Raw genomic sequence first — 72,089 nt, forward strand, 5'->3', positions numbered from 1 at the left:
TACAGACTGTTTCCATCTAGCCCCACCAACCAGTGCTAAAGCGGACAAAAGTTCCCCGAAACAGACTGAACTCCATCTGCCCATTCCCAAGCTGCGGTGGATAGAAAAGCTTGGTGGAACTGAACACTTCACTGCATCCTGAGATAAGTTAATTCCCCAAATGTGAATTATCAAGTTGAGTTTTTTCATTGATTAAAAAGGGGAGTGATGTAGTGTCTTGGTGTATACACGTTCTAGTGTTCCTGTGTAATGTAACACACTATACACCCACCCACCACAGACGTCATGGTGTCACATGACGCTGCCAATAAAAGAGGCTGAGCGCACGTGCTCAGGACCTTTCCTACCACTCATTCCTGGTGTCCGTGTCCATCCTTGCTGCGCCTAACATGAGGGCCCAGGGCCCATACTTTCAATCATTACAGAAGTGTCACACATAAGAAATTAGCGCTATATAAAATTGCAAAAAAAAAAATATAGAAATGTGACAGGACACATAATAAGCACACTATAAATGTGACATTTATTGAATGAAATTTGAAGACATTTGCAGTATTGTTCTTTGAGAACATAGCAAACATTACCGTCTCTAACATGTACCGTTCTTCTATCACTTTGACTGGTAAGAAGGTAGTATTCGTGCCTGAGAAAGGGCGAACAACTCCCTTCAAAGATGGCCGCCGCAAAGATGTGTGCACCAACGTGATAATATGGGCATGAATCACTGCTTACAGAGACGGCTCGTGGCCCGGCGCTAACTGTTACGTCACGGGTCATCCCTCGCTAGGTGTAGCAACAACTGGAGGCGTCCATGGCAGCCACGAAGGAGCTGCGCGAAGTTCCGGAGTCCAGTGTGACGCCCGGTGCTCATTCTGAGCACATAAGACCCTGACTGCGTCCCTCCTGACAGCTTCCCCACCCGTTGTGCCCGAGCGCAGGAGGATGCGTCCAGTCCTCCCGTTCGAGGCCGTTCTAATCTTCTCCCTGGCAGGCTTGTTGTGGGCCGCCCTTCCGAAGGAGAAAACCTCTCAGCTGGCCGTTTCTCCCGCGGCTAGCAACGGGGCCCGTGTGGCCAGCACTCCTGCCGCTGCCACTAAGAACAGCAGCGAGCCCCGCACTGACCTGAGCGCCGCCACAGAGAAGCTGCGCCCTGAGCACCGGCCTATGACCCAGCGAGCGTTGTCCGTGCTTGTGGTAGTCAGCGCTGCTGTCATCATCTTTTTCGTGATAAGGACCATCCGGTATGTGTTTTATGTGATATTGACGTTGACAGTGCACCATTTAATCTCCATATGAGCACTATTCTTCTGTGACAACCAGTGTTTGTCAAATATTAGTGGGCAAACTGCAGTAGTTTTAAGACTCATCATTGACAGAGCTTAAGGTTTACCCTGGATTTTGTTGCTTAATTCATTAGAATGGTGGCTTTCCAATGACTAACGCCTCTAAGCAGTGATATGTGTTGAAATTGTAATTGGTATCCCAGATTTTGCTAAGGCGTTAACTTTCCAACGGTAACGCGATCACTTTACCGTTATATTGAGATAGTGGCCATCTCGTTTTTTCCATCCGGCTCTCTACTTTACTTTATTTTTTTTGGACGTTTATGTGTTGTGTAGTATTAAATTCCTGCTATTAGCCTATTCAGACTGACATATCTTATAACTTGACTTGTAGGTAAAAAGCCCAGAACTCGTAGCAGCATTCACGATACGTTGCCACACTAGATATCAACTCTTAAATAATTGGATGACCTTAGTTTAAAATCTGTTGTCTAAGGATATTATACCGAAGAGGAGTTTATTTACAAGAGATTCCCTATCCTACCTATAGGAGAAAGTTACGATGAATGCTACTGACCCTCCTCCTGCAGTGCCTTTGAAGGGGTACCTCGCCATTAGTGCCAACATTAGGTGGGAACTGATGGAATCCCATTATGGCGGCTACAATGGGGGAGGGTGTGTGTGTGTGTGTGTGTGCGCGTTTGTGTTTGTGTGTGTGCGGCTCACCCTCCTAACGATGCCTGTGCCAGCACCGGTCACAACTCCGCGACATATATTCCAACAGGAAAAGCAATCCGGGAACTTCCAATTAATTTCCAGCGACACACCAGAGGACAGCCACAATAATAAATTTTATTTTGTCGCATACAGAACAGCGCGTTTCGGCGAAGCCATTGTTAAGTTATTTATAGACTCTCGTCTGGTCACCGGGTAAATCCGCCACGCTATATCACTCCATCTTACTTGTATTGTGTTACATCCAAAGAAAGGAATTAGCCTACTAATGGATATATATATACATGTTTGGAAAGGAGGAATACATTCTCACAACCCTCTCTTAAGATGGCAAGCTCAGTGTCTGGGGCGGGCTGATACGATCACTGTCCACATTAAAGAGAGCAATCCGGGGAGTTGTAAGTCCCAATGACAGACGCCTCTTGGTTAACTCATCCTCAGTGGCAACAATGTTCACAGCCCTTTACAGTATACTTTCTATAGCAGTAGAGGTACAAGAACTTGATATGGTGGTGCTTTTCCCCATAGCCTGTTGCTTCTTTACACGTGATAATAGTAAAAATAGATGACTCACCACAATGGAATTTAGGAGATGGCGCTTGTCAGAGGGGTGGCCATGCCCGGCCTCCTGCAGTCTCTTACCCGGGCCCGCCTGTGTGCGTCCCGCGCTGCGGGAGCCCCTGGAAACCTTAAACTCCGCCTCCTGGCGCTCTGGTGATGCTAGCGGTTGCGTGACCACGCTGGATACCGCAAAGGAGCCTGGGGAGTGTAGTTCTTACAACCGCTGCACTCCTGGTCCCCTCCTCGGTCCCTCAAGCTCTGGCCCCAACAGCAGGTAGACTGGCTGCTCTTGGGCTTAAGGCATGCTGCAACTAACTGTATGCAAATTGCCTCCAAGGTTATCATTTAAATGCCATTCAAAAGTTCAAAGACGCTTGACACGTGAAAGGGTACATGTTGGAGTTTGGTATCTGTAAACCTGCAGAGATCTTGGATAATATTGCGGTTATGCCTGTATCTAGTCTGATCCTTTTTTTATTAATCTTAATTTGTCGATTTTTGAATGTAAAATGGAGAAATGTAAAGGGATAAAAGACTGATCCAATAAGTAAATGTGGAAGCCAATATGGAGGACTTCCGGGAAGCTTAACAGAATATTATTTAGCACAAGCAGATAAAGGCCTTCCTACAGCATTACTGGATGCAATACTTGAGGTGGCTGGCCAAGTAGCTCCTGGGACGAACAAAGGTATTTATGCAGCTAAACCCTATAACAGTTAGTTTACTTCACACCTCAAAAGAAGGGAAGAAAATTGAGACAAAAGGAATGCAAATGGAAGAGAAAGTGTGAGTACTCTTTAAGAGAAATTCAAGGTAACTTAAAAGGACTATAACATCCTCAAAGAAACTAAAACAATATGTATTTCGCATAAATTAGAAGCATCTTCACATGTCCATAAATAATTATTTAAAGTTGTTTATGATTTCTGCTATCCATCTGCTTTCCAGGGAGCACTTTTCTTCAGTAGGGATCAATGTGAGTTTCCATGGTATAAAACCTTTGCTGTGAATGATGTAGTAGATTTTTTTTCATAGTAAAGATGTGTTTAAGGCGTTCCATTTGATTCTATATTTCCTACATCACTTTGAGTTAGAAGCATCATCTTGCACCACTGGGATAGTGTCTATGAATATTTTGCGTTTTACAAAGAGTCATTTGGACAAATTGACCACATTTGGATTCATACTTATCAAATGCAAAAAGGAAGATATATATATATATATATATTCGATAGCCAGTAGGTATATATAGTTAGGATTGGCTACCATAGGAAATTCCGAACATTCTATTGGGAATAACTTTGGCGCCGATTGAGGGATCTGCCTGTAATTTTCCTTAAAATGGTCTCGCTGCGCTCCGCTCCTTCCCTGAAAGTTTCGTGGGGATTCGTGAAGTGGGGGCTCAGAAAAAAGGGGGGTCCCAAAACGTGTTTTTTCATGTTAATTTCCATAGGACGGTCTGACAAGTCTACAGCCCGAACCGCTGAACGGAATTACGCCAAACTTTGCAAAATTGTAGGGACTGGTACGCAGATGTACCTTTGCTATGTTTGGTGAAAATTGCTCTAGTGGTTTTTATAAAAATTAGGTTCAAAAACACATATATATCTATATGAGCTTATGGGTCCGCGTACCGTACGCGTACATGCGCGTACCCTTACGTGCTCGAGCGCGATCCTGAATGGCTGGCAGTCGACTGTCAACATTCCATTCTCAGGAGAACTGCGGCACAAGAGAGCCCAAAACAAGAGTGGAAAACACGAAAAGGGGGCAGGGTAGAGACCCCCCAACCCCCTAGCCCTTCTCAGGGGGTCTCAGAAGGACCCCCTGAGAAGGGCTAGGGGGTTGGGGGGCATCTCTGGAGCATCTCAGCCACCTCCTCCTCAAGTGTTTTTTCAATCCCAAAGGACCTCAAGAAAGTAAATGCGCCAAAGGTAACTTGTTTAATCTGTTGCACTGTACTTTCCAGGGGGAACCCTAACAAAAAGTACTCTTTTGGCAATAACACCATGATTCGCCACCCTCCCCAATCTTCTCCCAGCACCTCCAAAAGAAAGCAACCCACTCCATTGGGTCCAGAGACAAGGGAGATGGTCCCAAACATACAACCCCAGTTTGGACAATACAAAATCAGTTGTTTATTTTGTGGTAAAACAATTACCTATGGTGAGCAAAGCATTAAACTCATCAACCGTGCTGGTGACAACCACAATTGCCCAAAAAACCTTAATTTTTTCCTGATTTTTTTTTTTTTTGCTCCAGTTGAGCCGTTTACAATTCCCTGTTTTTTGTTTCTCCCCATAAAAATAACAAAAATAATATAAAATTGTTCATAAAAGGCAAAAAAAGTACAAAATGTTCAAAAAAATATAAAACAGCAAAAAGAAGAAAAAAAAACAGTTCTTTTTAGAACTACCTTCAATTTATAAAAAAAGGCTACATTTTTTAAAAACTCTGTCATTCTTTTTTCCCCATGGTATGCTCCCCGGTGCGCGTAACGGGCGCTCCCCCCGCGCAAATCGGATCCGCAAATATGGCCCCCACATCAAACCCAGGGGGTCAGGGGGGGTCTACCCTACCCCCTTTTGGTCATTTCCCCCTTTGTTTTTGCCACCTCTTGTGTCTCGATCCTACCAAGACACAAGATGGCGGCCGCTCCGGACTGTTTGGAATGTTGACAGACACCCGAGAGCCAATCCGCTTTCCGCGCGCGAACTCTCACGCGCCCCGGTGCGCGCTTATAGATATATATATTTTTTTAACCTAAATTACACAAAATCCACTTGAGCACTTATCTTGAGACATAGCAAAGGCACATCGGACTACCAGTCCCTACAATTTTGCCAAGTTTGGTGGAAAACCATTCAGCCGTTCGGGCTGAAAGTGAGTTCAACCGCCCTTTGGAAATTAACATGGGGAAAACACGTTTTGGGACCCCCCTATTATCTCGGCCCCCGCTTGACAAATCCCCCCCCCCCCCAAACTTTCAGGGAAGGAGCGGAGCGCCGCGAGGCAAATTTGAGGAAAATTTCAGGCAGATTCCTCAACCGGCGCCAAAGTTATTCCCAATAGAATGTTGCGAATTCCCTATACAAAATAATCCTAACTATAACTACCTACTGGCGACCGCCAGTAGGTTTTATTTATATATATATATATATATATATATATATATATATATGTGTGTGTATAATTTCATTCTTTCATTCATTTAAAATTTCCACCTGGATGCTGCCGCTCCACAACCACTATTCTGACATTCAACATCACTTTATTGAATTCAACTTTAGCATGAGAATTTTGGAATTTCCGGTATAATATCTCGCCCTGAATGGCTATATGCTATGCTACCCCGGTTATACGTCAGTTGACCACCTTGGGAGTACCTGGGTTGGAGGTGAATCAAAAAAAAACTTTTAATTGCCTTCTGTCTCCGACTGACTACCCCATCATCAAAATATGTATTTCATCTCCTAAATGTACCCATGACTCTTAATCTTTATTGAGACCTTTAGGCATCTTTGTCTGCAGCTTAATAACATACTTTGACTCCGGTTGTCTCAATTTCAGTACTCTATTACCGACTGGTTCACATCTGGAAATGTGATCAAGACAAAAATATTTCAGAACATTTTGGTTGCTTCTATATGTGATTTCAAAGTAGTGTGCCAGTGGATAGGTCACATCATTTCTGGCAATCACCTGCATATGTTCCAATAAGCCCTTTTTCGCTGAGTGTATCGTGCTCAAAATATATTTCACATTGCAGGGGCAAACTAAGCAAAACACCACAACTTCAGAATCGCAGTTTGAAAATGTGTATGTATAGTATTATATTTATATATTTTTATATATATATAATTTGTTACCAAGCACACTTCCTTCCTCCTTCCGGCACCGACTCCGTGAGTTTGCTCAAGGTTGAAAATTTATTTTACAAAGCTGCTGAAAAGACGCGTTTCGGCGGAAGCCTCCGCCTTGCTCACTTCACCTACCCAAATGTCATTACAAAACATATATCCCTCTGTACAGACACAGTTCCTTCACTGTGATTGGTATCTAGTTTGGTATATATATAATCGTACTCCACCAAAACAGCTTATCGGTAAGCAGATAAACAAGCGGACCCATAGAGTTCTTTGTGCTAAATTTTATTTGCAAGTATCCCGCACCAAAGCCGCATATATATATATATATATATATATATATATATATATATATATATATATATACCGCAGAATTGGTGCAAAGTTATTTATTGTAATTGCAGTATGTCGCCATGACATGTTTCCGCCCCTCCCCGGGCCTTGATCACATGACACAGTCCGGCATTTTCCTTTGGCGAGTGTGATGATTGCCATATGGTGATAGAACATGATTAGCATTGAAGAAAGACTATAAAATGAATCACATCGAGTCGAGTCTTCCTTGTTCAACAATAACACATGAGACAATAAAACCGGTTTTAAAAAAAACATACTTTTTGTCATAAAATTAAACCAGTTAAATTCAAATTCATGATATAATTTCAAATACGCTAGAACAATTGTTTATAAAATAATGTTGTTGGTGCAAAGTGTGCTTAAAGTGCTGAGATGAGATAAAATAATATAGACCACTGGACCATTATTAGCCAGTAATAAATTAATCTGCCGAACTTTCTGTGTAAATACACACGTGAAAAAATGCCACAAATAGATAGTAGCTATATAAAAATAAGGTACTGGAACCCCAGTTAACCATGTTCTGAGCTTATAAGTAAATGTGGTCTTTCCCTGAATCCATATATATGGTAATAGTTATAACCAAATGGTTACACAGATATTGCGGTTTAAATACCCTGTTTTGTTGCCTGTTGTCAGTTATTGTGGATCAGTACAGTATTATTGGATATGATTAGAATGTGGAAAATAAAATGCCATCCTGAGTCCTACCGACACTTCCTAGTCCTCATACACAAATAAATAAATACATAAGTAGTAAATATCATATAAGCAAGCCAATGCAATCCAAAATAGATAACATTTGCTTAAATATTCACATATGCTTCAAATAAGTATGTATATAAAAACCATTAAAATGTCAAATAATCCGATAAATACACCTATACAAGCCACCATGATCATTACACCAATAAATATTTACATAAAATGTTTCTAAGAATCATAGTATAGATAAATCAACATGGTTCAATATTTAAAGACATGTAAAAAGATCCTGTTATATTCAGACCTGATGGATGTTTTGTATTGAGTTCCAAAATATATCTAGTCTCCAACTGACGTAGTTTGTGTTCTCTATCGCCACCCCTCCTACTTGCTGGAATTGAATCTACAACTAAATACCTGAGGTCTTTGCTTTTTTGACTCATGTTTGGTTTTAAAGTTGCGGGCCACCGGGCATGTGCTATCTTGGTTGTTGATTGCCCTCAAGTGCTGTAATATCCTTTTGTGCACTTGTAACTTAGTGCTTACTACATAAAGTAGGTTGCACTGGCATGATAAAACATATACTGCAAACTCTGTCTTGCATGTAAGTACTTTAGTGATTTTGTGGCATATGTAATATCCATTTTTTTTTTGTCGCAAATGTTGCGATTCGCAAAAAAGCAGGGTTTGCGACGAAAAATTTGGAAAATGTGATGTATCATTGAAATCGCATCGCAAAATTAAGAAATCGCAAAATTTGTGATTCCTTAATTTTGGGTCAGCATTTAAGGAATCGCAAATTGCGATATCTTAAATGCTATGTATGAAGCACCCCAGTTGTGTGATTTCTCATTAAGAAATCGCAAATTACTACCAACTTGAAGTTAGTGGTAATTTGCGATTTCTTACACAAATGCACTTTTTGCCATTTGTGAAGGTGCCATGTGGCGCACATACATGCCCTTAGGGCATGTATGTGTGCCATATGCGCACACATGTAAATTTCAGGGGTGCATCAGGGTGTCCTTATGACATCCTTGCACTCTTGAAATTATTCTCTATTTGCGATTCTCAAATTGCGAATCACAAATTGATAATAACTTCCCATTCATTCCTATGGGCCTCCTGGCCCATAGAAATCAATGGGAAAGTATTCCTTAATTGCGAATTCACAATTTGCTAATCGCAATTAAGAAATATTGAGCAATTGCTAAAAAAATTGTGTTTTTTTCTTTTTTCCCCATACATCCCTTTTTTCAATTCTAAAAAAAATCGCTATTTGAGAATCTCAAATGAGGGTGTTGATACATATGGCCCTTTGTTTTCTCTCACTGAAGGGATTAATATAGGTGGTTCTATTTTCTCCCTGTTGACGTGCCTTGCATGTTTTGCATTTGAAAAAACCAGTATGAGTTTGTAACCAAGAAGTTGTCTGAATGACTTCAGTACTAATTTTAACTAAGTCATCCTTCGTGGAATGACTTCTGATGTAGGTTATGGATGGTCTCTTAGGTGGTTTAGGGCCAATCACCGGCTCATTGAGAACCAAAGGCCAGTTGTGAGATATTATGGATTAGATTTTTTTAAATTGTTGGCTATACTGGATTATAATCCTGAACTCCATTTTAGTATCATCAATCTGAGTTACGGCTTTGTTTGATTTTGTTTGTTCAGTAGTAAATCATACCTAGCACATAGATTTGTTAATGGCATTGTTAATGACCTGTTCTGAGTATCCCCGTTCTCTAAACCTCAGTTTACTTTCTGCCTGGGCTTGTATTAGATCTCTTTCTTTACTGTGGATACGCCTCAGTCGAAGCATTTCCCCATAGGGGATACTGGTCACAAGATGTTTATCATGGTAGCTACTGGCGTGAAGTGTAGAGTTTCCATCTGTTTTCATACGAAATCATTTTTTTTCTATTTTGTTATCTTCTATGTACACCTCAGTGTCAAGGAAACTCAATGTTGATGCACTAATGCATGCAGTAAAATGTAAATTCAATTAATTTACATTAATAGCTTGTACAAACTCTTGAGCCTCATTGCCATCCCATATGATGAACAAATCATCAATAAAACACAGCCATAACTTTACATTGGTTGTCATTATCACCTAGTGTTCCGTCCTGAGGACCAGCTCCTCTCACCAGCTCTTGTGTAAACACGTGTAGCTGGGAGAGACGCTGGCCCCCATCGCCACACCCCTAGTTTGTCTGTAAAGTAGGTTATTAAACATGAATATGTTGTTTCTAAGACAAAAATCAACCATCTCAATCAACATTTTTTTGTGATCTTCCATGTTGTCCATTGTTTTGTCCAAGAAATAGTCAAGTGCTCGTAATCCATCGGTATGTTCTATGCTTGTGTAAAGCGGACTGACGAGTGCGATGAATAAATAATCTTGTTCCCATTCAAAGTCCTTGATTTTCCACAGGAAATCACTAGTATCGCTTACGTGTGATGGTAGTGCCTTGACCAAATGTTGTAAAAAAAAGTCAACATATTGTGATGTGTGTTCAAGACATCCATTTCTCGCCGATATTATAGGTCTACCAGGTGGATTTACACTGTCTTTATAAATCTTGGGCAAAAAGTAGATTGTGGGTACTACCCAATGGTTGTTCTTTAAAAATTTCTGTCCAGTGATGAGATTATTGGATTTCCATGTAGACAATTTTTCATAAAAGATTGCATACGTTGCTTTTAGTTCAGATCCACTGCTTTTGGTGTAACAGGTTCTGTAGTTTAGTTGTTTGTAAGCTTCCTTGGAGTATTTGTCTTTGGACCTGAGCACTATATTTCCACCTTTTGTCAGAGGCACGGATAACAATTTTATTATCTCTGAGTTTCAACATCAGTGCATTATAATCATGTTTCTCTTTTTTGTATTTGTATTTTCCTTTATGTGTCTTGATGTTAAGATCCTTTAGTTGTTCTGTTACCTGATCATGGAAAAAATCAATAGAGTCCCGTATCATAACTGGATTGAAAGTGGACGTAGGTTTGAAATGCGTTGAAGGCCGTCTTGTCTGAATAGTATCACTTTGTGTTGAAGAGCCATTTGATGTAGTATGGACAGAATCTGACAATACATCTTCTTGGATATTTATATCGGAACATTGATCCCATAATTCCTGCATTTCATTTAAAAATGACAGATCTGACTGGGTAGATACGTGAGGATCTAATGATGATGTGCAAGTATAGATGTGTATGTATTCATTTGATATAGACTGACATCTCCGAATTCTTTCAATTTTTCTTACAGCTTTCCTCATTGAGATCTTTAGTATCTCTTTAGCTATATTATTCCCCAATGTTTCATAATCGGTTGACTGTAGGTTGGTGCATTTGACAAGGCAATGTGTTGGTTGTCTTTTTGTGGTAGAGTGGAAGAAATGTATCGCCAAGAATATTTGAAGATAATCTGACTGTTTGGCTAAGACTTTGAATTTGATAATAATCAGTTCTTCCTTGGAGATAATAAGAACTAGTGTGTGAAGCCTTTGTGTATGTGTGGATTACTAAATGATGTGAGATTAATTTCCTTGATTAAGGCACTGCAGAGGTGAATTTAAAATTAACAAAGTGTGTTAAGTTAACACAAATCAGTCGCAAATAATGTAATTCGATATGTATCTCAAACCTTTCAAAATGTAGAGAGACTTAGCCATGTCTGGAATTCACCTTCAGTTGTTGTACAGGGCCCATTTTATAGTTTCTCGTTTTTCTGCCTGTGCAGCACGAGGTAAAATGTTTCCTTCAGTGTTTTTGAGACACACTCTGAATTGAAGCAGCTTTAAGATCATGTCTCTCTTGTATCTCAACGTGTATTCTTCCTCCTGTTTCTAGTGTTCATGGAGAAAGAAGCAGAGTGCAGCTGCATCTTTATAAGGCCACTTTCTCTTCTTATGGAGATTGTGAATGCAATTTAAAATGTACCTGTGTTTTTTTCCAGTGACAATACAGGATTATTCATTAGTATAAGCGCAAAATGAATTTTTCGGGTGATGTTTTACCATTGGAATTTGTATTATGTTTCACACCATCCTAACTGTGTGATTCCTCTGTTCGGAACCCTATATAACATCATGTTTTTGGAATGTTTCCCTAAGCTGTCCGTTGCACTTAAAAAGCAGAATCCACATTAGTCTGTTTAATAACTCAAAACTAAAGATTGTTCAGGATTTCTGTTAAACTGAGTGGTCCCTATGACAGTTTGCTCTTTGACTCATTACTTGCCTTGTGCTAGACTGTATTTTGTTCTGGCTGTTAATTAGATGGTTATTTACTGACTGCTCAATAAATTATAATAATTACAGTAAAAAAAATGTTCAAAACAGTCCCTACCCCCACCCCATCCTCACGCCCGATGTCTTTGTTTTTTACTCAACAATAGGCCCCCCGGCTCGCCTGTGTTGGTACTCAAAGTTAATTGCACTTGGCTGCGGGCCGAAAGAATAATGAAAAAACAAAACGAAAATATTTAGAGATAAAAGAAATATAGATGCCCTGAGGGGACTCCCCTTGAAACCTTTCAGAGACCCACCCTGCTGCCCCCATTCGGGAAGTAAAGTGTGCTGTGCTAGGAAAAGTATTTGTTTGTTAGCCTATCAGAGGAGTAACTTCAGATTGTAGTGCCTCTTTAACGGCTATCCTGATTTGGTGTGTAAACATTCTCATTCTGGCTAAATTGCTTGCCGTGGATTCGGCGAAACACAAGTCCTGACTCCCTTTGCGATGACTATCGGGCAAAGTATGCACAGACGATCGTCATTTAGTTTGGGGCAACAGCACAGGAGGTGGAGCCAAGATGCTTTAAAATAGGAGCATTACCTTCACGGAATGTGCTCCTCCTTGCTTTCCCAAGCTGGAATAAAATCTGTTATACGTAGCATGTTGAGGCTCATATAGAGAATTTTCCCCCGGACCTACGTTGTCAACACATGGTATAATTAAAGTTGAGCCTTTCTCTGGATGTATGTTTTATTCAGAGATTGTGTGATAGGGTTGGGGCGGGGGGTTGCAATGTCTTTTACGAACGATGTTGCCAGTACCTGCTTGTTCTCTGATTTGTTTTTCCAGGCTGTGATAGGAATGTCTGGTACCTGTAGACTATCTGCCTCAATACTGAGAGTGTCAATGGTCTGGCCGAGATTTTGGTGTCAGGCAGAGCCTTCTACCTCAAAAACAAACCTCAATTGATGTTTAAGTGAATCTGCTGGTGCCCTCAGGATTCTGATGAAAAGCTTTACTAGGTCCCCCTGGGAAGCCAGGTCCGGCACCCTGAGACCGATTTCCAGTCTCAACCTTGCTTTTCTGGTGAGCCTTGGTAAAGGCAGCAGGACTTCTAAGCCGTGGCCTGGGTTGTGATTAAAAACCTATCCAGTGCTCTTGGGAAGGCCAGATAGCCATAACTGATGGCTGGTAGCAGTTTTGCTTTTAGGACGCTCATTATTGGCTCGGTGGAAGGTATTAGCAGGTGGTGTCTCAGTTGTTTCAGTAAGTGGATTACGCAGTTTGTCTTGGTACTAAGAAATTTTAGGTGGATATTTGAGTTGGCCTTTCCTTATGAATGGATGTTTCCCGAACACAAATATTTGTCTTATTCTGATTGATCTGTAGATAGTTACCCTGGTTATAGCGATTTCAGTGCATTGAGGAATCTCTGAAGGCCCACCCTTAATGTATCATCCTTGTATTGCAGAACTGAATCTCACCATGCCCAGCTTTGGAGCTACTAAGCTAGCTGCTTGCAGGGTGGCCCCCAAATCTTCTGAGTAGAGGTTGAAGAGAGGGGGGTGGGGGAAGAACACAGCCCTGTTTGAGCCTATTATGTGTGGAAATTTTAGAGGTCACTGTGATGGGGCTTGTTTTGACCCAAATTTATGTTCCTTCTTAAAGGGATGTTATTGCCTTTTAGATGTTTTGGGGGGGATCCCCAAGGTGAATAATTTCCCCCATAATCTGCTACGATCCACCTTGAAAAGAGCAGTGCTATTGTCAATAAAGCAGCAGACAAAGATGGTCTGTTCTTCTTAGCCGCTTGAGTGGACAAGTGTGCCAGCGCTATAATATTGCAGGGCTCGACAAATGTACTCGCCCGCTCGCAAATGCGAGTCAATTTCTTTCAGGGCGAGACAGTTTTCAGGCCTACTCGACCGGCCTGGCGAGTGAGCTTTGTTGCTGTGCTAAAGTGCAGTGCCGGTAGTAGTCTTTAGAGGGCAGCTGTGTGAAATGTTCAGAACTGCCGTGACAAAATGCGGGAAAAGCAAAGGTGGTGTTTGGCTGATTGCAACTAGGCCTCAGCCTACCGAGCCCGCGTTGCAATCAGCCAATCAGATGGTTGCTAATCTCCGCACAGTAAAGTTTACAGACTTCTCGTTGGCTGATTACAGCGGCAGCAGGATAAGCGTGAAAACTGCTTTTGCCAACCCCTGGTCCCAATACACTTGACCGGAGGCAGGCCATGAACGACACTAGTGCCCTAGCGAAGCAGAAGTTCTCCTCCTGCACCTTGGATGTTTTATCATGAGCCTGGGAGCCCTGCGAGTGGAGCTTGGCCTGTGATGTAAGCCTGCGCCTGCCGAGGACGGCTCGATCTCTCTGCTGGGAACCCTAAGGTATGAGCGCTTGGATGGGAACACCGCCGCGGGTCAGGGGTTCTTGCTCCGAATGTTGGGGAGGGTGGCTTTGAAGGGGATTGATGCCCAGCGGGGGCTATTGTTACGCTTTTTATTGTTTCAGACTTCAAGTCTTGTGGAAAAGCACAAACTTACCGGCATCGCAAATAAACCGAGGTGACTAGAAATTAGCATTAGACATAATTCTAATTAACGTGTGCATTAACATTAGCACTGGTAACTGCCTGTGATCAGAAGGTTGATAGTGCTCAGAGAAGCACAGCTAGATGAGGCACATGAGAAAGGTTTGAGATTTTGAAACTGCGAAGCATTCATGATATCTAATTAAAGGCGGCACAGGCAACCAGGGGGTACTTTCTGCACGTGCCTCGTCCAATGGTAGCACACAAGATGCCAACAAGCTGCCTGCGGTGCCCATTAAGGTGCCAGATGTCAGCGCAGGAAAGTTTGTGTTTTCTCACAGCTTAGAAGTTGGTTTACCCAGCTCTAAAAGGCAGGTGCAGTCAGGGGTGCACCAGCGGGATGCAGAGGGTAAACAGCGCCCCTCGATTCCCTCTGTTCTTTTAATTACAAAAATATTTAGCTGCATAATATGATCTATGGTAAGGAAGGAGTGAATGGGTGGGTTGGGAAAGATAAAAGTGGTATAAATATAAGAAGGCTGGAGAAAAGTGGACAAGAACCAAAATATATGTCCACTCCAAATTGTACAACCAATCACGTTCAACGCATCTCATTTTATTTCCCTGGGTGATTTGTAATTAACTGTATATGAAGCATGGCTGTTCACAAGGAGGACCTGGCTGGCGCCGACTTCATTAAGTTGAAAGGCCAGGCCGTGAAGCACACCAGGAAGTAAAACATATGTAATGGGCAGATTGTACAATCTATGGTGTGTAATCGCACTGAAAGGCTTCACCGTCGCTTGACTGACAGGTCCCCATGTCAGCGACCTGGAAAGGAGAGTGATGGAAAATGTCGATCATGTCATGAGCAAGCACGGCAGTATTGTTTATGTGGCCTGGGATGTGCTTACACAGCATGCCTGGTCCGATAGCTGGGACAGAAAATACAATGCAAGACTCCGTAAAAATGTTCCAGTCATACAGTTACTTCTGTCCCAAGCTATGGCGCGATCTGCCCCTTCCTAGGCTGTGCTCTAGTACTTTTAAGGTACAGTAGTGTATCGAGTACTGGGAAGAGTGTTTATCCGGGGCTGTACTACTCTAATATGTTTAAGGTACATCGGTGAACCCAAGTATTGCTAAGTTTTTATTTTTTGCAGATTCATATAGCGCTTACTTGACCTGAAGGTATTAGAGTGCTTTACATGAGCACCAGTTACGTTGCAGGACACACTCATTTTTGTTATGCACGGGGAGATTCAGTGATTTGCCCAGAATCACAGGATGCTGAGCCTTTGGAGCCAAACTCTAGTATGTTTCAGGTTCAGCGGTGAACCTGAGTTGTGCAAAGAGTATTCCTTATGTACCACCCTCCCCCATTATTCAATAGAGTTGACATTAGAAACTCTCTTTACCCCCACCCCTTGGGCAGCAGCGCAGGTCCAATCCCCTCCCCTGAATGGAAAGTTAGAACTGCCCGTTGCCAGCCCATTCCCCAACAAGCCCATAACCTGTACAACATCAGTATCCAGTGCACCATACTCCTCATTTTGTTGTTTGTTTTGTAGCTTAGGTTGGTGCATAGTATCCCATACTCCCTTGTTTAATGCCATGCAAGTGGTCGAGCAGACAGAAGAATACGAGGCAAAGGCCTCCAGCTCTCTTCCTGTGTCTCTGCCTCTTAGGAGGGAAGAGCGAGGCCTCCCGCAGACAGCGAATTGTTTAACACCGTAGTTCCCACTCTACCCCATCAGTAGCTTGTATACTGCGGGCCACGCTCTAGTGTGTGTTATGTACAGTAGTGTACCCGAGTACTGCTAAGAGTGTTTATCTGAGGCCGTGCTCTAGTATGTTTAAGGTTCAGTGGTGTACCAGAGTACTGCTGAGAGTGTTTATCCAAGGCCATGCTCGTAACTTTCAAAACATTGCAGTGAGAATAGTAATGAGGCAACAAAAAAAAAAATCAATCATGTCTTACTGGTCATAGACCAACTGCGCTGCAAATGTTTTGAAGAAAATGTGAATACAACCAACTTGTGGGTCAAGTGCATTGATGTTAGGTCGAGTAGAAAATTCTGGTCACTAGACCTGCAGGTCAAGTGCGATTTTTAAGATTTGTCGAGCCCTGTATTGTCTATGGTTGAGTGTACCCTGAAACATGATTGGTAATACGGTTTAATGCCTTTTTCATTTGCCCATGACTCCCAAGTCCTTCAAGAGGATTCTGGCTTAGGCCGTTGCTTCTAGGTCAAGAAGGGCTACAAGCCTATAGGTTGATGGCTTGGAGCAGTCGCTGTTCTGGAAGATATGTAAAAGTATAGAACCCCTCCAGGATTCCAGTAACCTCCCTGTCATGAAGGCGTAATTGAAGAGCGGAGTTAAGATTGCTGCCCAGAAGAGCTGTGCTGTTTTGAATACTGGTGTCAGGATCCCAATTGGCCCTGGTTCTCCGTCGGTCTTTATTTTTTTGATGAACTTGATGATTTTATCATCTTTTATTGAGGCCCCTTGGGGCGTACAGATCCCTATTTAAGGGCTGTCCGGTTCAGTAGTTCCTTTTGTTCAGGGGATCTCTCGAGTACAGTTGTTTTACATAGTTAATCCAGTCTCATTCCGCCACCCTGATCTTCTTTGTGGTGCCTCGATTGCTCAGATGATTGAAGTTCCTCCACAGCCTGGAGCCGCTCTTCTCTTTTATCAGGGAGAACACCATGATCCAATCATTTTCGCTGTGCTCTTTTGTTTTCCCATACTTTTCTTTTTGTAGGCTGCCCTCAAAGCTGTAAGGGAGCGTCCATATGTTGGTTTGCCCCCTTTTTTCTTGGTTTCTAGGGCCCTGCGGAGAGCGCGTTTGCACTCGATTATATTCTTAAAATGGCGTGGAGCGCCAGGAATAGTTATGGGTCTGTTACACAAATTGCGGGTGTCGTGCAATCCCCAGGTTTAGTTGGAGATCTTCTATAATGTTCTCCCAGTTGATTATTGCTGAGGCTTGATTTTGTTGGTTTGTGCCGAGCTGTCTTTTCTGCACCCATGGTAGCAGGTTGTCTCCAATTTTTGATAACCATCTTATCCTATGGAGAACCTTGTGCCTCTCATCACCTGTAGTTTCTCCTATTGATTGGAGGGTGTTTGCTGTAGGGACGGTCCGTTGTATCATGGCCCTCAGGAGCCTGTGATCACTTTCGGCCCTGTCAACGATTTTAAAATCCTTGAGCCTGCGATAGTGTCACTGACTAAGATGTAGTAGATTGTAGACACACGCCTGAGGGTTGGTTTCTGGCACCAGGCTGGAGAGCGAGATTCCTTCAGTAAGTGTGTTGTGCTTAGCTTATTGTTTTTAAGAAGAATGAAAAGGGGTTCGGCCCAACATGCACCTGGGCGTGACTTTCGCTTTACCTAAGTCCATCAGGTTGAAGACTCCTGCTATAATTACTTCATGGAATTTATATTTGATTAGAAGGTCATCTAATGTTCTCGTCAGAGAATCCATGAACTCCTTCCTGGTTGTCTGTGTAGGGTTTATGTAACAGTTTATTAAAAGGAGTCGCAGGGGTTGAGGGTTAAGATTCAGGTCTTTGATCAGTAAGACCTGGATCTCTGGTGTTCTAGTTTGTATTTCCATGGCTTAAATTCTGCAGGCATGTTTTGGAAAGATGGGAAGTCCTCCAGATGGCAGGCTAAAGATGTTCCGCTTAGTAGTTGCTACATAAAACTCATAGTACCCTGCCAAGTGGATGCAGTTCATGGACCATGCCTCCTGATAACACAATATGTCACCTGAAGCTAAATAATACTTTGTTGGGTTTTCCTTGGAGATTTACTGATCCCTACGATGCTCCCTTTTCCCCTTCATGCGTGGCTGTTGATTAGAATAAAGTCTCTATTACCATATGCTAATTCCCATTTATTTGCATTTTGATTTGAACTATCTATTTTTGCCTTCTGTAGTGATTCTAAATTGCTAATAAACCTTCATGATTTTGACTTTGAACTTTGTCTGGTGTAAGTGTTTTGACTTGGCTTATCCCTGTGATGAGGTCATTGTACTTTAACTCACACAGAGCCCCCAACCGCGAAAATGAGATTTTAAGACTAATAATTTGGTATTAACCGTTTTAGGAGACAAAAAAGCACCCACAGATGCAAGAGTTTTTGCAGATAAGTTTGAGTCTCACTGGTAGATATTTTAACCTTGATGTTGGAGAAGAGGTAATGTACTCAATGGGTTCTTCTAGGAATGTAATATTTTGTACGGGACTGATATAGATACAGCTTTAGAAGAAAGTAGTTTTGTTATTTTGTCTGATTTTTATCTTATAGACACTGAATGATTTTGAAAGTGAGTTCGCGCACTACCTTGCTTTGCAATGAGTCTCCAATAGTGCTTTTCCTCCCCTGTATTTTGTTACTGCTGTCCCTGCATATACTAGCATATCCCTGAGGAGGCTTATGGTCTGCAGAAGGCTGAGAGCTGGTGTTCGCCATGTCTCTGTTAAGAGAAAATTCAGGTCAACAAATATCATGGTGTATCTTATTTCGGTTTTGTGCTGTGCTCAATCATCTCTTCAATGGAGTGTTTAGTGTTGTTTGCATTTACAGGTGTGGGGAGTGTTTCAACTCTTCTTTCCAACGTGATAGAAGGCATTTCATAGACTAAGGATGTGGTGTTTATCTGAATCAGGTTGTTTTTGTAATCCAGTTTATTTAAAAATAATTGAGAATTGAAGGGTTTGAGGTTAGTGATGGAGGGAATATTCTCCCCTTTTAGAATTGCAAGAGTTTGATTTGCAAAATGTCGCACACTGTCGCAGAATGTTTCCGAATGCCATTGATAGGGGTGTTTCACAGCAGGTGAGGCACTGCAGGGGGTGCTGCGCAGCAGTTCATGGCTTTAGCTCTGACAGTACCATGCCTCTGGCGCCGGTCATACCTGTTGCATGTTCTACCTCCCATTGATTAATTGGCTCCCCCTCACTCTTCATTGGATGATTATCTGTCCATTTCTTAGTGAGTGTCCAGGAATAAAATAGCTGATAGACCTACTCCGTCCATGTGAACATGTGAATAGTGATGGTGTTGAGGAGTTGACCTGTGATAAGGAGAACCTTTCACAAGCTTTTCCTTCTTCGACCCTCTCCAATCTAGCAATCCAGGCAAGCATCTGTTTTAGTGTCACTGGTGACTGTAGAAAGGGCTCCTGTGAAGTGCTCCTCTACTGCTCTTACAGCCCACCTCTGATCTGTGAGGACAGTAGGTGTGCACTGCCACTCCAGATCTACAGTTGTACTGAACAGGCTCACAAAGAGTTCTGATACTTTGCAAGGGGAATGTGGGGTTGTGGCAGAAAGGTGCCTCACATTCTGGGAGTAGTTGCAGGAAGCCTGGCTCAAGAGTCCAGCGTGGGAATCAAAGGATCTTGTAGCCCCTGCTACGCACTGCTTATGACCTCACATATTACATCACTCATTGCATGGTCTGCGATATCACTGATGATATCTCAAACGACGTGGAAGTGGTGGTCCCCGGGGCTGCAGGTTGTCTTAAGTAGGCACCGCCTGCATTACTAAACTCCACTTCTCCCGGGATTTGGCCCACCTGGGGCTTTCCTAGAAAAGAGGCACAACATTTCTTGAAGATTCATAAGGCGGCGCCAAAGTTATTGGCAAAACAAAAAACGTTCTTCATATGGAAGCTAGGTTCTAACTATAACTACCTACTGGAGTCCGGCAGTAGGTAATAGTACAAAATTCGGTATAGTTCCCAACTGAGAGGAAAGTTTGGGCTTCCTCCGTTGAGCGGTCATTTTAAATGTAATAACTATGCAGCCTGCCAAATGACCAGTGATTCTAAATTCATCATGATTAATGGCCAAAAACATGTTCTGAACAATTTTTCGAATTGCAATACTAAAAATGTGATCTATTGTTTAAAATGTCCCTGTGAAATGTTTTACATAGGTCAAACCATTCAACCAGTAAAGAGACGTATTTTGCTACATCAATCCAGCCTAAAACGTACCACACAGGGAGTGCCTCTGGTACAACATTACCAACATCTGAAGCATAATGAAAATGATATCCAGTGGTCTGTACAGAATACCGATAAAGTCAATGTGCAGTTCACTTTGAACAAACTAAATGCTAGGATGATTGAAAAATATCATATAGCTGCACAGTGCCTTTAATGATCATGATGGAATGAGGGCTTTTATGTGACTGGTGTTGGAAGAAGATGATTTTTACTGTACCCTGATGATTTGTTTTTTACATCTACTAGTTGTTGTTTTTTACAGCTAACATTTTTCAATCTTGGATACATGATTCGGTTGCGTATTTTAGCTTACTGGTTTTTGATGGAATGAACATACAATTGGCCTGGACACTTCACCTTGTACTTAGAATTAGTTTTTTATACTGAGTACAGAATACATACAATGTAGTGTGTTTAGTATAGAACCATAATGAATACCATAACCATTTGTTTTATTTTTGTGTATATGTGAGAAGAAATTTCTTGTATATTATGTTTTGTTTGATGACCATTGTGAATATGTTTTTAAACTTTATTCACTCTACTCGATTCACTTAAATTGCTTGCCTTGAGTGACATGACAGGTGATGGTTTCACTTTTCCTTGTTTCTTTTTCAAACATTATATTTATATTCCTCGTGTTATTAGTGCAAGGCTGAGTAGTTTTAGTCCTTGTCTTTTCTACAGCTACTGCAGTCTTTCCTTGCCACTTCGTACGTATACTCCAAATAGAAGCAGTATGCCGTTGCTGTCCTCCTTTTAGGTCGAGGGACCGTAGGCCAAGACCGGAAGTCCGGAGAATTATTGTTGTTTAGTGTGGCAGCTTAAACCCGCCTCTGTCCTCGTCTCTCCTCCATTGGCTGGCTTCCTAAACGGAGGCCAGCCATTGGAGGAGAGAGCCGTCCCTCCAAAGAAGCTCCGTCTTTCTCGGATTCGGGGGCTTTTTGCGTTCTTTGGCTTGTGATGTCATCTGTCACTCAGAGCGCAAAAAACACGCCCCCGAATCTGAAAATGGCGGCGCTTTTCTTTGTCATTTCGCGACGACCGCCGCACCACGAAGTCGCCGAGTCCTCGCCCCTGCTGCTGCATTACTGCAACAGAGCTCGCAATGGCCGGGGAGTTAGGCGGAGGTAGCCCGGCCCTGACAGAAGACACGCACGGTATCGCAGGTACGGAGCGGGAGCCAGAGCGCACAAACAGCAGCCCCATTACACCCCGTCCTGCAGCTCGCACAGCCTGCACTCCCATGGCCACCAGCGCCCCATGGCCACCAGCGCCGTGCTGTGCATGTCCTCCCGGCTGGGCCCGCAGCGTCTCTACCCGGGAATGCACCAGGAGGAGCCTCCCGTTTTCGCCCAGCTCAAACCAGTGCAGCCGTGGAGAGCGTAATAAAGTCCTAAGCCTAGTGAGGGATGCTCAAAATTCAGCCGGTTTTTTTTTTTGCCCTCATCTCTCACTTCCCGATGCATCCCGGAGCATGCAGCGCCTGTGGAAGGATGGCACACAGACACTGACACATGCCACAGGGAGCTGAGCGCAGCGCCCAGCCCCAGAAACCGCACAGAAACTTTCCCAAAACTTTTCCTGTGCAAGTTTTTCTTCCCTCTCTTGCGCGTCTTCTCTACCCAGAAGAGTTAGTCCAAGTGCGCAAACAAGTGACTGGAGCTGAAGCGATGAGGCCCCAGGAAGGGCGTAGGGTCGGCAGGCTCCGCCACCCCCCCCTGCACACCCTGGACTGTCACCAAGCTGCCCTTGAAGAGGGCTCCGCAGAGGCTCGGGGAGGCCGAAGAGAGGTTTCCCCACCATAAGACAAACTGCTCTAGAGAGGAGAGGGTGAGCTGCCCCCCACGGCCATGCAGGTGCGCTATTCCGTGTCCAGCCCCAGCCCCCTGGGGGTGGTGCCCTACCTGAGCGGCGAGCAGAGCTACTACTGGGCGGCCGCAGCGGTGGGCTACACGGGCATGGCAGCGCCCATGAGCATGTACTCGCTACACGGGGGCCGCGGCTACGGACCCTAAGGCGGGGCGCCGCCGCCGCCCATGCAGCCCAAGGACATGGTGAAGCCGCCCTACTCGTACATCGCGCTCATCACCATGGCCATCCAGAACGCGCCAGACAAGATCACCCTGAACGGCATCTACCAGTTCATCATGGAGCGCTTCCCCTTCTACCGCGACAACAAGCAGGGCTGGCAGAACTCCATCCACCACAACCTCTCGCTTAACGAGTGCTTCGTCAAGGTGCCCTGCGACGACAAGAAGCTGGGCAAGGGCAGCTACTGGACGCTCGACCCCCGACTCTTACAACATGTTCTAAAACTGCAGCTTCCTGCGCCGCCGCCCCCCCCACACACATAAAGAGCAGAGCAGCACAGACCTCGCATCTCGACACACCTCTTTTGCGCTCAGCAGTCTGCGCTGGAACCACACACGCCCAAACAGACTCACCACCCTCCACTCAACAATGAACCGGCTGGGGCTGCCAGCGCTTCGATGCTGCAGCAGGTCAGTAGCCGCTAGAAGAGGGTGTGCGGCGGGTGAGGTGTGCAGGCAGGGATTGGTGTGGATGCTGTGTGGTGCTTGGAACGGGCGTGAGAGGTCGGCGTGGTACTGCATAGGAGTTTAACGGTGTGCGGCGTACTTAGCAGTACCATTAACGCTATGAAACAAAAAAAATATATAGCGCTTCACACGACACGTCTAGGTTTCTAAGCGCTCTAAATAAAACTTGTTGCTTTACTAATTGAATGGAACTCGTACCAGTGAGCAGGTATGCAGGAGTCATGGGGTTGTAGGGTGCGCCGGAGTTAATGAGGTGTAGTGGTGTCAAATTGGTGGGGTCGGTGTAGGACTCACTGACTGGTGTAGAGATACTGTAGGGGAGTGGAGAGGGGCTAGGTGTTAATGGGTGTTGGACGAGTGTGTCGTGTTCATGCGAATGGTATGAGTGGACGTGACCGGGTAGTTTCGTGGGTATACGTGTTGGGTTGTGATCTAAGTGTGTGGCATGTGTATGTGTTTGTGTAATCTACTTATTGGACATTTGATGTGGGTGTGTGGTGTCGAAGATGACTTAGTGGAGCCTGTAGGTGTGATGTGGGTGGATGATATCCATCAAGGTGTAGATGTGGTTATAGATGGTGTGTGTGTGTATGTAGCTTGTTTTGTTTTTAGTTCTTTGAGGACGCAGTACTTTAAGTGGCACACTGGTGGATGTCCATTTGCATCATGTGACCAGATTCCCGCCACCTAGGACGCCGTCAGTAAGTTTAAGTCACCTTCCCATTGCTTTGCTTCGTGTACGCCGCTCCACTGCAGCAGCTCAGGGAGAGCAGCTGAAAATAGATTTACCCCAATTGTTTGGCTAAGTGGATATAATCTTAAATGTCCCTTTCCTTGTAATTTTCAACACTTGGTAGGAGCAACGCAGGACCTCGTTTAATCACTGTCCCTGCTCTGTTACCTTGTTGTTTCTCTGTAGATTTCTTCTACAGCATAGATGTTTCCATTTGCGGTCCCCGTCATTTGCAGACCACTATTGTTATGCTCTGTAGCACAGGTTGGTCCTTTATTGATTAGTGTTTTTTTGGGCCCCCTGTGATCTATTTTATACATAGAATCATTTATTGTTTATTCTTTATTTCAGGCTTAGCGCCATTAGTGAGACACTATAGAGGGATATTCTCCCATAGTATTTACATGAAGTTTTGAATTTTCCAGAGAAAAGCGCTATAGTTCTTTACTTGTTTTGATTTTCCATCTAGGTTAGTGGACACTGGTGGCTATAATTTCCAGATCATACGCTGGCTGTAGTTAATTGTCTATTCATACGATACTCAGTTCGGTGTTCATTCTTTTACATAGGTCTTATGTCACTTTCCTTTTTCACATATCATGGTGGTTGGTGTTGCTTGGTATGCACCAATGGTGGCCAGATGAGTGAGGTCAGACTTGTCCTGTATACTATTTTTGTATTTACATTGAAGTTATGCACTAAAGACGAAATTGATATATACATGTTATTTTGTAGGCGTTACATTCCTTTTGTCCTCGTCCTGATGAGACCCGAAATTACTTGGCTGAAATAGGTTGACCCTCCGGCACTAACGAGTCGCACAGACCACGATTGATATATAAGAAAATTACTTACACACTTCTTGTATTACGTGGAGGGTTGATCTATTCCCTCTAGTGTGTACTGGACTACCTCCTTTTTTCCAGATTGCATTCTGAATAAATTTTCTTTGTTTAGCAACCGTATTAAGTAAGAATGGGTAGGAAGGATTTGTAAATGTACATGTGTACATATACAAGTGTATATGTTTTATGCGTTTTTTTGACATCATTTAAAAGATAAAGTATTTTTTGATATCACACTTGGAGTTGGTATTTGACTCACAAAAAAAAGAAAAAAGGTTCTGAGATTTAATACTCATTGGTAGGGACTAATTTGTTTTGCCTTATAGAAATATGTTTTTTCATTTGTGCCTCTTCATTATTTTGTTTCTATGTTACCACCTCCTTGGAGCATGTGGTAAATAAGTTCTCTGGAATGAAGTTGCAAACCATAAACGCACTTTTAAAGCAATCCGTATTTGGAGGGGACGCCTTTAACATGCCCCTTTCAAATACTGATTCTGCATCTATTTCAAAACGCTGTTAGCGATTTGGTAATTTATTCCCCAATCATTAATTGGCTTTGATGAATTTAAAAATGCCAGTTTGTGGTCAGAATGGTTCTGATTTTGAATAGCGAAAAATGCATGGTCACTTCCAATAATCGCAATTTCACTAAACTGTAATTCCAGACTGTGACAATCATGTGCACCCTGCAGTTCCATGGACTCAGACGACTGATGTATGTATTCAGTCCAGAGATAAATATATCAGAGCCCTTCTCACAGGTTTAAGATTTGCTCCGTTGTTTATTCTCATGAAGTCGAAATCACAGAAACCGCTCAGTTTGGTAATAAGAAGTACCCATCCTCTGTCAACAGCATCTAGAGAACCCTTTGGAATGAGTGGGGGCTCGTAAAATGGATCTGCTTTGCTATGTTATTTGACATTGTATCATATGTTTTAAGTGTAAACCTGCAGTAACCAATGGCTGGGTAGTGACTATCATTTTATATTCATATAGGAATTGTGACAGGCTTACAGTGCTGCTAATACCCAGTTATTATGACAGTTGGCCACAATGGCTTCACAGTGTACTGAAAGGTGCGTGCACTACCATGATTGGTTGATATTGGAATACATATTTGGACCCTGCCCTGCCTCACATTTGCCAGGTTCACTGAAGGCTGATGACCTGGCACTGTCCATGTATCAATTTACATGCCCTGGCACCAGCCCCAGTAACCTCACACAAATATAATCTCTCACTGGGCAATCTGGGTAAACCGGCTGGTAAACAATCTGAGCTGCACAGACTGGTATCTAAGCACCAGAGCAACTCACCAGTTAAAACAGTGGCCAGTGGACCCATTTCCATTATTGATGAGGGCCATAATACACAGGCTATGTCACTATATCCCCCATTTTTTCTCGTCTTTAACACTCCTGCATGTCTTGCCCGTAATGCACCTCCACCCATTGTGAGAACCAATCTTCAAAATCCTCTCCTTCTGATCAATACTCCGCATCAATTTCTGCTACTGCCCGTTGCTCCAGGTTCACTGAAGGCTGATGACCTGGCACTGTCCATGTATCAATTTACATGCCCTGGCACCAGCCCCAGTAACCTCACACAAATATAATCTCTCACTGGGCAATCTGGGTAAACCGGCTGGTAAACAATCTGAGCTGCACAGACTGGTATCTAAGCACCAGAGCAACTCACCAGTTAAAACAGTGGCCAGTGGACCCATTTCCATTATTGATGAGGGCCATAATACACAGGCTATGTCACTATATCCCCCATTTTTTCTCGTCTTTAACACTCCTGCATGTCTTGCCCGTAATGCACCTCCACCCATTGTGAGAACCAATCTTCAAAATCCTCTCCTTCTGATCAATACTCCGCATCAATTTCTGCTACTGCCCGTTGCTCGTGCCTAAATTACTCAACCTTTCTAATGATGATAATGCATAAATATGGTCTCCACCTCCCTATGGATCTGATGAAGTTACATTGGTTGGGACTTGACACACACTCAAATTTATGAGTGCACTCCTCAAATATATGTGAAACACTTGTGTTTCAGTGGGAGTGAGCAAGACAGTGCAGGTGCAACGCATAGATCTCAAGTTCTCCCACTCGCTGGATCTCCATTTGTCACCTATACGCTTACCTTACATCTCCGATCATATTAATGAATTAAATGATTGAATTTATATTGCATGCTTTTTCTCCTAAATTAAAGAGATATCCACTGTCTGATAACATAATATGTTCTTCTTAAATCACTTTTAATAATAATACCTCATCTTGTGCAAGTAGTGGATTTCTGTTGTCTGTATTAACTGGTATTTTTAAGACCCTTGACTGGTTGTGACAACGTTGCTATAGGTATTTAAATAAAGCTATTTCAATATCCTTAACTCTGTGTCGTTATTTTCAACTATATTGCAAACAGCTTAATATATTTAACATGCAAAAGCTACCACGTTGGTATCCTTCTGCCTCTTCACACTGGCTGGATTTGAGGTTCTGGCACTGTCTTTTGTGTGTGGTTACTGTTTTCCATCCCATTGTGTGTGAAGTAGCTTCAGCAATTTGTGTGGCATATAATCTTTATCTTTTTTTCAACCTTATATTATCATTATAATCGACTTCTTGCTTTTAACAACCATCCTGTATGATCACAAACCTCTTCAATGTCCTTTTTTATATTTTTTTATCTGTGAATAAAAAAAATATTTGAATAATGGCGTTCTAGAAAAAATACATCTTCAATATCCTATCTTCTAAAACATTTTTTAGGACTAGAAAGCGAGCCAAAAAGACAAAGCGGTATGGTGTTTTGAATACCAACATTGATAACATGGAATTAACACCTTTAGAGCAAGATGACGACGATGATGATACCACATTGTTTGATGCCAATCACCCACGAAGGTATGTTGAATTACTAATTAAGACTAGATTACTATTTTGGGGTTGATTTTCTTCTGCCCGCAAAAGTGAACACCCCAAATATAGATTTTTGTTATCATTCTGTTAGTGGTATCCATGTACCACTACCAGATATTCTTCTGAAAAAAAGTGGAACATGCAGTTCTCATTGCAGTCTCAAAGTACATTTAATGTCTCTCTCGCCAAAGTGACAGAAATGGTGCACTACTGGAGTAAGACTAGTGTGCCTATTCTTTTAACTGTAGCCAGTTCTGTCTCATTCTTTGTGTCTCACTATTTCAGTTTTCATTCTTCCCTATGCACCTTTTAAGTTGAAATTTTCCTTACATCTAAAACTGCCTATGTATGGCATATTGCTGCCTCAACCTTTTCTCTTTCAATGTCCCCAGGTATTTAGTTTATGATACACACCCCTTATTGGTATTTTACATGTGTTGCCAAAACCTCTTGTCCGTGACTTAATTGTATGTAACCTGCTTCACCTTTAGGCTATGCCCAGCAGAGATTAAAGGAAATAGTGAATTTCTGCAAGAGACCATGGTGTTAGCCTACAATTCCCAAAGCCCTATTTTGTAGATACAGTGCAGTGGTTCACTAGGTTCTCCACCTGTACCCCCGCAACCCCTTTATATTTTGGGATTACTATATTTGCTCTATTGGGATTCACTTGGGTGGTAAACAATAATTCCTTCAATATTAGGTCACTAGTTTACTCTCTATGAGGCAGAAAATATTTTTTTGGAACACAGTAAAACCAGAAACAAGTACCATGACTGCCATAGTTAAGTCAATGTCAGGAGTGTGCGATTCCTATTGCCCGATGTTCAGGACATATTGTTCGGGGTCAAGGGCAACAAGTTTCCATGTTTGTGTCCTTTGGACAACTAGGCCCAATGCCCTTGAGCACAAACCCTTTGGCAGACAGTTTACAGTACCTCCTCTACGGGTAAGGAAGGGCATTGTCTATAGTTATGATAATATGTTAATGCTGTTCAAACATGTATTTATGGTTTATTAATGCAAAGCCTTTATTGTCTGGGTGAGGGTTCTAAGGAAATGTAAGGTCGGACTGCACAATAGTTCCAGAATCAAAATGTGTACAAATGTTTGCAAAGTTTACCGCTATAAGGCTCCATATAATGCTCCATATATGTTCTCTGATGAGATGAAAATATTTGCAGAAGCTTGAAAGTAAGATTGATGATTCTTCACTTTCAAAATAAACTGTTGACAAATAATGCAATTAAGAAAAGTGTTTTGCTAAACTACTGTGAACTTTTTGGTTCCAGTTCTTTGAAAGATATTATATTAAAATGTGTTGAAGCATGCTCGTAGTCATAATGGAATATCAGTGTAACCAGTTTCCTCAAGATTATGGGAAACATGAAAATAAGCAAGCATTGGCAAAGCCAATAAGTTTGACATTGGTGGTCATCCTTTTGGTTTGGTCAATGTAAGTCTTGTTTTGACATGGTTTTTGTAAAACGTTATTGTTGTAGGAGCTGTGGGGCACCCACCGTTCTAACCAACAATAACAAAAAGCATAATCATTTTTGGTCTCTGTAAACACAAATTGCCACAGTAGATCCCAGCACTGAACAAAATGAATTTGTGTGTCGATTTGCTCATTGTGAAAGAGCAGAATGCAGTCACTCATACTGAAGCCAGTTGATAGATAGGTAGAGGGGAGAATTATAATAAAAAACAAAATGTCTTGGCTAGTACCAGACCTTATTAGGGACCCCATATAAAAAAAATGACAAAAGTGCACCCATGCATTTATCCTTGCACTACTGCAGATTTATGACTTCCATGAACTCGCAAGAATTTGCAGAAGTAGGCCAGGAAATCGTACTCCTAGGACATTTTTGTGGGCTGCATTTTAGCACAAGAAAATATGCACGTGTGGATTTGCTCCTGCAAAAATCTGTAGAGCATTTACAAGTTCACTTTCCCCCCAACCACTATTTTCCCAACCTTAGAGGAATTACTTCTGCCCTTGTCATTAATACATTTCCAACCTTCTTCAGAATGGGAAAATATTAAAGAACAGCTGGGAAAAACCCCTAGAACATACAAGTTAGTAGTAGGAAACTATTTTTTACAGGTACCTTTTGCCCTAGTATGTAGATCAGCAGAAAGGTGACAAAATAAGAGAATTGTTAGTAGTCAAACCCTGCTATAGTATGAGGCCTGGCATAATCAGAGAGACTTTTATCAGAGCTCTCATGTAATGACATTCCTTCATGTGTTCGATAATGTTTTGTAAGCAAATTCACCAATATTATTCTAATTATTTCCAGCTTAGAAGGGGGCGGCTCATAAGCGACTGCCCTTTCGGGCTCTTAGATTTCATCCATTGAAACGTTTTGTGCTACCCACGGCCTTCAATGGCCAAAGACTATAGCAAGCCTTAGCACACAATAGGACAAGTGAACAAAACAAAATATGCATTTGTGTGTTCCTTTATTTAAACCCTTAGAGAATCATCCGTCCACTGTTGTAATAAGAAACATAGTAATTCCCAAAGGAAGCTTTGGAGGATTGGAAAACTGGTGTGCGTTTCTCTCCCCTAGAGTTAAGCTGTTTTGGAATATGAGTGTCAAGAGTAAAGCAAACCTGTCAGAATCTTTCATCTGCAGGTGATATAGCACAGTCCTTAACCCCTTCGCTGCTAGGCTTTTCTCCCCCCTGTAGTAAGCCTTTCCCATGAATGGGGAGTGGGTTTTCCATGTCCTGTCCTGGTTAGAACAGAGTCCATGTTTCTCCATTTAAATAGATATGAGTATGCAAATGTACAAATCGCCTGTAAGCTCTGCCCTTTTGGCCTCCTCCATACATGTTACTAGTATGCAAAGGTCTTCCTACCTTTTGCCAGGATCATGGACAGCTTCACTAAAGGCCCCCCAGTGCATTTATGGTGACATTCTTGATGCAGAAGAATAGGAGGACATCTCCACTAAACAAAGATGCACTTAATATAGTTAACCCACAAAATCAGTATGCATATAAAGTTTGGTATTTTCTCATGATCAGAGTTTATATAATGTGCTGTTCTTCTGTAAAATAACAACAAATGTCTTAATAAAACCAGGTAGATGAGCAGTCTGTAGTAGCTCTGTCACTCACGTTCTACTTGTGCTACACATGATTTGTAATAAGTGGCTGCAAATTCTAACTGCATGTCCTGTTTCTTTAGCAATGAAACTATACTGGATAACTTGTCAAGATTTTTATCCGAGAGCATCTTAGTTTTCGGCCATAAAAGCAACTTGGTTGAGTTTTTCAGGTGATGGAGTAACACAGAACTTCAACATTCAATCTATTCATTCACAGTTACCATATAACTGAACCCTTCCCTTAAAAAGCATCAAACTAGTTTTTTTTTGTAATCTAATGAATCCGGATTCGGTCTGTGAAACTCTTAAATTACATTACACTATGATGTAAAGCTTCTGTAGACCAGAAAAGAGGTGCATCTGATGCGGATATCAATGTCACTGTGGCAATCTACGACTGCTTTATCAGTATTGAGGAAAGTGCTTTCATAAGCACATGAAGTGCATTGGGGTTGTCTCATAATGGCTAAATAGTTTAAAGATATTGCATACAGAAATGAAAAGTATTAATGCCTTCTTCTTTACACCTCCTATCTATATATATATATATATATATATATATATATATATATATATATATATATATATATATATATATATATATTTTCCAAAGCAATTGAAATAATACACCGCACTCTTCTAGGTTTTGATTAAGCTTCTTTAATCCATCAAGGAAAAACTTCCTCACCTACGCGTTTCAAACAGATTACTGTTCTTGCTCACGGTAGTTACAAGTCCATTTTTTCTTTTTACTATTTATACCCTCCTGCCCATGTGGCAATTAGGATGCATTATGGGAGGGGTAGTTTTTGGTGAAAACAAACCATGTCAGGTCACTTTTGCAAGTTATCACAGTCCAATTAATTGACTTGAAAGCTGAGTGCCTATAGTTTTAATGAAGTAAAACCATTTACAAAGCGAAATGAGTTATAGTCTATCTCGCTGTGTGAGTGTACAGATGATGTACACACTGTGTGATAGCTCAGTGCTACACGTGAAAGTCAATGACTTGTAGCTTGCTCCAGGACTCTGACATTATTTAAAATAAACGCTGGTAATAACAAACAAAAAAGAAATTTTTTTCTTAACTTTTACATATGTATACAGTTATACCCTATATATTCGACTTCTAAGCATTGTGTACTCAAAGGAATCAAGACGTCTAGATTAAGTATCGAGTTTGCATTTCAAATCAATGTTATTTTAGATTCAAACACTACTTTGTGAGAAAAGTCTTATGTCAGAAGAGAATGTCATATTTTGACCGGAGATTTCCATACAACTGGTCATGTGATTGCTTTGAGCTCTTGGATATGTCATAAATGTACATAAAGTTCTTCGTCCCCGTTCAATCCTTGGGGGGTCTTAGTTTTGAATTTTATTATTAATTTTGACTCCAAACGTCTGAGTTTCTGTAGGCGATTACCTCCTCTCTCACTGTCTGGTATCATTGCCAGTCCTGAATATCTAACATTTAACCAGGTTTTATTCTTGTGAGTTGTGAGATGTTTTGCCATAGCATAAGTTTGGTCCTTATTCTGCATGGCCCTAATATGTTCTAACATCCTTTTCTTTAGGGCACATATGGTCGATCCAATATATCTCTTGCCGCATTCACATTCCAGGAGATAGACAACATAATGGGATTCACAAGTGATCTTAGTTTGAATTTCAAAGGGTTGGCCTTTCGGATCTGTTATGGATTTGAGATTTCTTCCGATTTTACATGCTTTGCAGGATAAGCATTTGGTAAATCCTTTTTGTCTTTTCTCTAGCCATGTTTCCTCTCTTTTGTTCATGAAATGGCTATTGACCAGAATGTCTCCAATTGATGGTGCTTTCCTGAAAGAAAGTAAGGGGGCATCTCCTATGGTGTTTCCAATATCAGGATCCTTTTTTAATACACTCCAGTATTTGGTGACAGCTTTTCTTATGTTTGCACTTTCTTTTGAATATGTCAAGATGAGGCGTGGTTTCTCTTCCTTTGTTGTTTCAGTATCCTCTTTTTTCTTGACTATCAATGTCTCAGTTCTGGTTTTTTCTCGTGCTCTTATTTCTCCTCTTTTTATTGTTTTCATCTTGTATCCCCTTTGGGAGAAACGATTGACTGTTTCTGCAAATTTGTTTTCCATTTCCGATGGTTCTGAACAGTTCCGTTTCATCCTTAAGAACTCTCCATAGGGTACATTTGATTTCAAGAATGTTGGATGAAAACTTGTCCCATGCAAGATACTGTTGGTGGAGGTCTTTTTGCGGAAAAGGGTCGTGTGTATAATGTTATCCTTGATGTATACCTTTGTATCCAAATAGTTGATCTCATTTTCTTGGATATCAGAAGTAAATTGTAGGCCTACATCATTCTGATTCAAGATTCTTATGTATTCCTCCAACTCCTCCCTGGTTCCATTCCACACCAGGAAGAGATCATCGATAAATCTTAGCCAGAGAACTGTCTTGGCAGTATATGGTTCGTTTTCTTCTCTCCAAGCTATGTGTTTCTCCCACCATCCCATGGTGAGATTAGCATAGCTTGGAGAGAAGGAAACTCCCATGGCAGTTCCGCAGTTTTGCGAGTATATGCCATTGTTGAACAGGAACACATTGTTCGTTAGGCATATGCGTATCATGTCCAGCAGCATAGCCGAGTGTTTTAGTTCCCCTATTGGTCTCTGTCTTAGGAAGTAAGCAATTGCATCAAGGCCCACCTGGTGATCTATCGATGTGTATAGTGAGACTACATCAATTGTAGCCAACAGATAAGTTGGTTGCCATTGTGTGTCCATTATTGTTCGAAGAAAGTCTCCAGTGTCCTTGATGAAGGAGTTCAGTGTGGGTACTATAGGGGCTAAAAAATGATCCACATATGAGGCAATGTTTTCATACAGTGATCCACAGCTGGAAATTATTGGTCGAGCCGGAGGTTTAGACAATGTCTTGTGAACTTTCGGCAGAAAGTAAATAGTCGGTGTTATGGGATTTTCTACTGTCAGGAACTTGGCTTCTTCCTGACTCAACAAACCACTTTCGTGCCAAGTTCTTATTTGACGATGTATTTCTGTTGTCATTCTCGCTGTTGGATTCACTTCCAATTTGGTATAGTTTTTTGTATCTAGCAATTGTCGATTGGCCTCTTCTATGTAGTCAGTTTTGTTTAAGACCACAATATTCCCACCTTTATCAGCTGGTTTTATCTCAATTTTTAAGTTGGCTTTTAGAGAATTTAATGCTTGTCGTTCATCCCAAGTTAAATTTTCTTTGTTTTTGTTGTTAACATTCTTTAATTTGTCTAATTCGGCAGTGACTAGGTCATGGAATGCATCAATTTTATTGCCTGGATGTAGGATTGGGCAGAATTTTGACGGGTTTCTGAAGGATGTTTTTGGATGCTTCTCATGTTCTATATCCATTTCTTTCAAGATTTGCGTTTCCGTTAGGGAAATATTGTCATCCTCGGTTGCCAAGTTGTGAGCTACTACGAGTGCTGGTAGATCCGAGATTGTATATCCCGCCTCATCTCCATTATTAGTCACTTTTAGCTCTTGTGTGATTTTTTTGTTGTTTGATTTGGCAAAAAACTTTTTTAATTTCAGTTTCCTTACATATTTGTATATGTCAATTTTCGTTTCCACTTCATCCTGATGTTTTTCAGGACTGAACGTTAATCCTTTATTCAGTACCTTCCTTTCATTGATGGTGAGGGTGTAGTCTGATAAGTTTATTATTAGATCTGGATTCATGTTGTTTTTCCTTGTATTATCCATTATTACTTCTTTGATAAGGTGCGATTGCGCAACGGATATCTTGGGGCGTTTTGCTCTTCTGGTTTTGCGTTTGCGTTTGAGGTTGATGGTTGGCCCCTTCCTCGCCCTCTTTGTCTCCCTCTTCCACGGCCTCTCCCTGCTGGTTTTGGGGTTTGTTGGTCGTTGTATAGCATTTCCATCTCCTCTAAAAAAGAGAGCTGTTTTTGGTTGGTTGTTCTTTCTCTTCCTCTTTGTTCCCCTTCGCTGGCGTCAGATTCAGTTTCACTTGCCCCTGGTTTGGGTTTTGATTTGTTTGTTCCTTGTTGTTTGATCACATCAAATCGTTTAGCAAAAGTGAAGATTGCGCCGTTTGCATAGTCATATTGGTCTCTTCTGAATTTGCGCTGTTTGCGCTCTTCTATCTCGTTCTCGTGTTTGTCTAGATTATTTTCCATTATGGTTCTTAATTTTTTCATTTCATCTTCCCCTTCTTGTGAGGCCTTTATTAGTTGTTCTATTTCCTCAATTTTCGTGTGCAGATCCGTTACTCCAATTTTTGCATGTTTTATAATTATCATTATCATTCTTTTTGAGCATTCCATGTTATTGCGTCCCCATTCCTCAAGCATGGCAGGGCTGGTGTCCGGATGGTTAGGGAGAGTAAAAATGCGAAGACCCCTGGGGACGAGGCTCAATTCCAGATATTTTTCCAATGTTATTATCTCCCAAGAACGAGATATTTCTTTGCGCAGCAATTTCTCTAGTTGTTCGAAGAGTTGTTTTAATGTTATCTGCGCTGATTTTGAGGTTGTCACTTTAGGATCTGAGGGTTGGTTCTTCCCCGGTTGCTGGGAATCTGAAAACAAACTTTCCGCCTTTTCCAAGCGCTTGGCTGCTCTTTTTTCCATGTTGCTTAGAGATTAATGGGTTGTCCTGACCAGAGAACACCGTTAATTGTGTTCGTGTAATTCACTCAGTTTGTTATTTTTCCTCGCGTTTAGTTGTGCACTTGTTAACTAAAACGTGGGAAGTTTGTTCAGTCGTGACATGCAGGGCTGGTTGCCCTGAAATTGATGGATTGCTTTTCCTAGAAAGTGTTTCGCTTGGTATAGCTTGTACTTGTGTCCCGATTAGTTAGGACTACAGTATTCACACTCGCTGCAGCATTGTTTACTCGATTCACGCAGGCACACACGGCACATCTGATTTACACTTACCGGGGAGTCTCCTGGACCGCTGACATATATATCTATATATATATATATAACACATACAACCTATATTTAATACACTCTGGCATTTTAAATTCCTACCTTTCATCAATGACTTTGTTAGCAGTTTTCTTTTTATTGTTGGGAGGATACAGTAATTTTAAAAGGGAACACTGAATATATCTTTACGATATTCCATGAAGCTGGCCTATTTCATTTAAACAGTGCGAATTTTAGCATGCAAATATCTTTGTATTATTTTAGTGTATTTATTGTGCAAAGTAATTAACTGCATTGACAATGTAAACTGTGTGACCAGCAACCAAAATAAATAAAATCTTTATATTCCATTAATACTGTATTGAATTTCAAATCTTGAAGACAAGGTAAAATGCCTTACTCTTACATGTCCACCAAACCAAAATAACAGGTTTCCTCTTCCCATTGTTTGTACTCTATGTAAAAGAGCTTTTGCATGCTAGCTGTTTCCAATTCTCAACTTGTGTGTAACATCCACCTACTCGTTGGACCACAAATGTCTTATGCGGACATTATTCCTGCTCACAACTATGCTGCCTGCTACCATCGGTAGGAGCTCTCTTAAATTGCGAGGAAACCAAGTGTGGTACCGAGCACCCTTTTGTCACTGAGCCTTGGAAGTACCCATTCCAGGAACTATCCTGCTCTTCTTGCAAGGTCACCACTATAATCCCTTCTTAAGTTCTGAGAGTTACACTGTGACAACTGTTGCAAGACCATTTTCCTAGTACATTATAAAATATTTCAGGAGCAACCAGTTGTAAAGTTGCAATAATGGGACCCAAACTCCATGGAAAAGGGAGCACTAAAGTTAGACTCACTGTGTCTGACCTGGGGTAAGGTCGGGAACAAACATGGCGGCAGCAAGGTAAACTGTTGCGGGCCGCTGGAGAGTTACGGAGGTTGTATACTTGGGTGTGCAGCCCCTGTAGCAGTGCCGAGTATGCACTGCTGATACTAGTGATCTCTCACCGAAACCCGGATTTGATGCAGCATAGTCCAGGGATCAATGGAGGTTCGTGGAGCCTCTCCTAGGTAGGGATAGCGGCTTTAACTTGGAAGCAAGCCGCAACGCTGTTGTGAAGTTCCTGGGCAGCGCGTGCTCTTTCGCACAGAGACAGCACAAGCTGTCCTGAGACCTCGGTAGAAAGTAGCGGCTGTGTAAAGGGTCATTGGACCCTAGCTCAACCGAAGGTTATCGGTATGTAAATAAAGACCGGATGGGCTGTAAAGAAGGCCGAGGAGTTTCACAGACACTGCAGAGTGCTCATCTGGAGAAGAGTGCACCATCACTAGAAAAAACAGCTACCTTTCCAGATAAAATCTCCAGGTACACCCTGTGAATCCTGGCAGTTGCAAAATCTGTTGGGGTTGGCTCCGTTTTGCAGTAACCTTTCCCCCCCAAAGGCACTCAGTGAAACCAGTGCATATAAAGTCTAGGGGGGGGGGGTTTAGCCAAAAATTGGCGAGAGTAGGGAAGCCAGTAAGGCAGCGGGGAAAGCGTACTCTGGTAAATGCATTTCACCCCCTCAGGTTAGGGTTACACCCTCCCTTAAAACATTTTATAAGGTCTTGACCCATACAACAACTTTAGGGTTAAAGGGTGTGAAACCAGCAACTATGTCCCTAAAAGAATTGGAGCTGCATGTGGCTCAGCCACCTCAGTAGAAGCTAACATAGCTCAGGAGGCTATGCGAAGTGCTGAAGCTACCAGTGGCGTAGGAGTATTGACTGTGGAGACTTTCCAGATACCAAAACAGAACAGGTTCCGTACCCTAGAGGTCGGAGAGGAGGTGGATGGTGAGGGAAGGACAGGACAGGAAGACCTCCTTGTAGTGGAGACTGGGAGATTACATTTACATCTTGAAACCCAGCTGGTCTCCATTCTCCTGGACTAAAAAGCGGAGATTAGAAGTAGGTTTAAATCTTTGGAAGCTTACCAGGCAGATATACAAGCTTCCTGTACAGCGTTGGCACAAAAATTAGATGATGTCTCGGCGCGGACAAGTGCATTGGAGAAAGAAGATGGACGGATGAGGAAAGACTTTATAAAAAAACTCCGATGGGCTGAGAGCCTTGTTCAAGGAAAGTATAGGTCTCAGGGAAGACCTGGATAGAATTGAGTATCGCTCCAGGTTGCACAATTTGAGAGTCCTAAATGTCCTGGAGGCTGAAGAAGGGACCAATATTAAGAAATACAGCAAGTCCATCGGGACCCTTTCAGATGCAACCTGAAGAGGCAGAAGTCCAGAAATTTTTTGGGAAACGTCCTCTCATATTCAGTTAAAGAAACAATCTTGACAGCCGCGCTAAGGAATGGACCATATGCAGTCCAAAACTTTTACCTACTCTGTCAGATCAGACGTGTCTTGTGCAACTGATCAGAAACAATGGGAGTAAGGCAAAAGGATGGAGGAGCTGAACAAACTTGGAGCTAGAGCCCAATTGAAAATTCCGGCGATGCTCGGTGGTATGTGGGATAACTAGATGCGTAATTTCAGGACAGTTGAAGAAGCAGATAGTTTAATCAACCCCATAAAGAAGAGCATAGTCCCTGAATCAAGAATTTAAAATAAAGATATAGGTTAAGAAATCACAGGGTTATGTTGGATGATTGATAGGGGGGTGAGGAGGGGAAGGGGGAGCACTGTTATCATTGAAGTAGGTCCCTCCTACTCTCAAGTGGTCTTATAGGCATATATATGCCTGAAAGTCAAGGGAGGGTTCCCATGGGTGGGAGAGGGGGGCAGGGGTTGGAGGTAGGGCACTGGGTGGTGAGCAATGGGAACGAATAAAAAAAAAATAAGTCCTCAGTTTTGTTATCAGTTCTCTTTAGGTCTTGGCCAAGTACTGGTTAAAAGGATTATAGTGATTGGGGGAGGTGACCGTATCCTACAAGTTCTGACTAGATTGGAAGAGACTACTTCTTCATTTCAAAATTGTACTCCAATTCATCTCATCACTGTTACTGGATCAGAGATTGTCTGATACAGTATGAATCTAGATAGAAATTAAGCCTGCCTTAGACAAGTTGCTGTATAACTCAGAGATGCTGTGAATTGATAACACCTTTTACTACAACCTTTTAGCCTTGAAAAAGTCGTCTCAAGACGAAACACGTGTCGGATGTGAATTTCTCTTTATCCACGTGTCAACTGTGATGAAGATTTGAAAATTAAAGACTTTTCTATTTTCTGGACAATTTTTTGATTTGTGCCATTTACTATATAACGTACTCTTCAACTTACTTAAGTCACTGTGACAACAAACTTTTGGGTTGTGCTCTGTCTAAGTAAACATTTGTACGCATCGCATCCACGTGGACGTATCGCACCAAAGACGCCATTTTATTTCATTGCACTGGATCATCGCAACGCATCGATGCGCGATCTTGTCGTATCGCAACCGGAGCGCAGGAAGAGTTGACGCATTGCCTTCTCTGCGACCCTTTTGTTTGTTCTGCGTTAAACATCTAAGGTACTTCGAGACAAGTTTATTTTTGCAACAACCCTTTTTAAAGACATTCTACTGAGTATCTTGATGTTGGATTTTTGTCGTTTTGATCTTGTTTAATTTAGATATTTTATTTTTGTAAACTGGTGTCGCGTCCATTTGTTATGTTTTCACTGTGTTACTGTGAGTGTTGGTACAAATACTTTACACATTTCCTTTGAGATGAGCCTGTCTGCTCGTGCCAAGCTACCAAGGTGGTGAGCAGGGGATTATCTAAATTGTGTGTCCCCCATACCCTGACTAGAAGCAAGCGTTCCTATTTGGACAAAGGTACCTACCACTGCCAACTAGAGACCCCAATTTCTAACAGAGATTAAAAAAGGTGAATATACTGCTGGGGCATATCTCAGATCAGGCTGCAGTGTGTGTAACATTAACAGGGGTAAGAGCAAGCCGCAATGTGAGTTGAACTTTGAAAGGTCCATTCTATTAGACTTAGATGTGTCTGAAAAAAGAATAAAGTAGTTCTTTCTGGATAATAATAACTGCTCCAATTGGACTAATTTGGGATGCCTTCAAGGCTTATATACGAGGAGTGCTACAAAACCAGGTTGCTCATAAGAACAATCTGGATAGAGCTGAATTAAGGACTTTAGAGGATAAAGTGGGGAGTGTAGCGGTTAAATTACACCAAACAGGGTCTAGCCAGGACATAGAGAATGTAATGAAGCAGCTGGAAGAAGCTAGATTAAATTATAAGATCAAGTTAGAGGCAAAATACCTAGGGAGATGGGTAGCGTGTCGCATGCAATAATTCCAATATGGGGAAAAGGCTGGAGCTTTGTTAGCTTGGAAGGCAAGGGCTGAGAGGCCACATAATTATATTGGGGAATTGATTATTAACCCTCAGGGCGAGATTTCTAATAAGGAAAAAGAGATGCAGGCTTGCTAAGTCTCGCTTTTCTCTGAATTATACACGGAGGAAGAGCGATCAGATGAGGGGACCGTAAAACTGTGGCTAGAAAACTGAGGACTACCAGTACTCACAACAGAGGGTAGGATGATAATGGACGCCCAAATTACTGAGGGTAATGAGAGAACAGCTCTCTCATCCAAAGAAGGGCAAGGCAGCAGGCCCTGACTCACTCCCGGTTGAGGTATACAAATTAATCACTTATGAAATAGTTTCGAAAATTAAAGTACTGTTTAATTCAGTCTATAAGTGGGAAGAATAGATCCTGAACTCATGGTGGGAAGCCACAATAGCGTTGATCCTAAAACCTGCAAAGGATCCGAGGAGAGCTAACTCATATCGTCCTATCTCCCATCTAAATGTAGATTATAAGATCTATACTGGCATTCTAGCGAGAGAATGGCAAAGTTAGACCTGCAATTAATCCACATAGATCAGAAGGGCTTTGTCCCGAATAGAAACATTCAGGAATCACCGTTATCTTTGATTGGAACTATTGATCTGGCAATTACTCGTAAGATCCTGTTAGTTGGGCATTTCTCTGGGCAGTTTTGGAATCAATAGGCTTTGGCATAGGTTGTATCACGGCATAAAAAAAATGATATGAATGCTCTACGGCAAAATCTTTTGAAATGGCTCCCTGACAACCTGCTTTAATATCCTTATAGGCACGATGCAGGGTTGCCCCCTAACCCCCCTCCTTTTTGCTATTTATATTGAATCTTTGGTGCACCTTTTGAGGAAAGCAAACAGATAATCCCAATTCATGCACTCCCCTCTCTTAGCAAAATAGCATTATATGCAGATGATCAGATAATATACACATCAGATCCAGCCCAAACATTACCACGGGTGGAGCAGTTATCAAAAGAATTTTAGTGAATTATCTCCAAGACAGAGGTAATTGCTGGAATTTGGAGGGTTGGGAGGAAGTTTGTGTGCTGAGATAAAATATCTATTGATTATCATAGCTAAAAAAAAAAGACTAGATCCCATTACAAAATTTAAAGAGGGTGGCCAAGGAGGTTGGTCAGTCATTTTCTAGGTGGAAGAACCTTCCATTAACAATCTATAGGAGGGTTCATTTAGTAAAAATGTCCATTCTGCCAAAGTTGACCTATCATATCTCAAAGAAACACGTAGTGATAGATTCCTTACCTTAGAATTACCCCCAGGAGTCAGACTGGATCCGGAACGTTTTTTCGTCAGCAGTACCCCTGCGCGTCGGTAGGTGTCGTCGTGTGGCTCCGCATGGGTCGTTTGGGCCGGGATGACGTCGCTGGAGCTACTTAGACACGCCAACGCACGCTGGCATCAGTTTTCTTTTTTCGCGCCAGCAATCGCAGATCTGAGAAGAGCAAGTACCCTCAGTCATTTCTTGACTTAGTATTTTTTGGCCTTTTACCTCCTCTTTTTGAGTCGATCAACTCCTGGTGTCGTAGGGATGCCCGGTTTCAAGAACTGCGGGGACTGTCATCGTATGATGTTGGTGACTGATCCCCACCGCCAGTGTCTCTACTACCTGGGGTGCGACCACTACTCCAAGTTGTGCCTTGACTGCCGGGCCATGGCGCGGAAGACTTTGCAGGAGCGGTCCCTAAAGTTGTCTAAGTCCGGAAGTCGGCTCTGCGCCCCTCGAGGTCCCGGTTCCGTGGGAGGTCGAGGGACCAGTCGCGGAGTCTCATCATCATCATCATTCTTCTGTATCTAGGTCTTCGCACTCCTGGTCAGGTAAGTCTAAGCATTCCAAAAAGAAGTCGAAGAAGCATTGTCGCTCTTCAACTTCCCATTGCGCTACGTGGCTGAGGGTGTGGGCGGTGCCACCTCCGGCGGAGCCTGCGACGTCGCCCCCAGTCTACCCCCCACTTCCCGGATGCGGGGGCGATGCCTGATCGGGTGCAAGAGTTTCTTGCTGCCATGGCCTACTCTTTGGGCCGTCTGGCCTCGCCGGTGTGCCTGCAGGCCCCGCAGGCCTGACTGGGGGTCCTGCTTGTCTTTCTCCAGCGGCACCGGCCCCGGTGTCGCCAGCGGCTCCGGCCCAGATGCTGCAGTTCCCCCAAGGATCCGGGAACGGATCCTGATCGATGCCGGTTATCCTAGTGACACCTCCACCAGCACCGATCTCCCCGGCACCGTTTCTGACATCGCCCACTCCTCGGGATGACGTCGTCCCCAGGTTCAGCCCGGACACGTTGCTGGATGGGCCCTTTTGTGCCCCATGTCCATCCTCCTTAGTTTGAGCCTGTTCCACAGACTTCGGAGGAAGGGGAGGAATGGGAGGGGTCTGAGGACCCTCTAGCACAGGACTGTGCTTATGATCTGGACTAGGCAGAGGATTTGGGGAAGGCAAGTGGTCTTGACACGTGTTGCATAGGGCGGCCGAGGCTCTCCACCTCGAACTCCCTACGGTGGCCATCAGGACTAACCTCCTGACAGAAGTGCTCTAACCGGCGGCTACCTTGTCGGGCCTTTGCTGTCTTTTAATGAAGCACTAGGCAGGGGAATATTATCTAACGCCCAATATGGTTTTAGGCCCAAAAGAAGCACACTGGATCGGTGCCTCACTGCACCATCAGGATTCAAGCAAGCCGGGCCGACGACGGCTGAAATGCCAGAAACCAGTCCCCGGAAGCTTGTCTCCTTTCTGGTGAAGAATTGGCTTGGTAGTTTGGTCTGCCCTGTTCCCATGATGCACTGGGCCATGGACAGACTAATTTGCATATAGCCAGGTTCTGAGCTGGGATGGTGCAGTTAGCTAAATAACGGTGATGGATCAAGCCCTGATCTTTGGACTGGGTAAGAGTGGTCTGCTTAATTCAGACACTCTGTTCATCACCACCCCCTTTTCTGAATCGTTAATTTGCATCTGATCATCAGTAAATACACCTTAGTAAAAAAAAGGGGCCTTATATATGGCATTTATGGATCTCTCCTCAGCCTTTGACCTGGTAAACAGGTCAAGGCTGTGGGGGGTCCTTTTGGAAATGGGCATAGAAAGATCACTAGTGGGCTTCCTGGCTGACCAGCATCAAGATTTGGAGGCTTCGGTTAGAGTAACCCAGGATGGCAGATGCACTGAACCCTTTAACTCAGAGAGAGGAGTGAGGCAAGGGTGTATCCTTGCCCCTCTCCTCTTCACATTGTACATAAACGCACTCGAGCCGGTGCTTTCTACCTTGGGGTCCGACGTCCCGCGTGCAGGAGAGATTAACATTCCGGTCCTCCTGTACGCGGACGATGCGGTCCTCTTGGCACGAACAGGCGTTGCCCTCAATAAGTTACTGGCCTCCTTTGGGGACTTTATGACCTCTTTAGATTTAAAAATAAACACGCAAAAATCGCATGTTATGATTATGGGACTTAATGGTAGGAAAAAGAAACCCATAACCCTAGTTTGTACAGGAAAGGAAGTACATATGGTCCCTTCTTTTATTTATTTGGCCGTCCTATTTGATGATAAAGGTATCTGGGGTGCTCAACATAAGGCCAAATCAAATGCAGTGAGTAGATCCGCTGGAGCCCTCTTGAATTTTGCTAAAAAAAATGGGGTCACGACCAACAAACGCTATTCTTAAAGTGTACAACGCTAAAAGTGTGGCAATCGCCATCTATGGGGCCTCAATATGGGGATATACAAATCCAGTCCTCATCCAGAGGGCGGAAAATAGGTTTTTTAGATCATTACTCTCTGTCCCCCAGTCTACCCCTACTTTTACTATCCATTCAGAGCTGGGTACTGGGTACGTCTCAGACATAATAAAATCCGCCCCTGTCATTTCTTGGCTAAAAACTTGGCTAAACGAGGAAATTTCACTAAATCATAAAATCCTCGAAGATTGTCTGAGTATGGATGGAGCCTTAAAGATCCCATGGCTGATGTATGTAAAAACAATGTTAACCAAGGTGGGACGCATTGATCTCTTTAACTCCCCTGAGGGCATCCAAAAGGAGGATGTCAAGACGATAAAGACATCACTGATAAATCTTTTTATAGTAGAGCGGGAGGAAATAGAATTAAAAAAAACAACGGTTAGAAGAAACTTTGCTCTTAAAACTGTTCCAGGCCCAGAACCATACCTGGTATTTGTCAATAAACCATTTCACCGCTTTCTTTTAATTAGATTTCTTTTGAACCTAATACATTTTTTGTTGGGCACATATTACAGATGGGATACACCTGATAACAATAAGCCATGCGACTGTGATCACTTTTCAACTCCGGATACACTACATTTCATTATGTTTTGTGATCACTACGCTAAAATCAGAAGGAAATATCTTGTTCCCATCCTTAGAGAGGCTGGCTTTTTATAGGTTAGGCCAGCGCTCCTATTTTTGCAACTTTTGCACAATGCACAAATCACTTTCTATGTTGCAAATTTTTTAGTACCAGGAGTCCGTATTAACAAAATGCGTAGTAAAGGTAACAATGGATTAATTATAAATGGAATATTTTAATGTATCTACAATAGATATTCTGATGTTTTAAAATGTTTTAATACTTCTTTTTAAAAAATGGAATGTATTCTTCAATATACTGTTTGTGTACATGTTATCTTAAAATACTCTTTGATTTGATGTATGATTTATCATGTAGATATAACATGTATATATTTTTATACTGTGTTTTTATATCCTGTGTATTTCATGAACTGTATCCTGTGTCTTTTTATGATTCTCAAAAATCGAATAAAAGTGATTGACTGACTGACTAATGAAGCTCTATCTGACGTTCTTTTGGGCACCTGGTCCAGGCCCAACACAGGGACTCCTGTGGATAGGAACGTGGCCCGACGCCATCGCCCGGCTCCGGGCGACCCCCTCGTCCTTACCCAACACCCCACCCCTGAGACCTTGATGGTCCAAGCCTCTACATCCCAGAGCGTGTTCCCTACTGCAGCTCCGCATAGAGAATCCAAGAAGCTGGATCAGCTTGGTAAGAAGCTGTTTTTATCTGCCAGCCTAGGGCTGCGGTTGGCGAACACTGCATGCCTCTTGGGCTGTCATACCCACTCTCTGTGGGACACGGTTGCGCAGGTGCTGCCTAACTGCCCGGCAGCTCTTTTCCAGGCGGTTGCGGCCGGGAGAGACGCTGCAAAGTTCACCATATGTTGTGGACTGGACACCGCCAACTCACTGGGCAGGTCGATTTCCACGACCGTGGCGCTTCGGCGTCACGCCTGGTTGGGGACAACTGTTTTCTCAGGGGATGTCCAGAACACTCTGATAGACATGCCCCTTTGATGGCATTCGCCTTTTTGGCCATAGGGCAGATGTGCTTTGGAGCGCTTCAAGGACTCCCGAGCCATGGCCAAGACCTTGGGCTGCTCTGCCTCCTCCGCATTCTGCTTTTCGTTCCTTTCGTAGCCACGGAAGGGGCGCCCCACAGTGTTCGCAGAGCCACAGGCCACAGCAGCAACAACCTCACTGTGGTCGCGGATGTGGGAACCGTCGAGGCGGTTCAGGGGGCCCGCGGGTGGGTCAGTCCACTTCCACCCCTGCATCATCCACTTCAAAGCCTTCCCAGTCTGACCTTTCAGGCCCATCAGACGCCAGTGGGTGGACGACTACGCCATTATCTCCATCACTGGCGCAACATCACTTCGGACAAGTGGGTGCTGCAAATTTTCCAAAGGGGCTACTCCCTCCCCTTCGAGACAACCTCTCCAGCCATGCCACCTCAGTACCACTGCATGTCCGGGGATCACTTGGTACTTCTCCAGCAGGAAGTTGTGGCCCTTTTGGCCAAGGGGACCATCAAGCACGTTCCAACGCCGGAAGTAGGTTGTACTTGTTGTTCCCAATACTTTCTGGTTCCAAAGAAGGACAAGGGCCTGCGTCCTATCTTAGACCTTCAGAATGTCAATCACTTCCTCCGAAAGTAGAAGTTCAAGATGCTCACACTTGCTCAGGTCTTGTTTGGCCTGGACCGCAAGACTGGATGGTGGCGTTGGACTTGCAGGATGCCTATTTTCATATTCCTGTCCTGCCTGCCCACAGGCCCTACCCGCGATTCACGGTAGGCCACAAGCACTTTCAGTTCACCATGCTCCCCTTTGGCCTTACCAGCGCCCCTCGGGTGTTCAGGAAAGTGATGCTGGTGGTCGCAGCTCATCTGCGCAAATCAGGGGTTTCAGTCTTCCCCCTATCTCGACGACTGGCAGTTGAAAGTGGGCTTTCCCCAGGCAGTTGTTTCCAAACCTCTGGACTACGGTTGACCTCCTAAGTTTGCTGGGGTTTTCCATCAACGTGCCAAAGTCACACCTGATTCCCTCGCAGAAGCTCCTTTTCATTGGAGTGGTTCTGGACTAGGTTCAGCTTCGGGTTTATCCTCCCGAGCAGCGAGTGCAGGACATTCAGGCTATGATTCCGATGCTTCAGCCTCTGTCCCGGGTTTCGGTCAGGATGGTGCTGGATCATGCCAGATGGCATATGCTGGCTCTGCAGTGGGACCTGAAGTTCCACTGGGCACAGCATCAGGGCAACCTGTCCGATCACATCCAGATCTTGAAGGGCACTGCACAGCAATTGCAGTGGTGGCTCACGAAGCGCGACTGGGTCAATGGCAGATCCCTCTCCCTTCCCCAACCAGAACATACAGTTGTGACGGACGCGTCCCTTCTGGGATGGGGCGGCCACATGGGGGAGGCGGAGATCAGAGGCCTTTGGTCTCTGGAGGAGTCCGAACTCCATATCAATCTTCTGGAGCTTCGGGCGATCCAACTTGCACTGAAGGCATTCCAATCCAATCCAAACAAACTTTATTCTACATGTAGTCATAAAAGCACATTACAAAAAAGGTTATTTATATATTTACATAAAAATGTCGTACATAGATTGCAAAGCAGTCCTGTTGGTGGAAAATTGGTTAAAAACTTCACATCAAACTGATCCAAAATTCATGATCATAGGAACTCTATACGACCCACTTCATCTCTGACAATTAAGACCCAATCTAAGTAAAACTAGATACATTCAAATAACAAGGAGATATTTACAATCATAATTCAGTGTGCTAGCTAATCATAGTTCACAAAAACATTTCACACAGGCACCGATTTTAGCCTTACTACCCACATCCACCCTAGGCATTTTGCAACTGCTATTGAAATTGTTGATAAGGTAGTGCGTACGATCCTTTCAGCTTCCACACTCCTAGTACCTAGTAATTTGGATATGGGACTCAGCCAGACCCGTTGAGGGTCTACATAGGCAGGGCAGGCGAAAAGCATGTGTGTTTCTTTGTGGACCGCACATGCAGGACACTTGTTATCACTTGAGGGGGACCACCTAGAAGTAAAAGATCTTAGAGGCAGTGAACCTGCCCTCAACTGAAAATACAATTTCCTCTCAGTAGTTTGGTAATGGTGTCCCAGTATGCTTTGAGACTTGGAATATGTTTGGATTCCAAGTAAATTCCTGTTAGAGTAGCTGAATCTGAATCGGAATCTCTCAAAGCATTATAAGTAACCATCTCCCAATTCTTTTAAGATCTTTTTTGAGTGAAATCGGACCTCTGTTGCGTTCTCCCATTGTACTTTCATGCCAATACCCACCAAAACATTACTGACTCCCCGTAGCCAACCAATTTTGTGAAAGCTATCGGATTTTATTACATCTAGAAAGCCAGCTGCATACGATGACAAATCTGGTGTTTTCCACAACCTGCGCCATTATAACACTGGATGCAGTTTGGCAACATCCGATATGGGTTTTTCCTACAAGATCATATCGTAACAGGCATAATGGAGTGCTTTGGGGGAGATTGGTAATGCTACGCAGGAATTTGTTTTCTGAAATTCTTAAATTAGACTTGTTCTCAAGCCCCCATAGTTCTACACCGTAAAGGGCTGAACTGACAACTTTTATTTCATACACTTGGAGCACAGGTCTGATTGGTTTTGTAAGTGACTTTTTATGCTCTGTTCTTAACGCTCCCGAAAGTTGTCAGTGCTTTAATGTGGCCATGTCAATTTGATAGTTCCCTTTTAAGTCGCTCTGTATATTCACCCCCAAGTATGTAAATGCTCTAACTTGTTCTAGTGGTAGATTATTTATTAAAATATTACCTTTAAAAGGTCTGTGTGGGTTAAAAGCCATAAATGTCATTTTTGACACATTAACTTCAAGGCCACGAGCAGAGCAGAAATCTTCAAAAATTAACAAAGCTCGCTGGAGGCCACTTGGAGTCTTTGAATTTATTACTGTTTTGTCCGCGAACATTAATATCGGGATTTTTACACCTGCTAGAGAGGGGGGCGTCAGTGTTTACTGGCAACATACAGTCAACCGTGCCATTAATATACAAGGAAAATAGCGTGTATGCCATAGCACAACCTTGGCGCACCCCTGTTTCAACTGGAAATGGGCTGGTCGTCCTGCCCTGCGCGCCCCATCGAATTCTGGCATAGTTGCCCTCAAGTAACCTCATTATGAGTGTTAGTAGCTCTTTGGGGAGACCTAGTTCCTTCATTGTCTAAAAAGTTTAGGCGGTACAAGATTGCACAGCCAACTCATGGGAGGGGTTACAACTCCACTGGTCAGTTTGGCGGAACATTCCTGAGGGGTGACTGGTCAGTTGGAACTGCGCATGCACAGGCTTGACCGTTACTAAAAGTAGCCTGTTGCTGGACAAACTCGAGTGGTCAGCGGCACGGACAAAGGACTAAAGGGCATGCTGACCACAAGGCCGCTCATTCCCTAAAATGGCCGCCGTACATACAAAATGGCGTTTTCGAGTAAGGCCAAGTTAAGGGAAATAACGTGCAGCAAAGCTAAGCGCTAACCCGGCCATTGTCAAATTACGACAGATCCTCTGATGCACGGGCAGCCAGTGTAGCTCGGCCAGTGCTAGAGTGGTGGAGGATGCTCTGGAGTCTGGAAATCAAATATGCAGGAGATTCCAGTAGCAGAGCATTACAGTAATCCAGGGGGCTAAGAATAGTGCTCCGGACTACGGTTGCTCTAGTCTGTGCTGGGAGGAGGGGCAGCAGCTTTCGGAGGCCCCGCATTAGGGCATTAGCAGCTGCTCACCTGTTGCTTGACGTTGGCCTCCAGATTCAGGTTGTCATTAATGCTGACCCCCAAATTCTGCACCGTTTTTACTGGTGTCAGTGGCTCACCTGAATCCAAGGGCCAAAAGTCAACAGGCAGGTTTCTGGCAATTCTTCCCACTTTGCATTGCATTATCTCAGTTTTTCCACTGTTAAACTGTAGTGAGTTACTCTTTAGCCAAGTTGCCATTTCCAACATGCAGGTGTGGAATGTCTCAAGTGATTCTGCATGGGCACCATCAAGAGAAATCATCAGCTGCGTGTCATTCGCATAGTTGATCACGCTAATGCCGTGAGCCTTGATGATGCCCATCAGGGGTTGCATATAGACATTAAAAAGGATCTGACTGATCGCAGACCCCTGTGGAACCCCATGTGGAACTATGGCAAACTCAGACTGGTATGGAGGGAGTGCCCACTGCCTGCCATCTATCTGTCGGGTAGGAACGAAGCCAGTCAAGCGCCGCTCCCTCTACTCCAAAGGTTTTCAGCCTTGTCAGCAGGATGTCATGACTCACCGTGTCGAACGCGCCGGACAGGTCCAGCAGGATTAGAATTGCTGATTCGCCCCTGTCTGCCCTCATTCGTAGGTTGTCCAGGACCATCAGCAAAGCTGACTCGGTCCCATGGGCTGGTCTAAACCCAAATTGCTCCTCTTCAAGGATGTTATTTGTTTCCAGGAAGAGGGACAGTGACCTACTGAAAAGCCGTTCCAAGATCTTAATTGGATACGGCAGGAGCGAGATGGGTTGGTAGTTTTTGTGGCAACTGGGGTCCAAATTCGATTTCTTTAGCAGGGGTATGACAACTGCCTGTTTCCATTCTCTCGGTACAATACCTGTGCCGAGGGATTGATCGCATAGCTGACGGAGTACAGGGAAGAATTCAGCCCCAAATTCCTTTACTACTTTGTTCGGTAGAGGATCCAATGGGGATCCAGATGTTATGTTGAGGGCTATTTGCGCAAACTCTTGTTCTGCAGGAGTATCGAATTTGTCCAGGATAGCCGTTGGCATTAGGTGTCCCTCCATTCCTTCTCTCTTCTTCCCATTCCCCATGCTGCGCTAGGGAAGTGTGGACATCCTCCATGCTCTCTATTAGTTTGGTAATTTTTTCCTGAAAGAAGGAGGCCAAACCATCACATAATTCCTGTGAAGGTTTGATATTGCTATTGGCACACTCAGGGTGGGACAATTCTTTTACTATCTTAAAGATGTCACGTGACTTATTAGAGCTTTTTTTGGATAATGGCTGCAAAGTGTCCTGCTTTGGCTGTGGCAATCTCTTTCTTGTACTTAGTTATCGTCAGCCTCCAGAGTAGTCGATTCTGTACTGTGTAAACCTTACCTGATAGGAGAGAATGAAAGACCCCTTCTTGATCTCGAGTTGGACACCCCGCAAGGGATACCCGACCACTGCGTGCTGGAGCTTTCTGTAGGCCGGGACCTCCGCGTCTAGTGTCCGCGTGAAGCTTCTCCTCTGCCTATCTAGTGTTGGTATGGGTCTTTTATACCTTGCCTTGTCTTTTATAGCTTTGGGATCTTACATAATCGATGTGTTGTGAGTATGATTATGCAAATGAGCCTAGAACAATGCATGCGATTATGCAAAGTAGTTATTTCGCCCTAGGATGAAGATGACCATGACATTTTACACACAAGATGTTCCTGCTGTTACGCATGTCACAATCTAACAGCAGGAACATCTTCCTCATGCATAATAAATTAAGCTAGTTTCCAAGAAACTGATAGACATTTATTCGGCACGTATTTGGGTAAAAGGTCAGTGTTAGAACCGTTATGCTTTGCAAGGTAGGACAAATCTAGGTAAAATGTTGTGGCATATATTGGGGTACGTTGGGGCTCATAACACCCACTCGTCATCCGAAGGTTGATGAGGTCAAAAAATGCTAAAATATGCCTGATAAAAGCATAAAAAACATGTATATAAAATCAGTGACTAAAACATTGTTTATGGAAAAATGATGCTCGAGGAAATTTTTAAAAACTATACGTCAACTAAAAAGTCAATATATGGTCAGACTGATTGAACATGCCAAAAGCCATGATGCTCAATGAGAGAAAAATAAAAAAACAAAACTATGTTTTGCATTCCAGTTTGGCTTGCTTTGGAAAAAGGGCTGAATAGTTCCCACCACATGGAGAGCCAAGTTTGTGTCCTGTGTGGGAGACTCAACATCACTGTCGCTTGCATTCGCAGACGACGGTCCCTGTAACACCTCTTGTATCGGGTCAATGCAGCAAAGGTGTTCATCTTCAGGTCCCACAGCAGCCGCTGAGGAAACACTTGGTACCTGTGTGTCTGTTGTAGAGCCGTTGTTTATTTCGAAAGGAGCTGAAGCATCTTGTGGAGGCTCTAAAAATGCTGTCATCAACTTGGGAATACGTTGAGAACACTGTAACATGTGGTCCTTCATGGGGTCCAGTAGTACATCCATTTATCCTGGCGCAACTGATGGAAGAGTCAGACATATGTCCAACACACATTTGTATCTGCAGAGTAGGCAGCACAGGCACGATGCGGTCAACTCAGACTGGTCTGAATGATAGGAACCAATGCTCTCTTAGCTCCGGAAGCTGAGGTTTGCCCAGATGGAGTACCATGCGTTCACGGTAACGTTGCAACTGGAGTGCCTTTTACATCTTTTTGGGAACTGGGCTATCCATTGCGTAGCAGGAAAATTAAAACCAGGATACCCACTATAAGTTGCAGGACCAGCGGAAGCCCTCCAAAAACGGTTACCAGTACGGAGTGTATAAGTGCTGGAAGATGATCTGAAACATACTCAGTAGTCCAGAACCTATGCTCTTTAATAAGTGTACGATCCCCCTTGTATCAGACATGTTAAAGATACAATGTACCATTTCTCCAAAATGGAGTGGGAAGTTTGTTTGGACTAGTTTCTCTATGTCGGCTGAAGTCCTAGCAACCTGAAGATGAAAAGTCTCTCAGGCTGAGGTTAAGGCCACATTCTTCTGCCAAAACATGGCTCTTTGTCTGCTCAGAGAATCAAACCGTATAAAGGAAACATCTAATGAATGCCACAGCGGTGCCTTGCTAAGTGTGTCTGTGGAAAATATAGTTGCACAGTAACCCTGGAACTTACTGTAACCAGATAAGAGATGCCCAGTACCATCCCACAACAACCTTGATCATTCAATATCAAATAGCTTCGATTTGAAAGCAGCTTTAACACCGGATGAATCACGGCAGCTGGGGATCCTTTCAATGCACATGAGAAGTGTGCTACTGAAGCATTACAGGCTTCGTGAAGCCAAAAATCATTGCAGACTACAACCCACTTAAAGCAGTTTCACAGTCTGAACCACTGAGAAAAACGTCAATGTCCCCATTCCTTCATCTAAATCTGTATGGTAAATTCCAAGATTCATGTATGTATTCCTCTCCCAATAATTCCTACCTTCCTACCTGGTGGTACTGTTGATCATATTGAAACTGGAATGTTCTGACTGGCAGTATATTAAAGCCATGGATTAACCATTCTATGGAGGGTGACTCAGCCACTGTAAAAGGTAATTGGTCCAATTTTTCAATGTGCAGCATTGCATATTTTGCATCTCTTCGTGCCATTGTCTTTCTGTTAGATTGTATCCAGAAAGAGTTGTACTGTTGATATACCATCAAGGCACGTGACCAGAACGCAATTAGTGTAACGTCCAGCTCAATAATAAAATGGATCGCAATTGTGACTGCCCATGGTGTATAATAGCCAAATTCTGTTCCATTATATCTGTTTTAGAAGACACAATGCTACCCAGTGAATACATTCTAGACGAAAGTGCTGTCATGTCATTGTTGACCACTGCCAAAACCTTTTCAGTGTTACCCCTGTCAATCTCACGCAATCTCTCAGCAGCCTCCTTTTGAGGGATCTTCCATTCTTTGTTGTAAATAGCGTATAAGAAGCGCTTCTGGTGCGGTTTCTGGGGATCTATCAAAAAATCCCTAAGATCTGTGTCATCTGAGAGTAAGGACAAGTGTTTCACCTGGGACACGCCTATTTGAATGTCATATCTCTATATGTCTCTTTTCATTGTTAAATGAGTTGTTATAAAATGTATATCCTAATTATGTTTTGATAGGTTTAATGTTTATGTAATTGAGAAGTCAGAAAATGTATGTTTTAATGTGTGTTAAATGTATACATGATACAAGTCTATTCACTTTTAAAGTCAATGTGTACTACACTAAATAAAATAAGTAATATTTGTTTTATATATGTTTCTGTGTACTTCGTTTGAGATGAGTGATACACAGTAATAAACCAAGATAAAAAGCAAATCAAGGACATAGAGTAAGAAGAGAGAATACATATAGACAGCACACCAGGACAGATATTGCATGTCTGGATATATTTAGGCTGTAAGGTTCACAAGAATAGCGTACATTTATGTTATTGGGGTCTTCTTGTTGTATGAATAGTGTTATTAATCCCACCCCCAATTTCCTCAACAGGATCACCCACATATTGGAAATACAACTTTCTAAAAATGTCATTTTCATACTTGTGACTTAATATCTTTACCAATAAAGAGGGCTTTTAATGTCAATTTTTTTAGACACCAAACTTGAACTATCCATCTGCTCCCAATTGAAAGTTATCACTTAATAAATATGAGGAAACCCAATGTTATCTTTTGGGAGATGTAGGCCTTGTAGTAGTGAAAAGCAAATTTAAGAGTTTTGCACTACCAGGACATGTTAAACTGAAAAAGTAATTGTCCATCCTTTCAATTACACTGCTCCCTGACCTCTGGGCTGTTTGGGACCTACATTAGTAGTTCCTTGCATGTATTAAAAGAGAATGCTTTGGTCTGGAAAAAAAGTTTATTTTGACAGGTTGAAATTACAGTTTAAAACTGTACATTCTGCCTGCAAGACAGGCCTCAGGCATGTTTAAAGTGTTAATTTAAGTGGGCGGCACAATCCGTTATGCAGGCCCAGTAGTAGCATTTTACTACAGGCATGTCGTACTTCACTTGGGACCTGCAAGTAAATTAAATATGCCAGTTGGCTGTAAGCCAGTTCTACCATGCTTAAAGGAAAGAGCACAAGCACCGGAGCTCTAGTTAGCAGTGGTAAAGTGCACCAAATTCTAAAAGCCAACATAAATGGGTTCAGAAAACTGGATGAAGGCAAATATTTTAAGTGTGACCCTGCAGGAAGGTCCAAGTCCAACAGCTGCCCTATGTTTTCAGTATGACTTCCTGGAACATTGCCAAGATCTTTTTCCCAAGCTACTGCCTTTCATCCGCTACATGTGATCCACTGCAGTTCCTATCTGCCCTCCCTGCTTATAGGATGGAAGATCTAACCTTTTGGGCCATTGTCAACCTTGGAATTCCTGTGAATGTTCCAAAATCTTCCTTGCTTCCCTCTAAGAGGATTCAGTTAATTGTCGCAGTCCTAGATTCAAGTCTTGCATTTGCCTTCCCTCCTGGCAAGAGGCTGGTGACCAGACTCGCCAGACTATGGAAGGCTTACTGAATAACCAGACTTTTTCAAGCCAATGGTTGTGAGTTTGTGGTAATTCACCTGTTGTGCACAAGTGTGATTCCTAATGTTCAAATCTACTTGTATTCCTTGCAGCTCCACCAAGCAGAGCACCTGTATCATTTTCTGATTAGCTAGTTAAAGCCTTTTTAAGTCCCCCACCTTCTTCATACATGCCCCAGCTACAGCCCCAAGCTATGCACAGGCACAACGCCACCACCTTTTCTCAGTTTGAAAACAACTGGTTAATCAGTCCCTTCAACTCAGCCGCTGGCAGTAAAGCTTTAAGAGTTCCCTTTTAATGCTTGGTTGTCTGCCATAAGCCACAATTCACCAATCGCAGGCAGACCTCCTTAAAAGTTGTTAATGTGCAGAGTGGTGATGCCTTCTATTTTCTGCCCTCCCTGCTGATAGGATGGAAGAATTAACCTTTTGGGACACTGTCAACCTTGGAAATTCCTGTGAATGTTCCAAAATCTTCCTTGCTTCCCTCTAAGAGGATTTAGTTAATTGTGGCAGTCCTAGATTCAAGTCTTGCATTTGCCTTCCCTCCTGGCAAGAGACTGGTGACCAGACTCACCAGATTATGGAAGGCTTCCTGAATAACCAGAGTTTTTCAAGCCAATGGTTGTGAGTTTGTGGTACTTCACCTTTTGTGCACAAGTGTGATTCCTAATGTTCAAATCTGCTTGTATTCCTTGCAGCTCCACCAAGCAGAGCACCTGTATCACTTTCTGATTAGCTAGTTAACGCCTTTTGAAGTCCCCTCCTTCTTCATACATGCCCCATCTACAGCCCCAAGCTGTGCACAGGCACAATGCCACCACCTCTTCTCAGTTCGAAAGCAACTAGTTAATCAGTCCCTTCAACTCAGCCGCTGGCAGTAAAGCTTTAAGAGTTCCCTTTTAATGCTTGGTTGTCTGCCATAAGCGGTACAAAAGGGAGTGGTGATTGAAGGAGCATCTGAATCAATCAAACACTCACACCCAGTCATAAGATCTGGGTTTAATCCATCGCCGTCCTTTAGACCACTCTGCCACCCCAGTTCAGACATGGCTATATGCAAATCAGTTTGACCCTGTGCCTCATGGAAACAGTCCAGCCCGAACTGCCAAGCCATGTCTTCCCTGGACCGGAAACAAGCTTCAGAGGACCGGTTTCTGGCATTCCAGCCGTCTTCAGCCCGGCTTGCTTGAATCCAGTGGCAAAGTGAGCAAGGGACTCACGTCTGAGCATACCCTGCCACACTTATGGCGGCCAAAAGCGGTACAAAAGGGTGTGGTGATGAACGGAGCATCTGAATCAATCAAGCACTCACACCCAGTCAAAAGATCTGGGTTTAATCCATAAGGCACAATTCACCAATCGCAGGCATACCTCCTTGGAAGTTGTTAATGTGCAGAGTGGTGATGCCTTCTATTTTCTTTAGGCCCTGATCCAGCCAAAGTAAAACTGCCAATTGATTAATGTGCGACAGAAATTGCTTGCAGGATGGCATTGTACTGACCAACTCAACAGCGCAAAATCTGAAATTGTACTTTTAGGCGTGGCCCAAGAGCTCTGTAAATGTAAATGTATTGCGATTTATATAGCGCACGTATCACCCGAAGGCATCAAGGCGCTTGCCTTGGGAACTCGTCCTGGTATTCCCCTGTGAGTTAACCCCAGCAGGGTATCCACAAGGTGAAAGCCAGGCATCCCTCCGCGAGGGGCCACAGTGGAGATTAAGCAAGCTATTGCCCAGAGTCGCAGAGTGTGAACCCGTGAGTCGAGTAGGCACCGGAACGAGAATTATCGAGTCCCTGGAATTTTTGAGCCCAAGACCCGCCGAGGCGGGGAATTGAACCCTGGTCCAGGACCGATCTCAGCTTCCGGGTCTGCCGCCTCTAACCCCTGAGCCACACTTCTCTGGACCGCCGACTGGTGGCCTCCGGACCTGTGACCCGTCCCTTTGCCTAAACAAGTGGTGAAGAACCTTGAACTAAAAAATCAAACACACTTTATCTATGAAGGATCACAATAACTCCTTCTGTGCTAGGAGTTCCTCGACCATGAGACTCCTAAAGAAAGTCTTCCCCTGGCTGCCTATCACCTCTAGGAAAAGCCTGGTACAAGTTCTCGTTGTCAGCCGACTGTATTACGGGAATGCTGTACTGTTAGCTGCTAATGCCTCTCTCTTGGCTAAACTGCAAGTGGTCCTGGAAACTGACGCCCGCCTCGTCTGCAATTTCCCTCTGTTGTCTCTCTCTGAGCCGGTTTTGGAAAAATTAGACTGCCAAATTGCTCAGCTGTCCCTTCTGCACTCCATGCTTAGTTAATACCAGCCTCCTGGTTCTTTACATTTCCAAAGTCCTGTGATCCTTGCCCCTAAGATGCCTAATGATTGTACCTACTGTTATTCATGGATGCATTTCCACAGGCTTCAGAGATAATGTGCAATCTGTTTTTACCCAATGTTAAAGTAGATCTGTTTGCTCATTTTGCTTAATGGATTATATGATTTTTGCCCACATGTTCCTGAATTGATTGTGTTGGAGCTCCTTCCAAAATCTACTTAGTAGCCATTAGGGTATACTGAAGGCAATTGGGGTATACTGAAGGCCATGAGAATCATTCTATGCCAGTGAGATTGCACCGTGAATTGTTACAGGTCTGATGCTTTTGTACCTCCAGTCAGGCACCCCACAGTCTCTTGGGACTTCAACCTGGGTCTGCCTTGATTGATGCATATACCCACCATTTCAACCTGTTGCTTCCCATCATATGTAACTCTAATCCTGTAAGAATATTTCTTGGTGGTCATATCTGACTCAGAACTATACACTATTGCATCGGGACAAGGTGGTTCTGGATACTCACCCTAGTGTTATTTCTGATGAGCTGAGATAATTCAATTTGGACTAGGCACTTTTTCGCTCTACTTTCTTTCTCCACCCACATGCCTCCTAAAGTCACTTTTGCCTGAAAGGTCACTTGTATATCTTCCACTGCCACACCGTGTATGGGGCATATCCTCATCAGGTGTCCAAACTAAGTCTGGGCAGTAAACTCCGCTTGCGTAGTTTTCCACACTCCTCATTACATAGAGCTTGTGGAGTTCCGAAAAACTTTGCTCCGCGGAGAAGAGTGGTTTCCTTGTTCGCGCTCATCAACATCAAGTTAGCGAACACAAGCGAGGAAAATCCACCTCCTAGCGAGAATTTTCCTCATTCACGCTTGTCAACGTCAAGTTGGCGCGCGCGAGAGAAATAAACCATCAGTCGAGATTTCTCAACGCGGGCGGTCGGATTTCTCAATGAGAGTGGCCATGTATGCTCGCAACTGCTCGCATTGAGAAATGGGCGGTTCACATTGAGAAAGCTGCCGCTCCGGTAGAAAATCAACTCCAGCAGCAGAAAGGAAGCAGAGCCTGCTTGCGCTGTGTATGGTGCCATTCACGATAATTTCATAGAGCAGACAAACCCAGCACTGAAAATTATCACAAACTGCTTTTTTTTATAACCCACTCTGCTGCTTGCAGAGCTCCGCGTAGCGCATCAGAGGTTTTTCTTTTCACTTCGTAGTTCCGTGTAGAACTCTGTGAACTCTGCCTAGGCTTAGTCCATCATGCACCAGAGTTTTGGCCGCCTAAATGGCATTCTCTGTGAGTTTATAAGTTTGAGAGATGTTCCGACTACGGTTACCTGGGTCATTTGACCTGCATTCTGCTGGAAACACCATAATAAGCCTTTTTCTTGGAGTGATTCACAGTCAGGCTCTGTCTGCGCTGGAAAATGTTGCATTTAGCTGCCTTTTCTCTTGCTGTTGGTGTGTAATTACCCCAGGTTGAGAACTGGAACGAGCCAGGACGTAAGTGTAAGATAAAGTTGCCCTTTTGTAACTTAATGCCTTTAGTCTCTTTGCAAACACTAGTACCCTCTCACTCAGCCGTTGGCTAGAAAAATTGCCGCTCTTTTAACAGCCATATAAGCCATATCCCATCGTTCAACTGGGTGGATAACCGCTACAGGCTAGTTAGCTTCCATTTTTGTACTTTGTTAATGATTTAGAACAAAATCACGATATGTCCGGGTGTGCAGTGTTGGATGTGTATGGTAAATGTTTAATGGGTAGTTATTAAAATGCTTCCTCAAATAGGATGTGACTAATTTCAAATCCTGTAATGTATGCTATTTAAAAATCCATTTCTGCTTTTTTTCAGTTAAATTAGTGCCTTTTGATGGAAAAAATGTGCTACCGGACATCATGAAGTGAAGACTGTGCTTGCAGACTGTGAAGTTAACTGAAGTTAATATATCAGTTGGACAGGGACATCCATATTTAATTGCCATGGAAATTATTTTTCTGAACCTGTAACATAGCAATATCCAGTGATATAATGTTAAGCCAATAAAGTGCTGTGACTTAAATTAAAAACTATAGTTGTTAAGCACACGGAGCCTACAGACATATCCTGTGCTGTTCACTGCCAGAAACCTCACACTTTATTTGTAATTTTTAGAGTTGCCCAGAAGTGATACCCACAAAGGACTTATTAAAAATGTTATTTGTTTACTGTACTGGATATTTGATGTTTTTTGCAGTATACTATTAACATGACTTATACACACTGTCTGATTGCAGTAGTACATCTGTGTTATAAACATATTTTTGTTCCAATAGCGGGGGAACACTGAGAAAAAGCTTACTTTCATAATATTGCGATGCCACTCAGATGTTGTTGATTTGCTAATTGTGTTATTTTGTGTCTCAAGTTACTTAAAACTAATAGATGTATGTGGGTTTATGTAAATAAAAAGTGCTCCTTATTTCATTTTCTCAATGTGGACTATAACAAAAATAAAATGTTTACAGAATGATTGATTGTATAATATGTTGTGTTAGTGTTTGTATTGATTATTGTAAGTAAGTTTACCCCAAGTTTTAAAATTGCAGAATCCTGAGAGTTGCATTTCAGGGATCTTTTGCCTCGCAGCCAATAAAAAATGTTATTAACAAATTTCTGGATAAATGTAATATTGCGCCGATGTTGGAGTAAATCATCTGCACCGGACATCCTACAGTGAACCATGGTTCTTTTCTAGTACTCACTTATGAAACATTCCAGATAAAGTAATAAAGCTTTTAGTAAAACTCTAGATGAATTGGACGAGCAGGCAAACATAGGCCATATTATGCAATTATCACTAGCGCATTATAATTTCCTACCCTATGAACGTGTTTGGCATACGTGATACACTTGTGTAAGACTGTAAACCAAACGGAAAAGGCGTATTAGTCATATTTTATTAGAATACTGAAAATTCATATTCACGTGAGCATTTTAGTCCGTAAGCGTAACTTTGTGTGAAAATTACTCCTTTGGAATCCACAAAATAATTCTACAGAACTGGTGTGGAGAAACGTGCAGCAGTAAATCCTTTGTATGGTGTGGAAGGTTGGTGCTGCAAGGCGTGTTTCTCCTTGTAAGTTTGTGAACACCCGCAAACGTACGTTTGTGAGCATACTCTAGAAATGTTTGTAAAGTTTCACCAGCCAAAGGCTGGAGTGACGGACTTTCCCTTTGCAGAATTCTATGCTATGTAAATCTCTCCAGAGAGGTAATCAGATTCGGGAAAACTATCATACCTGAAGCAGCTTTCAAAGCGTACTTGTGAGATTGTTTGTGAAATAGAAAAAAAATATATAAAATGTAGGTTCACATAGAGATGCAAATCAGTGCCCAGTTTGTTTTCTGGAATATGGGGTCTGATGTATGTTTGACCGCTAAGTCGGTCTTAAAAATCCGTTACATAGCTGATATTTTCGTTGAGCAATTTCCAAGCCAAAAACAAACATAAAATATTTGATTGCCAAGGTTGCTCCTCATATTATCTTACTAAGTGTATCTAATTACTTACCAAACACACATACATTGGCTAGCTGTGAGCATACATACAAGCGATTTGTAACAGACCACTTCGCCTCACCCAACCCCCCCTCCCCCCCCCCCCCCCAAAAAAAGCTCTTTAACGGACTTTCTGAAAAACCTATTCCACAAAATCGATCCAAACTGTGGTTTCTGTTAACATGCGTAATATCCTACCCCAGACTATTGAGAGAGTCTGTGATGCTATCCTGCTGTCCGATTCTTTGCTTAATAAGTGGCAGTTAACCATACCAAATGTAATTTAGTAACGATGTGGCTATTCCGTATAAAATTAAAACAGAATGCATCATATGACATTCTGTATAGTACTAACTTACATCCAACTGTCTAAAAATATCCCAAATCCTCTTCTTAAAGCACAATGTAGCTTGATTCTCGAAATCTGATCTGGTTGACAAAGTGTGGAAATGTCATGCTTAATAACAGCTGTGATTGCTAATACGCTGGGGGCATTGCTTAATGACCAGTAGCTATGATTCATCCAGGCATTCAATCCATCACTGTTTTGTTTTTCTCAGCTCAATGGGCATGCCCAGAAGTGGGTCTCATCCTCACTGTGCCACAGGACTGACTAGCCCCAAAACCCTGAAACTGGGCAAGGGTTGTTTCTGTTCTAATTCAGAAGGGACCTGGCCTGACAGTTTAGGCAAACATATTCCTTTTGGTGCAGGACCTATGCTAATTCACATATGGCAGTTTCTTGTATGAGGTATCATGGTGGGCAAAGAAACGTGGAATGGGATGTGACCAAAAGTCATTGTGAATGATTGAGTTTAATTCCAGCATTCCACATATTGTTTTCATCTGACAGAGACACGTTAGTGATAGATTCCTTACCTTAGAATATCCCAAGGCGTCAGACTGTATCCGGAAATGTTTGCGTAGCAGTACCCTTGTGCGTCGGTAGGCGTCTTCTTCGGCTCCGCGTCCGTCGTGGGTGCCGTGATGACGTTGTCTGAGTACTTAGACGCCGCCTCCGCCTGCTGACGTCAGTTCTTCTTTTTTCCGCGCCAGCAAGCGCAGATCTGGAAAAAGCAGTACTTTAGTCACTTTTTGACTAGACTTTTTGATCCCTTTTGATCATTCTTCTTGAGTCTTGCGACTCCGGATGGAGCCGATAGGGATGCCAGGTTTCAAGCCTTGTGAGGATTGCGACCGACCCTCACCGTCGGTGTCTCCACTGTCTCGGCGTCTAGCACGACGACAAGACCTGCCCCGACTACCGGGCCCTAACTTCAAAAGGTAGGCGGGAGCGGTCACGCAAGCGACTCGAACTCCGGTAGTCGGCCCCACGGCATGAGAGGTCCCGGTCCCACCGGAGGTCGAGGGACAGGTTGTGGGGTAGGAGCCATCGCAGCACCAAGAGTCGACATCACGCCTCCAGGTCAAAGTCATCGTCATTTAAGCACAAGAAGTCAAAGAGAAGTCAGCACTCTTATGACTCCCCCCAACGCTCGCCCACGTCGGAGTCGCGGGCGTCGCGGCCCGCTCCACACCCTCCGGTCCCTGGGCAGAACGTGACTCTGGGGGAGATTGAGCGTTTCCTCATGGCCATGAGGTCCCTCTCTTCCCCGACTGGCTCTGCGACGCATTTGGGCCCAGCGGACCCGTCTGGGGCCCCTAGAGGGTCGGGGGGCTGCGGCCCCGACGCCGCCGGGATCCGGGTCGTCGCCGGTTGACCTAACTACCTCACCGGCGCCGGTCCCTCAGGTATCACCTCTGGCGCGTCCTCGGGCGGCGCCGTCCCCGATGCCTCCCCCGCTCCGGTTCCGGCATCGGAACGGCGCCGATGGGTGCCGCTTTCGATGCCGCTTGGGGAGTTTACCTTCTATGAACCGGCCCCATCGTTTGACAACCCTGATTATCAGGGGATGGGTGATGAGGAGTATTGGGATGGGTCTGAGGACCCTCTGACCCGAGAGTGTCAGTCTCAAGAGGACTGGACAGGTGGACTTGGGGATGCCAGTGGTCTGGACACCTCACCAGACACTGGCTTTGTCTCGCCTCCTACCGTGGCAACGGACGAGGGGGCAACCTACAGGGTGAAGAGGGCGGCCAAGGCCTTGGGCCTTGAGCTCCCTGTCGCAGCCGTGAGGACTAACCTCCTCACTGAGGTCCTTAAACCGCAGTCAAGCTCTGCGGAGCCTCTGCTGCCGTTTAATGAAGCCTTGACCGACGTTCTTTTGGGCACTTGATCCAGGCCCGCTACGGGTTCGCCCGTAGATAGAAACGTGGCCAGACGCCACCGCCCGGCCCCAGGCTACCCATGTTTCCTGTCCACCCACCCCACCCCTGAGAGTCTGGTCATCCAGGCTTCCAATTCCCAGACCGCATTCCCGTCGGCTCCGCCGGACAGGGAATCCAAGAGGTATGAGCAGTACGGCAAGAAGGTATTCTCATTGTGAGAAGTTGGCCCGATATGCAGCGTTCGCTATTCTAGCGACCACTATGTATCGTTCCAAACGACCCTTATGGTGATTGGTTGTAAGTCAACCTTAGACCAGCTATCCTAGTAGCGTGGATACGAGCAGTCTTCGGGCTAAACTCTAGAGGGCGTGTTAAGCCAGCTGTAATACCATCACATACCCCTTGAACACCAAGTGAAAGGACACCACACAAGTGTTATGAAAATAAACAGTATATTTATTAGAATCACAACAGCCCTGTACTCTTTATGAGGACAGGGTACTAAGCACAGAACAAAAGCTCTTAGAAAATACTTCAAGTGCACAATTAAAACAAGTGCCCGAGGGCACGGAAAGTTTAGTGGTCTCGGGCGGACCCGATAAGGCAAGTCGGAAGCGAGGGACTCGGGACCCTAGAGGAAGGAGGCTATGCAGGCACCGAAATGCCGAAGTTACCTAGCCACGAGGGCTGCGGCTGCACAAGTCTTACAGGCGTCGGGGGGTCTTCGCTGACGAGCCAGGAGCCGGAAGAAAAGGAGTTGCTGGCCGGCGACCAGTGATGAATAGTTCGTAGAGATCCAAGCCTGGATCAGTGATCATTGATACCTGAAAGCAGAGGGGACCAAGTTCGTACTACTAGCCAGTAGTCAGAGGGTACCAAGAAGGCACCGAATGGCCGTCACCTCGTCTAGGTGAGTGGGCGACGCTAGCCTCTGCAGTCTCACGGACCAGGAGGCGTTGTCGGCGACCAGGATGGAGGTGCGAGCTGTCCCACGAAGGTTGATGCTGTCGGCGTCGCTGGGCCCAGGATTGGGGCAACAAGCCTTGGCAGATTTCAGGGCCACGTGGTGGGCCTAAAATGGCGTCTTGAGTGGACCAGGAGGGTCCGGGGTGCTCCTCTTGGAAAAGGGAGCAAGGGCCGGTCTGGAGCAACCAGACCAGCAGCGTTGGTTGTCGGATGTCGTCAAAGAAGGGCACAAGCCAGCGGCTAGTGACCAGACAACGAGCTGAGCAGCGAGCAGAAGGGCCCCACGCAGATCGTGGAGATGCTGGGAGACTGCACTTCGGTGCTGGAGCTACTCAGGGTCGGGACTTCTCGGACCCCAGAGCACTCACCAGAGAATTGCTTCGATGGTCGTGGTGATTAAGAAAGCGTGCAGGTTTTGATGATGGCCGGTCCCTCGAGGTCTCGTCACACCCACAGATCTCAGCTGAGCTGACGACGTGGGTAGAGGTCAGAGGTGCCAGGGACGCCGGTTCTCGTCGATCTGGGTCGTCGGATCCTTGAGGAAGGACTTGCAGCAAACCGCAGAGTTCTTAGATGGTGCCTGCGGATGCAGGGTGACTACTCCTTAGCCACAAGGGAGAAATCTTGAGAAGAGTCTCGAAGTCCTTTCGTAGAAAGTATTCTTGATTCAAAGATGATCTAATTTGGAAGGGTCCCCGCTCCGGCCTTTATCCTAAAGAAAGGGGTGGGTACATGACTAGGTCCTGCCCTAAGGGTGGGACCAGGAAGGGGGGTAGTTACACCCCTCTCCCCCTGCTGGACTTTCCCCAGGTCAGGGGCTGCGTGCCCCTGGAACTGGTTCTAGCCGGCAGATGCGTAGTGAGCACCGGGGTGCCACTCCGCAGTCACCTTCTTGCAAAGCCCTACCTACCCAGAATACACAAACCCTGTCTGGGACGGTGCTAACACCGCCCTTAACAGGAAACCCTTTGTCCAAGCTCTTCTCGCTGGAAGGACTCCCAGCAGCAGGAGGTCAGACTCATGTCAGTGGTGGCAGCGTCCATTTTGTGGAGCTGAGGCTTCAGTTAACTTTAACCGGGGTTCACAGTTACGCACATGTCGTGTCCCTCTAGAAGGGCGGAATGCTAACCTCGTCGCCAGAATTGGTGAGGGGGCAGCATCCCGATTCGTATGACACCTTACTTGACATGTCTTGATAACGCGATACCGAAGTTACCGATATGATACGCGTTATCATGGAACAGCCATTGGGTCTTGGTTCCGCAAGCTGCAACCGGGCTCGGCTCGTGCCAGAGCCCAATTCACACGGTTCCATGCACTCTGCCTTCAGGATTGTCAAGGCCTGCCATAGGAGTGACTGAGAGGAACTCGGGTGTCCATTTTAAGGTTAGGTATAGGGATACTACACCTACAGCAACGGGCGAGTACGCCACGTGGCCCCAGCTGTCGTGCAGCCAGTTGTGTCAGATTTAGATGGCCATCCAGGGGTGGCATAATACATGCTTCAGCCCCTGGTAGCCCCTGGGTACACCGATGCCCTGAGTTACAGGGTCTGACAGGGTGGCCCAGTTCCAATTGGGTAATGCACCTAAGGTACACATATCAATTTAGCGAGAGAACAGCTAGGCTGTGGGTCTGATTGGCAGGCCCACAGCCCGAGAAAGTCGTAAACCAGTGAAACAAAAGCAAAAAGCCTGGGTGATCATAGGATTGCAGACCCTACTCTCCTACATGACCCCCCACCCCCCAAACGTTGGGACAATAAGCTAACCTTGACCAGGTGAGTCTTCTTGTTCTAAGTGGAAATACCTGGAGAGCCCATCTGCATTGCCATGATCAGTGCCAGGTCTATGCTCCACTGTGAAGTCCATCCCCTGTAGGGAAATGGACCACCCAAGCAGTTTGGGGTTTTCACCCTTCATCTCATTTAGCCATAGGAGGGGCTTATGGTCGGTCTGAATCTTGAAATGAGTGCCAAACCAGTATGGCCTCAGTTTCTTCAGGGCCCACACCACAGCGAAGGCCTCCCTCTCTATAGCTGACCAATTTTTCTCTCTGGGGGTCAGCCGTCTGCTTATAAAAGCAATGGGCTGGTCATTACCATCAAAATTCAGTTGAGATAGAACAGCTCCCACACCCAACTCAGAAGCATCTGTTTGGACAATGAATGGTTTGGAGTAGTCTGGACTCTTGAGGATAGGTGCCGTGCACATGGCCTGTTTTAGGTCATCGAATGCTTTTTGACAGCTCGCTGTCCACTGAACCTTTTTTGGCATTTTCTTACTCGTCAGTTCATTGAGCGGAGTCACAATCGATCCGTAATTCCTGACGAACTTCCGGTAGTAACCAGTCAGGCCCAAGAAAGCTCGAACCTGAGTCTGGGTGGTTGGAGGAGCCCAGTCCCTGATTGACTGTATCTTGCTCTCCAGTGGTTGAACTTGGCCTCCACCGACGAGGTGGCCCAAGTATACAACCTGTGTCTGCCCTATCTGGCACTTGGTAGCCTTGATAGTGAGACCTGCTGCTTGCAGAGCCTCTAACACTTTCCGCAGGTGGACCAGGTCATCCTCCCAGGTGGAGCTAAAGACAGCAATATCGTCAAGATACGCCGCACAGAAGTCATCCAGCCCGGTGAGAACGTGATTCACCAACCGTTGGAAGGTGGCAGGTGCATTTTTCAAACCAAAGGGCATCACCACGAACTGATAATGCCCATCAGGGGTAGAAAATGCGGTCTTAGGCTTGGCGTCCTCAGCTAACCTGATTTGCCAATACCCAGCTGTCAGGTCAAACGTACTTAAGTAGTTGGCCGAAGCCAATCTATCGATAAGCTCGTCTGCCCTTGGTATTGGGTGGGCGTCAGTCTTAGTGACTGCATTGAGACCCCTGTAGTCTACGCAGAACCTCATCTCTTTCTTACTGCCCGGGGTGTGAGGTTTCGGCACTAGAACTACGGGACTAGCCCAAGGGCTATCCGAGGGTTCAATGACTCCCAGCTCCAACATTTTCTGCACTTCACTCTTGATGCAGTCTCTAACGTGATCAGGCTGCCGGTAGATTTTACTCTTGACGGGCAAGCTGTCACCAGTGTCAACCTCATGGGTGCACCAATTGGTCTGACTGGGTGTTAGAGAGAACATATGCCGGAAGGATTGAAGAACCTGTTTACAATCCTCCTGTTGATGTTCGGAGAGGCTTCCACAAAAGACAACACCATCTACCGACCCATCGTCAGGATTCTGAGTGAGCAGGTCGGGGAGAGGGTCACTCTCCTCCTCCTGTCCCTCATCTATGGCCATGAGCAAACTCATGTCCTTCCTGTCGACATATGCCTTGAGCCTGTTGACATGGAGCACCCTGTGGGGGCTCCGGGGAGTTCCCAGGTCTACCAGGTAGGTGACCTCTCCCTTTTTCTCCAGGATGGTGTAGGGCCCGGACCATTTGTCCTTGAGTGCTGCTGGGGCCACTGGCTCCAACACCCACACCTTCTGTCCGGGCTGGTAAACAGTCAAGACAGCCTTTTGGTCATACCAAGCTTTTTGGAGTTCTTGGCTGGCCTTAAGGTTTTCGGATGCCTTCTCCATGTATTCAGCCATCCGCGAGCGGAGACCAAGCACATAGTCCACTATGTTGGTTGCAGGCTTTTTGAGAGGTCTCTCCCATCCTTCCTTCACCAAACACAGGGGTCCTCTTACAGGATGCCCGTACAAAAGTTCAAAAGGGCTGTAGCCAACCCCCTTCTGTGGGACTTCTCTGTAAGCGAATAAAAGGCAGGGGATCAGGACGTCCCATCTACGCCAAAGCTTTTCAGGTAGTCCATGAATCATCCCTTTTAGGGTCCTGTTGAATCTCTCAACAAGCCCATTGCATTGTGGATGATAGGGTGTAGTGAACTTGTAGTTGACACCACATTCCTTCCACATAGCAGTTAAGTAGCTCGACATAAAGTTTGCACCTCTGTCGGAGACGACCTCCTTAGGGAAGCCCACTCTGGAGAATACTCCAACTAGGGCTCTTGCCACAACAGGCGCTGTAGTGGTCCTAAGGGGAAGAGCTTCAGGATACCTGGTGGCATGATCCACTACCACCAGTATAATTTTGTGCCCTGATGCTGTTGGTGGTTCCATGGGACCGACGATGTCAATCCCCACCCGTTCAAAGGGCACCCCCACCAGAGGCATTGGTATAAGGGGGGCCTTTGTCGTGCCACCTGACTTACCACTGGCTTGGCAAGTGACACAGGAGCGGCAAAACTCCTTGGTATCTTCGTTCATGTGAGGCCAGTGAAAGTGCGAGACAAGCCTGTCCCATGTCTTCGTCTGGCCTAAGTGTCCTGCTAAGGGAATCTCGTGGGCCAAGGTAAGGAGGAAACCACGCTGAGACAAGGGGACGACCAGCCTCCTGGTCATGCCAGGCTTGGGGTCTCTTGCCTCAGTGTACAGGAGTCCATCTTCCCAGTATACCTTGTGGGTACCTGTGGCGTTCCCAGCAGCCTCAGCAGCAGCCTGCTGTCTGAGGGGTTCAAGAGAAGGGCAGTCTAACTGGTCCTTCCCCAGGTCCTCTCGTGTGGGTCCCCCTGAGCCCAGAAACTCAACTTGATCAAGTTCGAGTTCTTTAGGTTCAGTTTCCCGCAATTCCTGGAGGTCAGCCTCCTCTGAGACCTGATCCTCGACCTGGGGCAAGGGGGAAGGCGAAGCCTTAACCCAACTGCTCTTCTTCTTGGGTGGTGTCTGGTCCGTTGTTCCAGGATCCAGCACCTGTTCAGTGGGGCATCGTCTGACCTGTGACCTGGTCACAGCAAACACGTGTGCTGGCAAGCCTAACATTTCCATGTGAGTCCGTTGCTCCACTTCTGACCATTGTGATGACTCCAAATCATTGCCCAACAAACAATCCACTGGGAGGTCTGAACTAACAACAACCTTTTTCTGGCCATTTACCCCTCCCCAGGAGAAAGCAACAATCGCCATACTATGACTGGTAGTGACGTTGCTGGCATTGGTCACCAGGAAATCTGTACCTGGCATGATCTGTCCAGGGTCCACAAAGTTAGGCGTCACCATGGTGACGCTGGCACAAGTGTCCCTGTAGGCCTGAGCCATTCTTCCATTTATTAAAGGCGTCTGTCGGTATTTGCCCAACGTATTGGGACTGACATCCGGGGATATATCCACATCCCCTGTACAGACAAGGACAGCCTGAGTGAGCGTACCAGGTAAGCTGTCACACCCCTCAGAACCCAAGGTTAACCCAACTAGTCCCTTGGGAGGCGCACTACTACTGCTGGCTGTACTAGGGGGCACAGGTGCCTTAGGGGCTGCAGTAGCAGGAGTCTGCCCTCCTTTCTTGGTGCACTCACTAAACCAGTGAGTTTTACTTTTACACTATTGGCACCACCTTTTCGATTGGCCTTCTTGATTCTTCTTTTTCTGGGAAGCCTGACCCCCCCCCCCCCCCCCCCGACCCCCCCTTTGGGTTGTTGAGAACCTGTCGAAGACTTCTGGTCAGTTTGTTCCCCTTTCGAATCTTTACCCTTCTGGTCTGCTTTCTTCTGACCACCCTGGTTCTGGCCCTGGTTTTGTTTAACCCTTGTTCTGACCCATCTGTCTGCCTTCTTTCCCAATTCTTGGGGAGAGGTCAGATCCGAGTCGACAAGGTGCTGATGCAACAACTGGTTCTGACAATTGTTTAAAATCTGTTCTCGCATGATCAAATTATACAATCCTGTGTAATCAATAACCTTACTGCCCAGCAACCAGCCCTCCAAAGCCTTAGTGGCACAATCAACGAAATCAGACCAGTCCTGAGACTGAGTTTTCTGAGTATCCCTGAACAGCAATCTGTACTGCTCAGTGGTTAGGCCGAACCCATCAATCAGTGTGTTCTTCAGGATCTGGTAATTGTTAGCGTCCTCGACTCTAGTAGTGAGAAGCTTATCTCTACCTTTACCGTCAAAGGAGAGCCACAAGATAGCTGCCCACTGACTCTGGGGGATGCACTGTACAGTGCAGGCCCGCTCCAAAGCAGTAATCCATTTGTGGATGTCGTCCCCTTGCTTAAAGGGGGGCACTATCTTATTCAGGTGCTTAGTGTCTAAACTCCTGGGTTCCCGTGGGGGAATGCTGCCACCAGTGGGAATTGTCCCACTCAACTCTTGCTCTCGAGCAAAGGCTAGTCTCTCTTTGGCTAGGGCAAGTTCTTCCCTCTCGATCCGCAGATTGACTTCCCTCTCCTTTGCTTCGTACATTCTCCTCTGAGGTGATGTCATCCTTCTTCGAGCAGAACCTCGAGAGCCATTGGTTCGAGCGGATCTGTTAGAGCCTCTCGACAGAGACCTAACTCGTCCGTTCCCAATGTTAAGCTGGCCCGAGAGAGGGCCCAGGGGTCCCCTAGTACCAATCTCGTGCCGGCTTAAGTTGTCCTGAGTTAGCTGACTAACTATGACTGGACCTTTTGTCTGCCTCGTCCCCAGATGTCTCTGGTTCCTCGTCCTCCTCTTCGCCCTCGGCAGAGAGATGGATGAGGTCAGGGTCACCTCGGGTTCCCTCGAGGGGAGGCATCTCCATTTCTGGATGAAAAGGGTCGGTGTTACCCGCCCTCCTAGCATCATAAGTCTCCAAGAGACCAATCAGAAACTGAATGGTTGGGTTTGCACCCTGTTTTAACTTCCGAGATGTACAGATCTGTCGCATCTCGTGGAAGCTAAGTGCAGCATATCTGGAGGTGACCTGTGGAAGGTCGACTGACACAAGGGGAGACTCAGTTTCCTCCTTTGTCCGACATGCTGCTTCTAGTGTGGTGTAAGTGATGCACCTACCTACACTATGGGTTTACCTACTGATCCCTTGCTAAGAGTTGTAGCCAAGGTGTGCTAAGCCTTGAGGAGCTACAACAGCTGGTTCAGTAGAACTCAGAGTATTCTAAGCTAAGTTATATGTACCTGGAGTACTTATGTGATCTTTCACAAGATATTCTTAGGATACGCGTGGTAATACAACAGCAAGCTCAAATCCCAACCGCTGCTCACCAATGTGAGAAGTAGGCCCGATATGCAGCGTTCGCTATTCTAGCGACCACTATGTATCGTTCCAAACGACCCTTATGGTGATTGGTTGTAAGTCAACCTTAGACCAGCTATCCTAGTAGCGTGGATACGAGCAGTCTTCGGGCTAAACTCTAGAGGGCGTGTTAAGCCAGCTGTAATACCATCACATACCCCTTGAACACCAAGTGAAAGGACACCACACAAGTGTTATGAAAATAAACAGTATATTTATTAGACTCACAACAGCCCTGTACTCTTTATGAGGACAGGGTACTAAGCACAGAACAAAAGCTCTTAGAAAATACTTCAAGTGCACAATTAAAACAAGTGCCCGAGGGCACGGAAAGTTTAGTGGTCTCGGGCGGACCAGATAAGGCAAGTCGGAAACGAGGGACTCGGGACCCTAGAGTAAGGAGGCTATGCAGGCACCGAAATGCCGAAGTTACCTAACCACGAGGGCTGCGGCTGCACAAGTCTTACAGGCGTCCGGGGTCTTCGCTGACGAGCCAGGAGCCGGAAGAAAAGGAGTTGCTGGCCGGCGACCAGTGATGAATAGTTCGTAGAGATCCAAGCCTGGATCAGTGATCGTTGATACCTGAAAGCAGAGGGGACCAAGTTCGTACTACTAGCCAGTAGTCAGAGGGTACCAAGAAGGCACCGGATGGCCGTCACCTCGTCTAGGTGAGTGGGCGACGCTAGCCTCTGCAGTCTCACGGACCAGGAGGCGTTGTCGGCGACCAGGATGGAGGTGCGAGCTGTCCCACGAAGGTTGATGCTGTCGGCGTCGCTGGGCCCAGGATTGGGGCAACAAGCCTTGGCAGATTTCAGGGCCACGTGGTGGGCCTAAAATGGCGTCTTGAGTGGACCAGGAGGGTCCGGGGTGCTCCTCTTGGAAAAGGGAGCAAGGGCCGGTCTGGAGCAACCAGACCAGCAGCGTTGGTTGGCGGATGTCGTCAAAGAAGGGCACAAGCCAGCGGCTAGTGACCAGACAACGTGCTGAGCAGCGAGCAGAAGGGCCCCACGCAGATCGTGGAGATGCTGGGAGACTGCACTTCGGTGCTGGAGCTACTCAGGGTCGGAACTTCTCGGACCCCAGAGTACTCACCAGAGAATTGCTTCGATGGTCGTGCTGATTAAGAAAGCGTGCAGGTTTTGATGATGGCCGGTCCCTCGAGGTCTCGTCACACCCACAGATCTCAGCTGAGCTGACGACGTAGGTAGAGGTCAGAGGTGCCAGGGACGCCGGTTCTCGTCGAGCTGGGTCGTCGGATCCTTGAGGAAGGACTTGCAGCAAACCGCAGAGTTCTTAGATGGTGCCTGCGGATGCAGGGTGACTACTCCTTAGCCACAAGGGAGAAATCTTGAGAAGAGTCTCGAAGTCCTTTCGTAGAAAGTATTCTTGATTCAAAGATGATCTAATTTGGAAGGGTCCCCGCTCCGGCCTTTATCC

The 72,089-nt window shown here is 44.6% G+C and overlaps 1 protein-coding gene across 1 annotated transcript; it reads left to right on the forward strand.

The window, feature by feature from the left end:
• The first annotated feature begins 738 nt into the window (after positions 1-738).
• Positions 739-59,371, forward strand: FAM174A (family with sequence similarity 174 member A). The gene is made up of 3 exons (XM_086960964.1): positions 739-1,241; positions 27,237-27,371; positions 58,714-59,371. Exons 1-3 carry the CDS (start codon positions 943-945, stop codon positions 58,715-58,717), a joined length of 438 nt encoding a protein of 145 aa, XP_086817090.1. The 5' UTR covers positions 739-942; the 3' UTR covers positions 58,718-59,371.
• Positions 59,372-72,089: the final 12,718 nt, after the last annotated feature.

Source organism: Lissotriton vulgaris, chromosome 3_1 (genome assembly GCF_964263255.1).
Source record: "Lissotriton vulgaris chromosome 3_1, aLisVul1.2, whole genome shotgun sequence".
In the NCBI taxonomy this organism is placed as follows: domain Eukaryota; kingdom Metazoa; phylum Chordata; class Amphibia; order Caudata; family Salamandridae; genus Lissotriton; species Lissotriton vulgaris.

Coding starts and splice junctions, on each gene's coding strand:
- FAM174A (XM_086960964.1), top strand. CDS start 943: ATGCGTCCAGTCCTCCCGTTCGAGGCCGTTCTAATCTTCTCCCTGGCA. Junction 1,242..27,236: donor TTCGTGATAAGGACCATCCG/GTATGTGTTTTA, acceptor AACATTTTTTAG/GACTAGAAAGCGAGCCAAAA.